The sequence below is a fragment of the Marmota flaviventris genome, chromosome 11, assembly GCF_047511675.1.
Source record: "Marmota flaviventris isolate mMarFla1 chromosome 11, mMarFla1.hap1, whole genome shotgun sequence".
Lineage (NCBI taxonomy): Eukaryota > Metazoa > Chordata > Mammalia > Rodentia > Sciuridae > Marmota > Marmota flaviventris.
The window spans coordinates 13,847,985-13,920,073 of NC_092508.1; the positions used below are offsets into that span (position 1 = coordinate 13,847,985).

A 72,089-nucleotide genomic window follows, 5' to 3' on the forward strand; every position below is an offset into this window, starting at 1 on the left:
CCTAGCACGTGTGAGGCACTGGGTTCGATTCTCAGCACCACATTAAAAAATGAAGCCATTGTGTACACCTATAACCAAAAATATTTTTTTAATCAGGTATGAATTTTGCACTTTATAGCACAACTCATTTGGGATTCATCACATTTCAAATGCTCAGTAGTTATGTGAATAATGTACAGCCTAGTTCTAGAGCAATCCTTCAGTTCAGGTGCCAGAATAATACAGTGGAGGGGGTGAGGGGCTCACAGGGAGGGGCTGGAGTCATTGACTTCCTGGGTCCCAATCATGACCTTTAACTCACTGTCAAGGTCCTCCAGCTAAAACCAGCAGGAGTACAGCCACAGTGGAACAAGTGAGGTTGATTACTTGCTGGAAGAAGGCGCATCACCAGGAAATGAGGGGCATCTGGGTAAGAGGCTATCCGAATTTGAGTTCAGGCTAGATGATTAGGGGGCGGTGTTTAAGAAAAGAGGGTTTCCCTCTGGATTGGGTGTTGACAGGAAGTGAGGGTAATTCTAAGATTAGACATTTTAACAAATTTTACCTAGTTGGAGCAAGACTAGATAGAAGCTAAAGGTATAATTGGTAAAGAAATAGGAATCACTCATAGTAGCCAGGACAGGAGCATGTTGGATCATTTGATCACTTTGGTGGTCTGTGCAATGTTCATATATGGCTACATTTAAACACAGTTAGAGAGTGGTCTGTGCGACGTTTATGTTCCACAGACAGGAGCCCTGCCACCTTGCAGTCACACCAAAGCGGGTCAGGCAGTATCTGGTCAGCTCTGGGAGATTAGGAAATGCTCTTCTCTCTCTCATAGGTGTGCACCATTAAGCAGGTAAATGAACTTTTCTGTGGCTCAGCTTTCTCAGCTCTAAAATCAATCAATCAATCAATCAATCAATAAATAGGGAACATGGGAACACCCATCTATCCACCTCCCACGGTGATCGGTATTAGGTGAGATAATCTGAGTATCGTCTGCAGTAGATTCTAAAATGCCCTATATTTTTTCACATTTTAATTGAGGTGTGTCTTTCCGACAATGGCTTCTTCGGGCGGATGCAGTGCAGTCCCATTATTTTCCTAGGGCCCTGGTTTGAGAGACAGCGCCTCCGGTCTCCGGCCGCTCAGTCATCCCTGGGTGATGGCTCTTCTGCTGAGTCTTCACTGCTGTCCCCGCTTCTCGGCCGAAGCCCTCTGCGGTCCCCGCCGGCCTCGGACTTTGCGGCCGCGCCGCTTCTCCAGGCACTACGGGCGCGCGGCGGCGGTACTCGCGGCGCTACGACGGCGCGGCGCCCACGCGGCGGCGTTGCCGAGGGAACCGGCGCGTCCCCGCCCGCCGCCCGCCCGCAGTCAGCTGATGGGCCGCCGGGACGCCGCGGCCGCGCCAACATGGCGGCCGAGATCCACTCCAGGCCGCAGAGCAGCCGCCCGGTGCTGCTGAGCAAGATCGAGGGCCACCAGGACGCCGTCACGGCCGCGCTGCTCATCCCCAAGGAGGACGGCGTGATCACCGCCAGCGAGGACAGGTGGGGCGGGCGGGGCGCGACGGGGTGTGGGGCGGTGGGGTCCGCGGCGCCGGCCCTCCCGGGACTGGCGCGCGGCAGGACGCCTCGCGTCCACTGAGATCCGAGTGGACTCCATGGGTGCTCCAGCCTCCACCCCACCGCGCCCTTTGGGCCTGGGACCCCTGTCCCTACCGCGCCCTTCCGGCGGGGAGCTCGTCCCACCGCGCCCCTCCATCTCCGGACCCCGGTCCCCAACCCGCCTCTCCATTTCGGGACCCCGGCACTCTTGTCTCTAATGCACCCCTCTGACCAGGGAGCTGGTCCCCACAGCGCCCCTACAGCTTCGGACCCCGGTCCCCACCGCGCCTCTCCAGCTCTGGACCAGGGGACCCCAGTCCCCACCGCGCCTCTCCACTTAAGGACCCCTGCACTCTCGTCTTCAAATCACCCCTCCGACCAGGGAGCTAGTCCTCAAGACTCCCTTCTATCTTGGGACCCAGGGATCCCAGTCCCCGCCGCGCCCTCTGGCCCGGGACCCCCATCCCCTCCAGGTGGGACCTGGTACTTCTGCCCAGGACCTTTGAGCTTCTTCTCTCTCCTTTCACCTGGCACTCAACTCAGGAATTTCTTGGCCCTCCCAGGTCAGTTGCAAGTCTCCTTCTCTGGGAGCTTGGAGGACTGGCTGTTAGGTACAGCTGTTCTGGTGCCCGGTATTTCCTCTCAGCAAAGAACCTCCAGGGTATTCACCTCTTCCTTCTGGAACTGGGGTTTACACTTCCCTGCTTTATGCCAGGCCTCAAGATCAGCTGCTAGAACCACTTAAACTGTTAATTTACTAAGTAGTTTTTAAGTAGTCTTTTAAAATAAAAGTGACTCCTTTTAAAGAAGAACAGATTCATTTATTTGCAAAGGAAATTTATTTACACTTCTACCATTAGGAAAACTATTAACACTAAAGAATAAACTAAGACGTGTTAGCTGTGTGCACACAAAGACCTGTCTTGTACTACTGAGATATCCTGGTTTGGACTCCCTCCACACTTTGGGAAACATTGATATGGTCCAGTTTTTTCATTTTATCCAAGAGGAAACTAAGGCCAGGAAGGTGAAACTAGTTACTTTGAGTCACAGACATTCTCTGAAGTCAGATGACCCAGGACTTCCCTCTGCTCACTGGTCTTCAGGGCACCGGTAACTATATTGAAACAATATTACTTGTTTTAAAACTTGAGCATCTTTAAAACCTTAAATGTGTAATACTTGAGTGGCTTTCACATGGGAATGTGGAAGTGTTTATTGAGTGAACTGTTTTTCTTTGAAAGAATAAGCAGTCTTAGGTAGAGATGTGCCAAAAGCCAAAAGATTCTGTGGAAGATGGAAGGTACTGCTGTTGAAGATTGAGTCCTGCTTTTTGTAGTTATACCTTTTGAAGTGAGTGACATGGAGGGCCTGTCCTGAATGGGAAGAGAAACCCTAAAACCCTGAGCTCTTGTTTGGCCTTTGTATTTCAATTCTGGATAAGCTTAGGACCCTTTTCTCAATTAGGTAGTGAGTTTATTGCAGGCAGGGGCCTCTTCCTGCAGCTTATGTGTTAACTGACCACAAACAAGGTAGGGACCCATTAGTAGGACCTGGGTGGGGTGTGTGAAGCAGGAAGGGAGTAAGCACAAAGGGGTGCATGAGAAATAAGGAGAAGATGGGAATGTAGAAAAGACAAAGGACAGAATAAGGGTGTTTGCGTGATATGAATATAGATGCAGATACACTATCAAAGATAGCAGTCTTTATTTAGTAAAATGTTTATTCATTCATGTTAGGTAAATTGCTGAATATTTGAGACTCTTGGGAGGAGCGATGCTAATAAATGTTTTATAGAAAGTGATCACTAAGCTGCTCTGGGGAGTCTTGGATCAGCTCCTTTTTTCCCTGGGGCACCACTGTTCCTGCAGGGCTCTGGTTGATGGTTGGGCCGGGTGGCGGTTGGTGCCTCAAGTTTCTAATGTGTGTTTCAGGCCCATGGAACTTCCTTGAAAGTAGGAAAGCCTTTTCAGTAGGTGCCACATTTAAAATTTAAGAGAGTTAATGAAAGTACCTGGTTATGAACTTTTTTTTGTTGGTGGTGGTGCCACTGATGAGTTTTTCCACATTATTTTAAATATGTGATGTACTCTTCATTTATTCATTCATGTATCTAGGGATAATGTATTTATTGAGTACCAGGCCCTTGGGGTAACAACAGGGATCAAAAGCCACAGTACTTGCCCTCACATAACTTCTGATTCATGGATATTTATGGCACTTGACTTGAGGAAGCTAGCATGTATGCCTGAGGAAGTAGAACACTGACCTTGACTCATCCAGATATTTGTCAGACACCCACCAAGTGCTGGGCCGTTGGTACATGTGTGATGTAGAAAGACAGCTACCACAGAAATCTCTGTTTCCCAAGGGCTAGACAGTGGAGTGAAGGGATAGTTCTGTGGACTCAGCTCCCAGGGTGATGGGAAGACACAGAGGAAGAGGGGGCTCCTTGGTCTGGGTCCAGGGTTTAAGGAGCATGTCCTAGAAGACATCCTCAGAAGTGTTCTTCCTCCTTCCCAGGAGTGTCTGTGGAAGAGGTCTGCATGTCCTGTACCAGGCAGGGGGAAAGGACCATAGCTATTTCTAGGTGGCCAGAACAAGAGGTGTGTGGGTGGCCATGGCATGAGAAAGGACAGGAGAGAGGACGGAGAACAGGAAAGGCCAGTGTCCAGGTTTGGAAGGGCCTTTTTGTGTGCCACTTTTAGGAATTTGGACTTTATTTTGTAGGTAGTAAAGAGCCATCAAAGTGCTCAAAACAATCAGATAACATGATTGAGTTTGTACTTTATAAATAACAATGGCTAGTCTTTTGAGGGTCCCTTCTCTCTACAAGTACAGAATTGGGCCTCATGTGTATTACTGTATCCAGTGTGCATGCCCTTCCACTAGGAAGTCATATTAGCAGTTCCAAAGTTCAGTACATGGTAAAAGTCAAAAGTGTGTGCATGTAAGTTGGACCTGAATACTCATTTAATACAAAAACCTGACCTGAACAGATGAGACCGTCTCTGAACTATATCCCTTGCACTGTGAACACACATCTCTTTTACTGTGGAAATAGCAACACATTTAGCTAAGGGTACTGTCCCAGGCCTTGCTGGGAGCATTGTGGAACATAGTGTAATGGTTATTTGATAAGTCAGACAACTAAGGCACAAAGGACAATGAAGTAACTGCCCTAAATCACATAGCTCTAAAGTGACATGATTGATATTTGAACCCAGTTCTCTTTGCCGTGCACTCATTTTTTCTCTACTTTTGGAGAAGCTGAGTTTAGGTGGTATCAGCCAGTGACTGCTCTAGCAGCAAGTGTAAAATGTGTGCATCTGCTTTTTGCCATGATTTAATGATCCTTTCTACTGGTTTTCAGAGTTTAAAGGAAAATTGACTTGTACCTTTTATATACAACTTGTGCTTTAATCCTTAGAAATGTAACTGTTAACATTTAGATTTAGGGTGCAGCTGAGTGAGTTCATTTTATATAAGCTATCATCAGTGAGAGCTAAGAGTATTCTGATTAGAAAAGTGAAAGATCTAATGGTCTTCCTGAAATAAGTGTCCAGTTTTCTAAAGTCTAGGCCAGTGGTTCACAACCAGGGATGATTTTGGCCCCCGAGAACTTTGGCAATGTCTGGAGATACTTCCTGTTGTCATGACTGGGGAGAGAATATTACTAGAATGTAGGGAGAGGTCAGGGATATGCCTAACAGCCTGGAATGCAGAGGATGGTTCTCCAGCCAAGGGCTATTCAGCCCCCAAATGGCAATAATGCTGAGACTGAGATTGGTCTAGGCCTAATGTGTGCATTTTCTGGTCTCTTTGGAATGATGATTCTCAAACTCGAGCATGCATCAGAATCATCTGGAGGTCTTGTTAGATTTACGGTGCCACGTCCCAGAGTTTCTGAGTGGGAAACTCAGATGGGGCTTGAGAGTTGGCATTTCTGCCAATTTCACATGTGGTTTTGTTTTGGTTTGATTTTTTGATACCAGGGGTGCTCAACCACTGAGCCACACCCCCAGATCTTTGTATATTTTGAGACAGGGTATTGCTAAATTGTGGAGGCTGGATTTGAACCTGTGATCCTCCAGCCTCAGCCTCCTGAGCTGCTGGGATTACAGGCATACATCACTGTGCCCAGCTCCCATGTGGTTTTGATGGTCATGCCATTGGTCCAGGGATCACACTTTGAGACCACTATTCCACAAGGAAGGAGAGTTATTTGTCAAGTACTTGCTTTGGGGGAGAGTACTCTTTACATTTTGTCCCTTTCCTCTCCCTCCCCTCCCCTTTTTAAAATTCTGCTTCTGGGATGTATTTGCCTAGGGTCATTCACACATACCCACCTATTTCCAAAACCAAACTATGTATGTCAGTTAAATGCAGTCAACCCTCCAAACAGTATCAGCCAGTGTGGACTATTAAGGCTTAATTACATCACACCTGGACAGGTAATTAGTGGATGGGGCAATGAATTTAGGGTGCTGGTTAGAAACTGGCTTGAGTGTAAATAAATAAATAAATAAATATTTATTTATTTATTTATTAACTGTAGTTTAAATTGCCTGCGCTTGGGAAAGAAAAACTTGAGCTTTTGAATTTGAGCAAAGTGTAAGAATGATAAATTCACAACATTTTTTTGTATCTCTTGAATCTAGAAACAAGTGTTATTGTCTTTACTGTCTTTATCTTCAGGAAACTTCAGAAACAAAAACAAACCCCCCCCACCAAGATAGCTTCAGTAGTAAGTTTAAGAATTTGAACTGCAGCAGTTGCATTCTGACAGGGGAAACAGAAAGTGAGACTGTGCTTTCAGAACAGGACTGAAATGTGCCAGGCAGCAGGAACTAATTTCCTAGGCATATTGCTTTCTTGGACTTCTTTGCTGGAACTGCACAAACATTTAAACAGTCAGTTGGTTGAATGATAGAGTTTTAAAAGGGACAAGGTCTATTGTAAACCATTATAAACACGTTAAGGTTATGGGCTGGCTCCCTTCATTTTTGAAAAATAGTTTGGAGATGATCCTACTTATACTACTGCTTCGGGAACTGGAGGCCGAGATTGGTTTCTGCAGGAGACTCAATTTTGTTTGGCCTAAGTCAAACAAAGATAGATCTCATGTGTTTTCAAATGTTTTATGAGGTTGCGCACAGGTTGGTAAATGATAAAGGTTACAAAAATCCGACTTTTCAAATATTTTTGTAGCATCTTTCAATTTTTAATACATCAGATATTTAATGTATTTGTCTTCTAAGAATATTAAGATAATTTTGGAAAAAAAAACCAGTACATTTACTAATGGTTAATGCGGCATAATCCTAAATAAGCAGCTTGATTTTTAAGCATTATGCTTAGGAGGAATCCTGGCATAGGTGGAAGTTGTTAGTTTATACAGAAAATCAGGTGTTAACTGCTGTATTTTAGTTGTCATGTAACGCCTAAAAGTAGATCCTTCAATTTGTGTTATAAAATAAGCTGAAGTGAGAAGACAGGAAGCCTGGGTGGAAGTGCATTTATTCCCCTATTGTTAAGTGACCCTTCACTGCTACAGTCATTTTCTTTTTATAGCAGAGATAAGAGCATCGACTCTGAAGCCCCAGGGCCTGGGTTTGCATCCCAGCCATGTGACCTTGGACAAGGTGCTTAACCTCTTTGTGCCATAGTATTCTCATCTGCAAAATAGAAATAGTAAGAGTACCTACTTTATAGGGTTTTGTAAAGAGTTGATGAATTAATAGAATAAAGGGCATAAAATAGTGCTTAGCTCAAATGTTAACTATCATTATTTTATTCCCATTGATTTTCCATTTTATTACTTTGATATCATCTGAAACTCAGGATGTTTCTGCTTCCTCTGTACTTCTGTGTGTAAGTAAAATAAAAAACTTCCTGCCTGAATAGGGCAGTGTCATTTGGGAGTCACTTATAAATCTAAATTCTTATAATATCTTTGAGACATGCCTTTTCTTTATTTCAACTTTTTGGTCATGTCAGCCATATAATTTCCCTTAGAAATCAATTTCTTCCCCTGCTATTAGGGATCCCCAAGACCAGGCTCATTGATTGATAGGACTCAGACCATGTACTCACACCTGTGATTTATGATAGTCCAGGGACATGAAATAAACCCAGCACATGGGTGGAGATAAGAGGCAACACCCACAGGTTTCCAAGTGTCCTTTCCCTTTGGTGTCCCACAGGATGTGCTCAACTCCTCCAGCATCAAATTATGATGACACATGTGAAACATTGTTTATCAGGATAGCTCATCAGAGACTTGATGTGCAAAGCTTTTACTGGAGGTCAGTTATGTAGGTGCCCTCCTCCTAGCCTGTACCAAAACTTTAGACTCCTCATAGAAAGCAGGGTTCTGCATAAGCCATATGTTTTGTACAAACATTAATCACAGTGAGCCACTCTTCTTAGTTGAGGAATGTTGAGAACTCTCTGGAGATCCAAGGACCCAGACACAAGCCCTGGGCTAATCTTGCAAGCAGCCTGCTGCCTGAGCCCTTTTCTGCACACATGCTGTCTTTCCCCAAGGGCTTGTCCTCATCCCCTCTTGACCCTCTTTTTAAACCTCCAGCACTACAGTAGCATTTATGTGGCTTCTTTAGCTTCTGGGAGGCTCCATTTGAATCTGTCCTGCCAAGCTCATGTCTTTAACGTGGCGTTTATCACGTCTTTTCCCTGTTTACCTTTCATGAGCTCCTTATTTCATCATGTCTGCAAAAGAACTTTGGGGGCTTAGAACTGGTCCCTGCCCAACTTGATTTCCACGCTTATCTTTTCCTTCTCAGTGGTTCTTTCATGTCTAGTAAAGCCAACATGTGCTTTGTCCCAGTAACATCTGTACTTTTCCCCACCTGGATGCCTTGACTCACGTAGCTCCCTCACCAGGCACTTCCCCTTCCTTCTCTGGTATTCAGGCCTCACTTCACCTTCTTGGTCCACTTCAAGTTCCACTTCCACCATTGAGTAATGTTCCCCAGCCACCAGCCATCATCCTCTGTCCTTTCTGGGCTTTCTTCAGCACTTGTAGTGTCTTACTGGTTATGCTTAATTACTTTTAATCAGATATTATTATTGTTGCTTTGGATTTATTTATCTTGTCTGTCTGCATAGCCTTTATCCAGTTAACGTGTTTGTGTTTACTAATTAAATGGTGGTTTTAAAAAAATTTCCAGTACCTAAAACAGTGTAAAGCTCACAGTAGTGTCTCCAGTGTTAGTTGGAGACAGTAAACATACCTGTTAGGAATAGGAAGCATGCGACAGAATTTAAAACGGGCTACGGTTCTCACTACCCAAACTGTGCTTCCCAGGGTTAGTGTAGCCTCACATTTTACAACTTCTAGGCTGTCAGAGTTTGAGACTTTTTAATTTGTTTTTTTTTGTCTTCTGAGTGTTACATGAACCTTACTGACTCCAACCTGTCTAGATTATTCCTTTTCTTCAGTGCTAGGGATGATTTGTTAGTCTTTTTGGTGGCATAGGAATCCACCAGAGTTTTGATTCTAACAGTGAAAGATTATAGCAGGAATGGTTTCTTAGTCAAAACGAAAACATCTGCAGATGGGAAAGTCATCCCCCTGGCTTCTGGGGTGGGTGTGGAGTGGGCTAATGCAGATGCTGGGTACAGGCAGGGACGCTCCTCCCGGGGTAACATTCTGCCTGAGATGGAGTCAGCAGGCCTGCCTGGTCCTCGCGGGCCCTGGCTGTCTGGTATTCTTCTCTACATTATAGGAGAGGGTGGACATTTTAATTTTTCTTAGTCTAATTCTGCTCTGCAGAAAGAGACCATTTTCTCTGCCTTTTAGTTTAGAGAATTAACTCTGTAGCTATGTTTTCCCTCTGTCATCAAATGAGACTGGCTGCAGAAATGAAGAGGTCAGAGTTCCGGAAACTTGGTTGGAAGGAAATTGCTATTTATTTGATAAAAGCGGATTGCACTGATGACCATATCATTTCCTCTTCTTTCAGGCTAACATCTTCATGTTCTAGCAACCATCGAGAGTACCAGAATTACACATTTTCTTCTATTTCCATTGGAGGTACTGTCAGACTAGGAAAAATATGTTCTATGCTGTAGGTGACAGCAATGTTTGGAGATATACCAAGATGTGAAACAGTGTTAGCATCCTTATGAGTGGCCAGTCAGCTTTCCTCAGAATTAATATTTGGTCAGTCAGCATTTGAAAGAAATCAGGACCTTCGTCTTAATTTGTAACATATAGTATTCGCTTAAATTCTGTTTTTAATTAGTTGAAAAGTGTTTGTATTATGGCAGTGTAAAATTTAAAGATAACCAGTGCTCTAATTTTTCTACTTTGGGGTAATTAAGGTGTTTTTAAGAAAAAAAATTAAAGATATTTAGGTTTAGAAAAGCTGATGCTTTAGATGAGGTTGAACTTGGCCTTGTGATTTTATAAAAGTACCTGCGTGCTATTTGAGATCACTTATGTGTGGGCATGATTTTTGAGGTTTCATGCAGAGACTACTGAAAAGTATGTATTGAATCCAAATGTATGTGGAATTGCAGATTTTAAAATATTAATCATTAATCCTACAAGATGCCTTCTGATTTGAGAGCCAGTGCTTTTCAGAAGAAATATCATTCTTTGAATCTAGTTTTGTTTCTACTTTATTATAACTTAAATAGATGAGACTTTAAAGGCTTGATGATTCCTTAAAGTAACCTTGCTTTTAGTGAACTCTTTGAGAGCATCTGACAAAGGGACTGGAAAAAATGAAAAGGAGTCCCTTCTCCTATTCTGAGCATGAGGCGTGTCCTCTAGCTGATCAAAGACGAATCTCCATGGAAGAAATACTTAATCATAACTGTGGTCCTAAGTCTATTTTTTATACATCTGTAGGAAGGTAAAACAGCATACAGAATAATTAACCTTTGTAGACAGGATGATAAATATTATAATGTGGCATTTAAGAGTAGTGACTTCATCTATGCTTTTTCTGTAACTTTTTTCAATCCAAGGATTCAAATTAGAATCAGTGCAAAATGGATAGTCTAAATTTCCATGAAGAGTTAAATTGCAGTTATTTGTTTACTAAGCACTTTGAAATCTTGGGCATTAGTAAATGGCTGAATGCTTTTTTTTTTGAGGTCAGTCTTAAACGTTCTTAAAGGTACACTACTATTTCTTTGAAACAGATAACATTGTATAAGTTAGCTCTTGCTATGTAACAGACCAATATGGAGTTAGTAAAGCAGCAGGTGTATGTTATTGTCATGAGCCTTTGGGTCTCCATTCCTTGTGACTCAGCCAAGGCCCACTCATGCTTGTGACCAGCTGTGTCTCTCACTTGTTTGGAAGTTAGCTGATTACAGACTGGTTGAGGATGATTCAGCTGGGACGTGGGGCTCTCTTCCATGTCATGGCTCCTCCTGCCGCAGGCTGCCCCCTCTGGTTCATCTAAGGTGGCAGGCTTCCAGGAGAGGGAGGGAGAGCAGGCAAAGCCTCTGCTCACTAACTGGCCTCTGTCACTTTAGCCACATTCTCTTGGCCAAAGTGTCACCAGCCAGTTCATGGTCAAGGGTCAGGGAAATAGGTTCTACCTCACGATGAGAAGAACAGCAAAGTACATTACACAGGGACTGGTATAGGGAGGGGTAAAGCATTGAGCCCATACTTTGCACTTTATATGCCACAAGCATATATGTATTGTATTGTATGCTGGAGCTGAATCTAGAACTCGAGTTAGTGAGAGATTGTGTTGGCATCACCATTCCTGTTTAGCACCAAAGTCAGGATTTCTTTGAATTTTGAAGTTAGAAGTAGACTTTTCCACACTCTGGATTTATTTCAGGAAAACATAATTGAACATTTCAGGTTTCTTGTTTTGGAGTTCCTTTTTAGGAGGATAAAATGTGAAATTTTCTGAAAAGTTGTTCATAAAAATTATTGTACTTATTATTTAGTATTTAATCAGACAGAACTACTAAATGGAGTTGGACAGTCCAGTGTAGGGCTGATGTTGGTTTGTATGATGTTAGGATTGTACCTCTCCTTGCTCCTGCCTCCTTACATATACAGTGGAGGCAGAAGTGTTGGTCATCCTGGGGGATGAGGCGTCTTGTTCTCAACAAACTTTGTTTGAATCCTGATGCAGTCTGTGCAGGAGGTAGGCTGTCTGTGCCAGGGCAGTTCACTGCAGTGAATCTCAGAAGTTCGGCAGGGACACTTGTTTATTCCCTGTCTTCCAGGCCAGAGAGCCCCATGCCTTTTGGTAGTCTTCTCTTTCCCTGCGTTTTTGCATCTGACCTCATTGCCCAGCCTTGCTGGCCCTCCCTTTGCTCTCGCTCCTTTGGGAATGAACCTGTCAAACCGCAGCCTACCCACGTACCGCTAGCTGTGTCCAGGTCCATGTCTCTCGGTTGGGGTCAGGGCTCCCTCACCCCTCTGCCCTGTCCCCCATGGAAAGGGCTGAACTCCCGGTGGACTCACTGTTGGCAGAATGTGCTCCAGACTCTGAAGCCTGCCCAGGGTACGAGTTGACGTTGAAGGCCAGCACAGACATACAGAGCGAGAGTCCTCAGCGGCCCTGCTGAAGCTCATTAAAGAAGGAAAATGGCTCCAGTGTACTTGAAATCGCCTCTGATTCTCGAGCCTCTGGCTACACAGGAGCTTGAGACTGACCCCAGCTGTACTCCTCAGCCTCATTGCTGACATAGACAGACACTCAGAGAGTGGACCTTTTTTACATCTAGAATCAAATGGCCACACTTGAACAGCAGACAGAACGGAGTCACGGAGTGCTCCTGGGCTCATTGTGAAGTGTGTGATCGTTGGCCTGCTGGGGAGGTCAGGAGGACCCTGCTGTTCTCCCATCTTCTGCCTCTTCATGAGAGCCAGAGCCACTGTCTGTCTCACCACGTTCCCTTTCTTTACCTCCTGCTCTTGATCAGCATCCCCATGGCCTTCAGAGCAGACACGGTGTGGATACACAATTTAGTTGTATAATTTTATTATAATATGCTCTTTTTAAGAAAAGCCAAACACTTCATAAACATTTTCCTGTGCCTCTAGGTCTTCCTATTTTAATAACTAAGGTATAGGCATTATGAATTATTATAATAGAAATTATTAGTGGATAATATAGTATCTTATATTTGCTAATGAATTTCTATATTATTAACCCATTTCATTATTTAACCTTTTTCTCCTAATTTTTACTCCTTACTAATACATATAGGAACTTTTAAAATGTCTAGTTCTTTTTTTCCCTATTAAATAATTTCTTTAGAACCAATTGCTAAGCCTGAAATTCCTGAATCAAAATTTGTCATTATTTTTGTGTCATTATTATTATCAGGAAAGTATGAATTTTCTCACCATATGGAGCAAAATTCTTGCCTAAGAGTTAGTTAACATTGACAAAAAATTGAGGTCCCTAGAAGTGGCATTTCATTGCTGTTTTGAGTTGTTTTTTGCTTATCCCTGCATAGCAATATATTATAAAAGCATTTTACTCTGACATATTTAAAATAACAAAATATGGTCTAACTTTGTCATTTCATTTATCTGGAAAACATGTGAAACCTGAACAGTTCTGCAGTTAGCAAATGAAGGGAAGGTAGCATTGCATACACTGCAGTTACGGTGCATACAGCGTTACCAACTCTTGTGTAGAAGGAAGGTACTTCAGCACTGTGAGATCCCCTGTGTTATACTGAAGGCCAGAGGATGTGACAGTGGAAGCCCTCCACAGGGAGAGCAGCATGGGGGGATTCGGAAACCATTTATACAGCCTCAGGGGGAAAAAAAGGCACATTTCCTTTCCAAGTACCTTTTGGAAAAAACATCATGCTATTGTTTTCAAACAACTTGAAAATAGAACTTGGAAAAGAATGAACATGTTTCTAAAGTTGTGATTTTAAGGAATGATTTGCTTTTCAGATTGACATGATCTTGGAATATCAAAGAAGATCCAGCCACTATAAAAATGGGTAGAATAAGTGGCAGGAAAAATGTAAAATGAGTTTAGGTGTGTGGGAGTAAAGTTGTCAAAATAATGAAGGAAAAATTCAGCTGTTTGATTTTATCTTTGTGGAGAGAGTGGCTTAGACATTCATCTGGCACAAAATATTGTGGCTTATGTAAAAATAAAACCATCTGATCTTGACACTTTGGTAATTAGATGGTTTATTAATATCATTGTAGAATTTGAAACAAGTTTGCATTTGGTAAAATGTGACTAAACTATATTAATGTGTTGCTTTCAAATTATTGAATGGTAGATTTTGTTTTGAGCTTACTAAACAGTAATTTTTTTGGTCTGGAACTTATCAATTTTTTCTAATAAGTAGCCTGACGTAAGCCTATTTTTACAGCTATTTGTTAAGTCAATGAGAAATGTTCTGACCATATATAAAACAAATTGTTATATCACTCACAGAAATTAGGCAACCCTGTTTAATAGGTAGAGTCTTAAGAATACTAGGGTATTAGGGCTTAAACTTAACATTGATTTGATTTGATCTTTTAAGTGGAAAATTTAGCAGTGCCTAAGGGGGGAGAGTCTGATTTGAAGAGGCTGGAAGGGAACTCGGGGTGAAAGGTGTAGTTACAGAGGTAGAGCCAGCTGCCACAGTCAAGGCCTAAACTTGGAATCTGATTCCCAGACTACGGTGGCCTTCTCTCAGCCTGGATGTGGTAAGCAGTTTTCAGAAGAAACATTTGAAGAAATGTGTATAAAGGCTAATTTCTCAGTTTGCTAGTCAGGTCCTAGGCTGGGTCCAGATTGTGCAGACCAAATTGTCTGCTGATGTTTGTCCTACAAAGAAAATAAGACTATCTCCAAATGCTGGGGTCTAGTAAGTCCCATTTTGACCTTGGGCTAATTTATTTATTATTCCAAAGGTGTATGAAACTTGACTTCTCAGGGTTCAGTGACTGGATGGAGAGATGACCTCTAAGATTTCTTCTGACAGCAGAGTTCTCTGATACCTGAATATTGTCCTTTCCAAGGGAAGAGCATGCACTACTCAGTCATCTGGGTTACCTACACATTCATGACCTAAGACCTTTGGGATTCAGAGGTTTAGAATGTGTCAAGTAGCTGTCAGGTCTAACCCCTTGGTGATCCTTGTACAAATTGGTAAGTGAAATTGGTGAACTGGAAATGGTTTGGCATGGAGCCTTGATCTTGACGTGCATTGGCCTGTGTTACCATGTACTTGGACATGGAGGGGAATCCTTGAATAGACTTAGTGCTCTGCTGGGAGTTGGCCTCTTTTGACGTCATCTGCTGTGTTGAAATGTATCCATATGCATTCTGCTTGAAGTAACATAGAATGTAGTCAACATAAGTAAGGTCATGTTGGTAGCTCAGTCCTAAGGATCACATTATAAGCTTCCATTGGTTCTTTAGATGAAAGAGTTGTGCTGAACTGGCACCCATCCTGCCATCTGCCTAGAAAAGCAGTCTGAAGAGAAAGGTTCTCGGTTGGGTGGTGAGGGAGGTGGACTGAGTGCTTAGCCTGAGTGGACATTTCGGAAGAGCTCAGGGATGACTGCTCACTGGAACACAGGGCCTGAATTGAAGTCACAGGAACTAAGATTGTCAGTTGAACCCTGGATTTGCAAAAAACACTGGTAGATGCTGAACACAGGAGCAGTGTGACATGCGTGGCTGCTGGGGATATGCAGCTGGCATTTGATATAATAGCAGTGGACTAGAGCAGAGCAGGGACAGAGCCCAGGAGGGAAGATGAGAGTAAGCTGCCGTGGAGTCAGGCCAAGGTGATATTGAGGAACTATTGTTATTTGTTTAGAACAGAACAGTGACATTTGTCTATAGACTTTTGTGCAGTCTTGCTTTGCTGAACGCAGCCCTGTTGTGGTGTTCAACATGTTCCTCTGTCCTCTTCATGTCTTATGAATTGGTAGCTGGAGCTAAAGCCTTGATGAGCTCACAGTTGCCTTGAGGCTTTTATCCAGTTCATATGCAAAATAGCATTAGCTCACTGCCCTGCCACGCCACCTTACTTATTTGGATAAATGAAAGTCACCATCTAGTTTCAGTTTCCTTTTAAATCATATACAGTAGTCTACGTACATCTTAAGCATAGTGGAGCAAGTTCCAGCACATGTGTACACCCATGGTCCCCATCTCTGGAGCCTGGCTGTTCCTCTCGAAAGTTTCCTCACATCTTTGCCATCTGCCTCCTCCCCAGAAGCAACCACCACTGTTCTGATGTTTTCATCCCTAAAACCAATTTTACTTGTCTTGAACATAAAAAAAAGGGAAAGAAAAGGGAAGGGAATACATACACACACACACACACACACACACACACGTATATACGTGTGTGTGTGTGTGTGTGTGTGTGTGTGTATCAGTACTTGGTGTTGATATATTTCAGTTTAAAGTTAGAAGCATTTATTCAGCACCTACTGTGAGCGAGTCTCTGTTGCTATTATACGTATAAATGTGACTGTGGCAGAGTTGACCATGGATGTGAGTGGTTGCAAAGGCAGAGCTGGTAAGTACCAGCAGAATTAGAGCATCCCCCAAAAAGGTGACAAGCCAGTGCCTGAGCTTAGAAGTTCTGGAGCTCAGAGCAGCGGGACTGTCCCTGTGTTCTCTCCTTTTGCAGGAGACTCAGATGTTAAGCTTTGCCTGTGTTGGTCACTGTCATCTTCCTGCACTCAAGCAGGATTTCCTCAGGTCTGTGCATGTTCTGATGAAAGAGGTGTGGTGTGGGATGATTTCCTCCCGGTGGGGGTGATGGGTAGGTGGAGAACCGTTGGTGAATCAGCGTGGCCCTTCACGGCCTGTCCAACTCCCACCTCTCCACATACATTTTCGTCCCCTTCAGATCCGCTGCTTTTCTTGGTGACTGCTACTCAGTCAGTTACTATGTTCACACAATTGGTTTTACCAAGAAAAACAATTAGTAGTTCTCAGCTTTCTTTGTATATCATTATGTGAAGAACATTTCCACATTATTAAAGTCACTTGAAATCCTGACTCCTAGGCTCTTGTTAACTCAACATACATGGTCACATATATGTAACTGTGTATATATAGTATATGTACTATATGTAACATACTATCTACTGTAGATGTGTATGTTAATATATGTATATTTGTCCAGGTTGTCTACTTGATTAGCTTTGTAAGGTCAGTTAGGAGATGGTATTGAACATTATTTAAAAAAATAAGTTTTCATGGAATACAAAAGAGGACAGTATTTCTAAAGACCACTCTTTTCTTTCTCCACAGAACCATCCGAGTATGGCTGAAAAGAGACAGCGGCCAGTACTGGCCCAGCATTTACCACACAATGGCCTGTAAGTCACAGACCAGTTCCTCTTTAGGACATTGCCTCTAATGTCCTTGATGTTTTAACTTTCAAAATGTCTGACTAAAAATGGCTACTAGATTTCAGAATGAGTTTCTTAGTTGCCAAAGACCTCTGACAGGCTGTAATGAGCTACAGGAAAACTTGTATTTTGTAAAGGTCCACTGGCCTAATAAAGCAAAACTGAAAAAAAGGTGGAGGGAAAGGCCCGTTTCCCGATTTCCTTTGTCTTAATTCAGCCAACCTTCATTCGTTAAGCTTATCCTCAGTAGTACCTGATGCTGACACCAAAGAGCAGTCTGCACGCTCCCATGATTATGACAGCCTGTGTCTGACCTTTGACCACCTCTGGATACCACAGAGAGAAGTGCTAGATGCCTCACTTTCTAAACAGAGAATTTTCAGTAGTAAGGTATATTCTAAAAATATATCTAGAAGATAAAACTTTTTATGGACACTTTAAAACCGCCTGAAATTCAGAGTGAGATGCCGAGGTGATGTACTCAGAGGCCCCGTAGGCCCGAGAGGAGGTACTGTGGCCTGGCGTGATGAATTACGGTCAGGTTTCAAGTAGTCTTCCTGTGTTAGGTATTGTAAGGTTTCATCATCCTTTGATAATAGTTAATCTTTATACTGTCTTCCAGAATGTCTGTTTCATTTCCATTGAATGATTGTAAAGACAGAGTTGTGACACAAAGTCACAGCAAATCTAAGCAACATCCTTTTCTCCCACTTCTTTTCTTTAGACTTTCTTGAAAACAAAGCCCTGTAGAGAATGCCTGGATGTCACCCAAGGCCAAATGTGGGTTGAAACCCGCTGTTCAGAAGACATCTGTAGCTGCAGGTTTCCTTGAGGCTTTGGTTTTTAGTGAAGGCTTTTCCTCTGTGAAGGGTTTCTATATTCAGCCGACTTCCCAGGAAAAGAAAAAAAGGATTTGGTGTGAGCTCGATGGCTTGCTACTGATGAAGTGGAGTTTGTTGGAACACAGAGCAGCCAGTTATTCAGCACATTACCTATATTTAGTTTTAATCATCTAAGCACCTCCCGAGTTAGCACATTCTCATTTGTACATGTATTCAATTGAGTATGCAGTGTTTGGATCCTGTGTTAATTTTCACAAAAAGTTAATAATTGATCAAAATTTTCATTTGTTCTACCTTCTACCAATAGTTTGGATGGCTTGATAACTTCCCTAATCGTTAAGTGAAAGTGAAATAGACTTTTTAGAATACTTTATGAAGGTAACTGCCATTAAAGGAATGATAAAACCTCATAATAAAATAGACTACTTGAAAACTGACCAGAATTTACTGCGCCAGGCCACCCTTCCTCCTGTCACCACGTCCACTCGTCCTCTGGAGTGCTTAACCTTTGCTTCTCACTCTGATTTCTTACCTTGAAATGCAGAGTGGCTGATGTTCTAATGCAGGTGCATATGGAGCCTGTTTGATAAAGTAAACAGGAGAGATGGTGTGATATTCAGGTCCCCAGGTTCCCAACAACAACAACAGAGCTGGTAACTCCTTACTTCCCAGTGGCCCAGCCATAGACCCGATAGCTGGAGAGAGCAGCAGCTGGAAGAACTCATTCCAGTGCGGGGCTTATCTTGTTGTCACTTGGAAAGTCTTGTTAGAGCTGCTGCTGTACTCCTCCCATCCCTCCATAGTTCATATTTGGTCAAAGCTTAATCTCCTTGAGTCTTCACCCTTGAAGTTCCTGCTCATTAGAATAGAGACAGAGATTGACAGGGATTGTATTCTGTGTTTAGTTTTTAATTCCTCAGCTATTTTCTCCTAGAAAACCCCAGCAGTAGAAGGGTGTGCTCTCTCCTCTCTCTTGTCTGTTAGATCTTGGGCACATGGCTGTGACTCATTCTGGTCCCGTCCCTCCCTAACTTGGTGAGATTATTCCTTCTCAAAGTAGTTTCCAGCTCAGGAAGGAGAGATGGCCAAACTGCCAGAACATGACCAGAAGAAAACATAGTGGATGAATTATGAGAAATAACTGCTTGTCATTGTAGAATGATTTATTTCAAAATTAAATTTATCATACAAGAACATTGCTGTTTTTTGGTTCTAAGAACTATCTGCTGACTGTCCAGTTTAATATGTTTTAGTGGTTGTACACCAGTTTAAACTTTTGCCTGTGCCCTGATGGAGCCCGCAGTAAGCCAGGCCTTCGTACATCATTGCAGTAGTACAACTATGTTCCATAATGTCATTCACTGAACACAAATCACTTTCAGAACCTGGTATAGCTGAAGGAAAAATGGTAACTCCCAGTTTCAGTATTACTATGTGCCTCATGCCTTTTTTTTCTAGTAATGTAATTTTATGAAATCATCACACAGCTATGCAAGATAGATGTTATTTTTCACATTTTCTAGATGAGGAAACAGGACAGAGAGATTAAACCAATGGCTTGTGGTTGGAATTCCAATCCATGTGAGTTTACTACTCCCAGACTATACTGCCCACCACAATTATGGAGTAGGTCCACACATTTTTTATGCAAAGAGCCAGACAGTAAATATTTAGATTCTGTGCAGCAGTCTGTGACAGCTACTCAGCTCTGCCATTGTAGCATGAAAGCAGTCATAACCAGTACATAAATGAAAAAGCCTGGCTCTATTCCCCAAACACCAAAGACCTAATTAACAAAACAGAGCAGGCTGCACCTGGTGCTCATGTCTGAGTTTTAAGCATCTGATTTTGAACTATAGTGATATCTTCTTTAAAGTCCACTGATTTGAAAGATGACCTGTGTTTTTCTTGTTTCCAAAACTACAGGAATATCCAACCTTTCTTTTCTTTTTAAAGTATTTATTGCTTATCTCAGTAGAAAACTCCTTTCTAGGAAAAAAGCCAGGATATCATTATATGCAAAATAAACTGGGAAGCTTTTTATTTTCTTTTTTAAGCAAAAATTCTCTAATCTCATAAAATTACTCAGCACATTAAAGTTTTACACAAAAGAAACGTTTTTCAATATTTATGTAGTTTGTTGTGGGAGTGAGCATCAAAATTATTGAAAAGAAGCTTAAAACTAATGCATCCAGACTTAGTACCAACAGAAGAGCAAGTAAAAATGATGATAATGAATTTTTGAAATCATTAAAGCATGATTTGATTTGCCATAGTGATTTTTGCAAATGGTAATTGAAGAACATTTTGATCATATGAATTCACATGTATCTTCATGGTTATACTTCTTAAACATGACTGTTCTTTGTTATCTTCAGCATCATTATGGTGGATTAGGGTGTGAGGGCTTCAAGTCAGTCATGTTTTCTGTGTACCTTTTCAGTACCTACCATTCAACTACATAGTTCTTGAATGCAACTAAAACAGCCTTTTTCTGTGATCTGATCATGTCAATGGCTATGTCTTTTCTTTTAGGTACATTCCAGTATTATAGATTACTTTCTTTCTTTGGTGTAGATTGTCAGTCATTGCAGCAAGAGAACTTAAACTATTTCAGATGGTTGGCTTCATTTGGATGATTTTTTTTCTTTTACTTTTTTTATGGCAAGTCTTGTTGCAAAATAAAGTCAAGTTCATTTATTTTGTCTTGTTCCTGGCATGCAGTTTTTTTTGTTTTAGTTCTTCCATTGTGATTATAATTCTTTAGGCTAGAATGATTAAGAAGAGCTATATGATTTAGGTTTTTAAAAAGAGCAAAATGTTTTATGAAAAATAATCATATAAGTTGAAAACATAAAGTTCTCTTTGTTTTGAACAAAGAAATGAAAAGAAATGAACCCAAACATTTCTTTTTCCAAATTTCCCATTTTCTAAATCACTTCACTTCTGATTTTTAGCAGAAGACTATTTGAAGCTTTTCCTTTCTGAAACTCATTCTCTTGCCCATGATTTCTGGGAGAGAGAGAGAGAGCCACTGGGAAGGAGGTATACAGGAAAATAGGCAGATGCTATCCTGGGTGCGTAACTGCTGGGGTCAAAGAACCTATCTATACCTCACAACTACAGTTCCTGCAAACCAGGTCATGTGTGTCATTGCAAAAGGGAACATTTTGACCATTGAGAAAATAATAATCCTGGAATGGCTTTCCTAGCATGCTCACATAGGCTCTGGGATGAGAATTCTAGGGCTGGCAACCCCTTTTTCTGCAGATTCCAGCAACTTTTTACCCTTATTTGGGAAGGGTAGTGGGACAAAGCGTTTATGTATCAGATCACGCACTGTAAGCACTGGTTGCCAGACTTTTCCCAGGCTATTAGTAGGAGTTTCCATCAGATGAAACTTTGTGCTGGCTCACTTTGCCCAATATTGTGAGAATATTTGAGAAGATTTATAGAATTAGAGTTTTAAACTGAAGCAACAAAGAGAACTTTATGTTTTCAACATATATGATTATTTTTCATAAAACATTTTGCTCTTTTTTAAAAAACCTAAATCATATAGCTCTTCTTAATAATATTTTGAGCAATGACTCAAAAGGCTTAGCTTTGTTGATAATGTGGTGTTTGTCTTTCTGGCAGCCCCTTGCTCTGCTATGGCTTACCATCATGATAGTAGACGGATATTCGTGGGCCAGGATAATGGAGCTGTAATGGTACGTAACTTCCAGGAAGTATTCATTACATTCTTTATATTGATTTTCTGTGTTTACTTATGTGGGATAGTTTAAGTAAAGTCAACAGTGAATGTCTGATTATTTGGTACAAAAATATTTCCATCAGTTTCCATGGATGTGAAGTCTAAAAACATTAATTTTAATTGATGTTTACAAAGCTCAGATGGCTATCATAATTGATGGTTTGGTGCTCAGGATGCCCATAAACATGCATTGTATTCATACAGTGAACATGAGATCTGTAGCATCTCCCATCTTTTGGCCATGATGGTGGATAGCCTACGGGTCTCCATGTGTCTGTGAGAGAACGGATGGGGAACAAGTCTAACTACCAGCTATTCCTCCAGCAACTCAACTCTGTAAGGCAGTGATTTCCAAGCTACCCCTGAAGAAGGACCAGATATGTAAATTTTCAGTCTACTATAGACTGGTGTTTTTTTATGGGTCCAATTGTGTGTGTTTATTTTTTCTATAATTTAAAGATAAGTCATATACCATAATTGCACCACTTTAAAATGCATAGTTCAGTGCTTTTATAGTATATTCATGAAAGACTATGCACTCATTATACTCTGATTATAGATTATTTATATCCCCCAAAGAAACCCCATATTCATTAGCAATCATTTCCCTTTCCTTCAGCTCCTGTACTCTCTGAGTACAGGGATTTGTCTGTTCTAGATATTTTGTGTAAATAGAATTGTACAGTATGTGTGACCTTTTATGTCTGTCTTCTTCACTTGGTATTTTCAAAGTTAATCCATGTTGGAGCTTGAATTCGTTACCTCATTCCTTTTTGTGTGCTGGAACAGTATTCTATTACATAGATAGTTTTGCTTATCTATTCACTAGTTACTGGAAATTTGGGTTATTTTCTACTTTTTGGCTAATATGAATAATGCTGCTGTAAACATCGTATATAAATTTCTATATGAACACATTTTTTCAGCTCTTTTGGGTAGATATGAGAATGGAATTGCTGGGAACTATATTTAACATTCAAGAAGCCACCAAAGTTTCCTCCAAAGTGACTGCACCATTTTACATCCCCCCAGCAAAACACGAGGGTTCCAGTTTCTTTACATCATTGTGAATACTTATTATTTTCTGTTTCTGTTTTGTTTTGCTTTATTTTGTTTATATTATGGTCATTGTATTGGGTGCAGATTGGCATGTCTTTGTGGTTTTGATTTGTATTTCCCTACTGACTAGTGATGTTGAGCATCTTCTCACATGTCTGTTGGTCATTGTGTATCTTTTTTGGAGCAGTATCTATTTAAGCCCTTTTCCCATTTAAAAAAATTTATTATTGAATTGTAAGAATTCTTCCCATGTGCTAGATACTAGATTCTTATTAGATACATGATTTGCAAATGTTTTTGCCCATACTGTAAAATGTAGTCTAAGCTCCTTAATACCATATTCAATTTTTAAGTTTGATGAAGTCCAATTTTTCTGTTTTCTCCTTTATTGGTCGTGTGTTTTAGATACAATACCTAAGAAATCATTTCCTGATACAAGGTTATTTACATTATATTTTCATAGGAATAATGTTATAGTCTTATGTTTTCTCCTAAAAGTTTCATAGTGTAATTTCTACATTTAGATCTTTATTGTGAGTTAACTTTTTAACATATGATGTAAGGAAAGTGTTTTAGGCAACTTTTTTTTTTTTTTAACCACTGTGACCAAAAGACCTGACAAGAACAGTTTTAGAGAAATAAAAGTTTATTTGTGTTTCACAGTTTCAGATGTCCATAGATGATCGACTTCACTGCTCTGGGGCCGAGATGAGGCAGAACATCCTGATAGAGGGTGTAGAGGAGGAAAGTAGCTCAGGACATGGCACCAGGAAGCAGAGAGACTAATCTCTGCTCACCAGGGACAAAATGTATACCCTAAAGGCACACCACCAGTGACCCGCCTCCTATAGGCATACCCTGCCTGCCTACAGTTATCACCCAGTGAATCCACATAAGCAGATTAATGCACTGATGAGGTTAAGGCTCTATAACCCAATCATTTCTCCTCTAAACCCTCTTGGCATTGTTTCACACATGAGCTTTTGGAGAACCCTTTATATCTAAACCTTAACAGAAGGGTTCCATATCCGTTCTTTTGCTTGTGATCATCCAATTATTCCAAAGCCATTTGTTGAAAAGACTGTTCTTTTCCCATTGAATTGTCTTGACATCCTTGTCACACAGCAAGCCTGTGGAGAACCAGGGAAGAGTTTCCAGAAGTAATGGTTTGTGAAGACTTGAGGTAGAAAGGATCTCTGTGTACCTGACGATTTGTGTAGTTTACCATGGCTGGGTGGTGCTGGTACAGGGAGGCACCCCAGACGCCATTGAAGAAGTAGGCAGAGGCCAGCTCATGCAGAGCTTTATATATCTGGATAGTTTTAAATTTCATTGTAAATTCAGTGAGAAGCCATTAGAGGATTTTCAGCAGATGAATGAAAGGTTTAATTACATTTTTAAAAGGTCCCTGTAATTATTGGGCAAGAGTAGATTGAAGGTCAACAAAATAGAAGAGGGAGTCAGTCTGATGCAGCAGTCTGAGAGAGAGAATGGTGGTGGTGAAGGCAGACAGAGCAGATGGATTTGAGATACATCCTAAATGCATCTGTAATAAGTTGGGTTTCGGGGGAGGAAGAGGAAGAAGTCAGGTGACATCAGAATTTTAATTTGAGCAGTGGCATCATTTACTGTGAAGGGAATGGCTTGAAGGGTTGGGATAGTTGGAGACAAAAGGAAGAGTGAGGAGTCACCCATGTGTTTGAGATACCTATGTTGTCTCTTCCAAATGGCAGTGCAAAGTTGGCACTGGATGTACAAACCTGGAGTCCAGGGATGAGGAGAAATGGTGGTCCTTGAATATGGTATTAAGGAGCTTAGACTACATTTTACAGTCCAAGCGTTTCAAACTTGCATAGTCATCACAAATCATTTAGGAAACTTTAAAAATACCTGTTCCCTGGCTCTATGTTAGGTCCACAGCTTCAGAATCAATTACGAGGGGCTGGGCATCTGTGTTTTAGCAAATGCCCTAGGTGAGTCCGAGGACTGAACGCACTGGGGAAATACAGCACCTCGGGGAGCAGGGAGCCATTAAGCAGGGGCATGATGATGCTCTGGGTTTTGATGTCTGTTGGCCCAGTGTGCCACAAGTAACTGACATAAACTAGGGATAGCAGAGCATGAAGAAGAACAGAGGGTCTCATCCCGGAGTGCTTTAAGGGAAAGTCAGAGGACTAAAAAGCCCTTAAGAAAGACTGGGGCAGCAACAGGCAAAGTGGACAAAGGGCCCAGAACAATCCGGCCATGGAAGCCAGGTGGAAGGGATAGGCAGTCATTTTAGGTTAGTAGCAAGGGCAGCAGAGAAAGGCTGAGATCAGGACATCAACTAGAAGGCAGCTGGCGATAGCAGGGAGAGGTGTTTCCATGTTGGAGAAGAGTGGAGTGAGGAGTGACCAGGAGGGAAAGCCTGAGAGTAGTTAATGCAGGATGGTCTTTAGAGAAGCATTTGGCTGAGAAAGTTGGGACAAGTATGGTATAGTTAAAGGAGTTTCATTGTTGGTTGTGTTCATTTTGTTTTTTTAAAGTATAAAAGAAGCGTTGATTGCACTTAAGGGCAAAGAAGAAAGAGGCAGGAGGAAGGTCGGGCTCCCTCCAAAGAATTTCACACTGCAGCAGGCAGGTGGCAGGGGCTCCCATAAGCACGTGATGTGGTAGTGGATGCAGAGATCTGCTGGACATTTTATAGGCATATCATGGTGACGCGCATACACACGTAACACAAGAGGCTGTCAAGTGCAAGCTTTCACATGGTTTTTCCAGAGGTGGCAGTGGCCACGCATTTCTTTCTCCAGAAACTCTTCTGGTGGCTTTTGGTTGGAGAGTCGACTCTGCATTTACAGGACAGCACCTCTTCAGTGGAAAGGATGATTTAAACCCAGCTTAGTTTTAGTTAGCAATTGATCTGTTGGTTTTCCATCCAATATCAATTAATACCTGCAATGCTGATCCATCTTTGTACTTTGCAAAAGTAAGGTGGAGACCAGGAAGTCTTTATGACTTGGGTGGTTTTTATCATGCCCTGTTCAGTCAACAATGCATAATGTCCATGTTACCTAAACCTTTAAAAACTTACAATTTAGCATCGATCAATAGATTTCTTAATTAGTGATTCTCTTTAGAGTTTTGTTTTATCTCAATTTTATGTTGAGGCTTATTTTTTCATTTAAAAAGTTATGTATTTTTTAGTTTTTCCAAGTTATATAGTTCATGGGAAATCTGGAGAATGCAGGAGTATAAAAAAAAGATCATCCACAATCTGTAACTTTTACTTTTGAGGGGATATGTTTGTACATTAAACTGCTGGAATCCCCTAAAAAAGTGCCTTCCTTATTCTTCCTGTAGTTATGAACTCTGAGTTTTGTAGTTTTGCTCCCTATGCATTGTCCTAAAGGATTGTTTTGTTTTGTTTTGTTTTGTTTTTTTGGTATAGCCAAGAGAGCGAATTAACAAAATTTTGCAGTTAGAGGGAGAAGTTATGTATGGCACTCATCTGTGGAGGAGCAAGTGGATACAAGTGCGAGGTCTGTCGGCAGCCCTTGATTTATTCATTTCCATCAGGCCCTGGAGAGGCAGTGGGCCAAGGAACAGTTCCTATCATCCCTAAATTGCTCATCTTAAGTCTCAGGTCTTATGACAACTGGTAGTAGACTTTACTTTGTTTTAAAAGTTAAGTTCCTATTGTTTTAAAAACATAACTGTTTTCTTATTCCATATGTTTACTTTTAGGAATTCCATGTTTCTGAAGATTTTAATAAAATGAACTTTATCAAGACCTACCCAGGTAATTATGATATACACACACAAAACTGGCAGTCACCTCTTATGATCAAAGTTAGGTTTTCACGTGAACTTTGCAGTTTTTTTACTCCAATTATGTGAGAGACACAGTTATTTACCATTCTTCTCTGCTTATTAATATGTAAAATTTTATGTATTGGGTGTGTGTATGAGATTTAATTTAACCATCTTCTCTAAAGGGACATGTGCACTGTTTTCATGTTTTGATAACACATACTATATACTGTGTGTGTGTGTGTGTGTGTGTGTGAGAGAGAGAGAGAGAGAGAGAGAGAGAGAGAGAGAGAGAGAGATTCTGATCAGACTACATCTATTTAAGTGGAATAACAGGATCAAACATTAAAAAGTCTTGTAATGGTTTAGGTCTGTTTTGCAAGCTGCTTCCCGGCAATTGTGCCAATTTTTACAATCTTATAAATAGTGACTGAGACTGCTCATTAAGTGTGTCCAGCATTTTTTGCATTTGATAGTCAAAATTTCTCAATTTGAAAATTATTTAAGCTTTATTTTGTTTTGACTATGTCATCTTTCAGGAATGTCTTATCATGATTTTGCTCATATTTCCAGGGAGTTGTACTATTCTAATTGAATTATAAGCACCTTTACTTTAAAAAAAATATGTGGCACATACATTTTCCTCAGTTTTTCTCAGTCTTGTACATTTAGACATTATTACATTTATCAAAAGCAAGTTCTCAGCGTTCTCAACTTTGGATGGAATTTGCAAAGCCAAAACAATTTGATGAAGTTGTGGATTCCTATCTGTTTTATTCAGCTCTTTTGTTGCTGTGACCAAAACAAGACCAGTCAAGAACAGTTTTAAAAGAGGAAAACTTTATTTGGGGCTCACAGTTTCAGAAGTCTCAGTTCATAGATAGCTGACTCCATTGCTCTGGGGCTAAAGTGTGACATAACATCATGACCGAAGAGTATGGTAGAGGAAAGCAACCCAGGACACGGAACCAGGAAAACAGAGAGAAACTTCTCCTCTCACCAAAGACAAAATATATACCCCAATGGCATGCTCTACTGCCCCCCCCTCCTCCAGCCACACCCTACCTGCCTACAGTTAACCACCTAGTTAATCCCCATTAGCAGATTAATGCCCTTATTAGGTTACAACTCTCATATACCAATCATTGCACCTCTTAACTATCTTGCATTGTCTCATACACAAGCTTTTGGGGAACAACTCGAACAACTCGTATCTAAACCATAACACTATCAGTCCAAGTAAAGGTTCCTGGAGACTTTGCCTGAAGGCATAACAACCCAGATTTTATATTTCATATTAATGGATCAAGGTGATATTGGAGTCTGGATGTTTTAGGTGTATGTTCTATCTTGGTGAATTTTGGTTTAATAGCAGGGTACAGGAAGGAAATTTTGAACTTAACTAAGAAGGCCAAATTGCCTTTTCTTGAGTATTGGTCCATCTGTTCCAAGTTTAAGATAGCAGAAAATTGAGGCAATAATGACCGCACTCTTGAACTTGGCATTTCAGCGTTGAGCCTTTTGTGACAATGAAGGACAGTCTTGTGATATTGAATAATGCACAGCATTGTAGTTTTGTTACAGTGACAGAAACAACTTTGAATTTTTAGCTGTCACTGGTAGATTTATTTTTAGAAAAATCAAGAATCAATAATTCTTTATATGAAATATATGCCTAGATGTTTGGAGGCCACTTATTTTGTACCTGATCAATGTTGTTGCTCTAAAGCAAATTCCTTTTTAAATTATTTAATTTGCCATTAAGTTCTTTATCCAATTATTTATTTACTGATCTCATTTTAACTATGTTGTTTGTCAAAGTTCTTTATATGAGTTATAAAGCTGCATAGTTTTGTACTGGTTTGAGGACCTTCACATTTCATTGACTAATAACATTTTAAAAAATACAGGAAGGACTAACCAGAGATTCTTTTTTTTTTTTTTGGTTAAGTGAGGGAGTTTTAAAATGAGGCATAGTAAGCATTTCCATGTAATTTTATCATTCATAAAAGAAAGGGCATCTAAAAAATAAAATAGCAGAAAGTATATAATTCAGAAATAGGACAGTTCTTTCTTAGAAAAGATAAATGATTATTCACTCCAATACCTTTACAATAAGCAAATATAAACCTTGCCACTGTTTTCCTGAGTTAGACAACTGTAGGTTAAATGGAAAATGTGTTTTGGGTCAAATAAGCAAGTTAATCTATTACTTATAAGACTGGGCATGTGTTTAATGAGCTTCATGTTTGCTTCTCAGTGTTTCGATCTGAAAATGGACATAAAATATTAGGTTTAGGGAAATTGGGGATTTCATTAAAACAGAAAATAAAAATTAAAAACACAAGCCCCACATCAGTTACTGAGTCATTCATTAGCTGGGGCTTGGTTTAGTTGAATTTAAGATTATTACTATGGGAGTACTCCTGTAAGTTTCAGGGGCCCTCATGAGTATTTAATGCCTCAGCATAATCTCCTTGGACCTGACCTTCTCACAGACTTTTGGAGAAAGTCCCTCAGTTCTTCGAGAGCAGTCTGTACAGCTGAGAGTAAAGTGGCTCCTCTGGCTAGCCTCTGACTTCTTTCATCAGACTGGACGTTTATAAAACACCTGCTCATGCAGCTCCTATACCTCATGAAGTAGAACTCAGGTCACTGCCCTAGTGTGCCTTATAATTGAACTGAAAATATTTTAAAAGTTACATAATAGAATATTTTTCTCATCCTCAACTATTATTTTAGAATAAAGATCTTTACAAATACTTGGTATTTATAAATCATAAAAAAGTTATACACAAAGAAATTATTACAGAAATAAAATGTTATTTATTTATTTATTTTTTTGGTTCCAGGAATTGAACTGGGGGGGGGGGGGAGGGAGAGGGCGCTTAACCACTGAGCTACATCCCCAGTCCTTTTTTTTATTTTCTATTTTGAGACAGGGTTTCACAGAGTTGCTTAGAGTCTCACTAACTTGCTGAGGCTAGCTTTGAACTTGCCCTCCTACCTGAGCCTCCTGAGCTGCTAGGATTACAGGTGTTCCAACACATTTAATTTCAGAAAATTGTAGCTACTCTTATTTACAATGCCAGTGTTTTCTAAAGGGTCAAAACATTGAAGTAATGAACAATAAAAACAAGCAAATAAACAAAAAACATTGCTGTGTTAAGACCGCTGTTTTCCATATGGAACTCACTGATATTTAAGACTTTTTAGAACAAAGTAAAAATGTTCTTTTGATCATAGCAAAAAAACAAAAAGAAAGAAAAAGAAAAACTCTATTATTCAAATCTCTCTTGTCTTTAGTAATTCCTGGCTTTTGATATCCTTTCATATGGGGCTGCAGAGGACGGGGCCTTGGAAGGAGCAGTGCTGGTACACTGCAGTGGAGCGGCTTGTCTGAAGTCTGCTCAGGGGGTAGGCACTCCCCAGTGGCTGTTTACACACACACAGGAGCATGCAGGCCCACCAGGGAGAGAAGGAAAGCCTCAGTTCTTACCCCATGGGGAGCTGCTTCTGAAGGTCCCATCTTCCTGAAGGATACAGACTCCCTTTGTGTTCCTGCAGCTCATCAGAACCGGGTGTCTGCCATCATCTTCAGCTTGGCCGCAGAGTGGGTGATCAGCACTGGCCACGACAAGTGTGTCAGCTGGATGTGCACCCGGAGTGGGAACATGCTGGGGCGACACTTCTTCACTTCCTGGGCTTCGTGTTTACAGTATCCTCCACAGCGCTGGATCTCTCCCTCCCAGGACTTTGTCTCAGGATTTAGTTTTGAATCTGATCATCATTGTCAATTGAGATCCAAAGACTGAATGATTCTTACACATTTCACCTAAAACCCAAGAATTTCTGTATCTGCTTTTCTTTGATATAAAATGGATTTATTAATATAATAGTTAAATGAATTTTCTGTTCTCTACTGGGAAGTGCTAATGTTTTTAGTACAAAATTATGGAACCCCTAAGCCCTCATTTATACAAGCTCCTCCCTTCATTCCTTTGCAATACAAATTGAAAGACTTTTTATTCTATGAAGAAGAAAAAAAAATTAATCTTGTAGAAATTAGTTATTTGCAGACTTTACAAGGAAGTATAGTAGATAATAGGGATGTGTACATATCCCTGAGGTTCAAAAACAGGTTACAAGGAGTTTTATACAAAACTTGTATCTAATACTTTTTGTGTGTGTGTCTGGAGAGGACCCAAATCTTTATGACACTCTCAGAATGACCAAAATATTAACAATTACTGTCTTAAAAATTCCCCAGTGTGGGCGTGGTGCGGTGGCGCATGTCTGTAATACCAGCAGCTCTGGAGGCAGAGGCAGGAGGATTGTGAGTTCAAAGCCAGCCTCAGCAATTTAGTGAGGCCTTAAGCAACTCTGTGAGACCCTGTCTCTAAATAAAAATTCAGAAAAGGACTGGGGATATAGCTCAGTGGTTGAGTGCCCCTGTGTTCACTCCCCAGTACCAAAAAAAAAAAAAAAAAAAAAAAAAATTCCACTCTGTGGAATTTGTTTCCTGTAGAACTTGCCCTTCTTAAGGCCACTTCTGGTTGCTGGTATCCAAATACTGGCAAGATCAAGACTATCAACAGTAGGCAAATACCCTTGGTAGTTTCTCTTTCAGAGTTAAGTGGCATAATAAAGTTCTCTCTTTCCATTGAAAGCTTTTATTAAAAATTTTTGCTACAAATGAATGCACAGCATGGGATATTTAAAATAAGCATTTAAAATACTACCATCCACTTTAGGATCAAACAAGGTAAAATTATTCAGATATATTATGTCCTAACTTAGAATTTCTGTCATGTTCAAGGCCTCTCTTAATGGCATACAATCACAATCATGGCTTGGTTTGTGGTGCTCCTTTTGACCTGTTATTTTGGAGTAGTAGTAGTTATCCTATTGTAAATAGCATATATTTTATTGTGTATATCCACAAATCATCTGTGGCCACAAACTGAGAAAGTAATGAGTTGTTTCCAATAGTGAATACATTTTAAATTGAAATTTACTATTATCATAAAGTTCACAGTAGTTTAAAGGAAATCATCCTCTTCATTTAAAGCTAAATCATCTAAGCCAAAAGAAAGATAAGCTCTTGTCCGGTGTTTACTCAGTTTGACGTTACTTTCAGAAATATTGCATAAGAGCCATTCTGCTCTAGTGGGGGTGTTTTATCTTTTTTGTTGCCAGTTCCTAGGATATTACTTGATAGATTAACAGGAACTCAATAAATTCTTGTTGGGTGCTTGAATATTAACTCTCCTCTTAATTCTAGCTGTTTTAAATTTTTCTTTCAGTATTTAGATATTGTGTGATTTTTGCTTGAGTATTTCCTTTCTTGTTATAGTTTGAGGTTTGTACTTAATCTCTTTAAAATGCAAAATTGTTTTAAAATTCTGACTAAAGCTGATGTCTCTTTTATGGGAGGATTTTGAGAGAGGTTCTGTTACATGTCCTTGACTGCATCTCTTCAGATATGATTTTGATACTCAGTACGCTTTTGTTGGCGATTACTCTGGACAGATCACCCTGCTGAAGCTTGAACAGAACACGTGTTCAGTTATCACAACCCTCAAAGGGCATGAAGGTAGGCTGCATGGCCCCCAAAGGTCTTTCACCTAATATGGGCATTGGAATTCAGTTCTCAGCTTTGTGATTCATGAATGTTCAATTCCTCATGATCTGTCAGATTTCAATTCAGTGGGATTTAGGCCGAAAACTAAGGGAAGGTAGGGTGTCGGGATCAGTTTCTTATTTCCAAAGAACCCTTTGAATTGCTTGAATGGATAATACTTTGCATTGTTTATCTTTTTAAATTAACTTGTTTTCATTAGATCTTCAAATTTTATAATAAATACTAAGAACTATTTATATGGAAGAATTGTTATTATTATTTATTATTATTATTTAATTTCTTAGTTTCTAAGACATTCAGCAAGAACTGTTAGATTAATACAATTAGAAGAAATGTTTGGGCTGGCTTGGCCACATACCTTGGGTAGGGACTGGGAGAGATGAATTCCTGGGTAAATTTTCCTTATTTCTATAGAACAGTAAGTTGACAAGGTTCTGTGGAGGGTTTTAAAACTGTTTGACTGCATTGGGTAAATTGCCATGTACATGTGTATAATAAATTGTTTTCATTGAATGCTAAGCTATAATGCAAGGAGTGATATGAGTCTCAGAGTTACGAACTTTGAGGCCTTCTTTGAGGTTAAATTGAAGAATTGGAGATTTGATGAAATAATTAATGATGCTTTATTTATTTATTTATTTATTTATTTATTGTTAGAGAGGGAGAGAGAATTTTTTTTAATATTTATTTTTTAGTTTTTGGCGGACACATCTTTGTTTTTGTATGTGGTGCTGAGGATCGAACCCGGGCCGCACGGATGCCAGGCGAGCAGGCTACCACTTGAGCCACATCCCCAGCCCATGATGGTTTATTTATAACAACAGTGTTTTAAGTGTAACAAGCTAATCATATCCTTTGCTTTCTAGCTAACTCATGTAGGAAAGATAGACTCTATCAGATCCAGGACTTCGTGGGGGAAAAGGAAGCAAAGAGAACAGCAGGTTTTAAAAGATCTGGGCAGAAAAGCATAGGTCCCTGAAGAAACCATATTCCATTTATGATTAATCCTGTTGTGACCTTCAGGCTTCTAAGAGGCAGAATGTATTCTGTAACAACTTACAGTTTTCATACTGTGTATCTCCTCTTAGGCCTCTAGCCAATATATGAGGCATAGGAGTAGAGAGTGTCAGAATTCTGTTACAACTGACCCGAAGATAGTTTTGCAGAGTTCCCTTTTTTCCTTTACTTTTGTTTTGGAAAAGTTTAGGGGAGAAACTAGTTTCTGTTTGTTTATAAATATGGCTTCATTAGTTTTCTGTACACCTATAAAATTTATTATCAGTTTGTGTAATTGTTTCAGTTTTACTGTTGATTAATTTTTTTAAGGCAAGCAGCAACAAATCAAAAATGAAGAGATTCCTTGAAAGAGAAATTTGTAGTGCTATCAAATTTGATCAGGTGGTCAATTCAGGATGTGAAGTATAAGATTTAGATGTTTTACCTGATTTCCTTGACATCATAGTTTGGCACACCTGGAGACTTTCCCCCTAAGGCGCTTAGTTTAATTTTTTTAAAACATAAGCATCTTAGGGTAAAATGCCTCTGAGGTCCCAGAGAGCTGAAATAACCTACATTTTTATCTTCTAGAAAATGGCCACTGTAAGCCCTACTAGTCTTTTTCATAAATATTAGATTTATTTTTCTCCCAAAGCTTCTTTTATACTAACATGTCATGTATAGATACTTTATAATTTATTGGTATAGAACAAAGAAAAACTTCTTGAAAAATTTTTGGACTGGGATGTGGCTTAGTGGTTGGTCACTTGCTTAGCAAGTGCAAGGCCTCGGGTTCCATCCCCAGTACTGCCAAAAAAAAAAAAAAAAAGGTGTATAGCTGTGTGATGCATAATTGAAAATGCTAATCTTACAACTTTGAATAATGGATCTGCTGTGTCCTTGCTGTGACTCATGAGAACGTGATTGAATGACCCTTTGTATGATGAAGATAGATTTTTGCTTAGAGGCTTTCATCTCTAGCTGTCAAATGTGCACATCCTGATGTAGAGTTATGTTTAACCCCTCCTCTCTCTCTTAAATCCCTAGGGAGTGTTGCTTGCCTCTGGTGGGATCCTATTCAGCGGTTACTGTTCTCAGGAGCATCTGACAATAGCATCATCATGTGGGACATTGGAGGCAGGAAAGGCCGGACACTCTTGCTGCAGGGCCATCAGTGCGTGACTGGTTGTGGGGGTGGGGAAAGGGGCTGAGTGTATGGGGAACTGGGGGAGCATTATCATTATATCCAGACATTCTCCAAACAGCAAGTTCATAGGGCTGAGTCTACTTTTAACTGCGTGTCAATCGGAACATTGGGTATTAAACAGTAAAATGTAAAAAGAGTATAGGATTTACTTCCTTCTTAGTTAAAGAGCACTTGCCACTTTTCTCTCCCAAGGAGTGGCCCTGTTGAAATGTCTGCCTAGGGCAGGCATGGGTTAGAGACTGGAAATGAGGACTTGACCATCTCTTGAGATGTAGTACTAAGCTATTCTTGAAGTGGGTGCCTGTTTTTTTTTTCCTTAATTTCTAAAATATATTTCATTAAGAATCAATGCTTGCTGATATAGTCAGACTCACCTGAGCTCTGACATTGTAATGCTGTCCTACAGTTTAGTCTTGAAAGGAAAAGGAGCACCCCTCTTACCCACTTTTCCTTTTGTTTCTCATTGCTGGTCAGGTGATAGTTGTTTACTGTAGTCATAATCAAGTTGCAATTTAGCCAAGGAAAGATTGGGTACAAAAGTTAACAGAACAGGAGATTGATTGCCTGGGCATCCAGAGAAGTGGTTTGATAGGACTGCTAGAAGGGACCAGATTTTTTCTACTCATCTGTGCATGCATGTGCCTTTCTGTGTGTGTGTGTGTGTGTGAGTGTGCATGCTACTAGTGATTTCTTATTCACATGAACTGTATTTCAATAGGACAGATACACCTCTGTTCTTTGTTAAGTTTTGTGTACCAGAAGGAGAAGTCATGACAATTGGTGCAGAAAATCATGGTCTTTATCCCATCTCTGATTTTCAGTTGTAAACAACAGATTTAAAAGCAGTAGAGTTTATTCTGTAGAAAACGGTGATTCCATGTAATCAGTACTAGAATGCCAAGTGAAATTTATGGTGCAACCCATGATATACCAGTAGCGACAAAATGCTGCTTCCTAACTTAGGGGAGAAATTTGAGCTTAAATGAAGACGTTTCTGTGTTTTCCATGTTGAGACATGTGATCTGTCATGTGTATTTGCAGTGACAGGGTGCAGTCGCTGTGTTACCTGCAACTAACCAGGCAGCTCGTCTCCTGTTCCTCGGATGGTGGGATTGCAGTGTGGAACATGGACGTTAGCAGAGAAGAGGTAATAACAGGCAAAGGGGAAGCAATGCTGACGGAGATCCCTGAGGACCCTGCTTCTCGGTTTTCTCCCTGCAGTGTAAATGCTGGCTGCCCCCTGTTCCACCCATGGATTTTTGTTTGAGGGTCCTGCTTGTCATTTTGCACTGTATCTTCTCTCCATGTGGAGGTTTCCACTAATGACGAGTAGTGTGTACAGTCACATAGCATTTAGGCTAATGTTAGCCTTGAGAAATAAATCCACTGGGAGGATTCGAGACAGCCAGCCTTTTAGCACATCCAGCAATGTGGGCTACATGGGGACCCTCCAAAGTACCCTAGGGCTTTGAAGCATTCCTGTACAGAAGCCCTGAGGTGTGTCAGAGACCATCATCAGTGACATAGCTATGTACTTGTTGTCTTTCTGGGAAAATGTTTCTGTTTCTCTGCTTATTTCTCTTATTTTCCATTGAGCTCCACTCCATATTGACATAATGTTCTTTTCGGGCAACATGATTTTTAACTTGGTTGAGCCACTAACTAGTTGAGACCTTAATTTCTCTTCTTTGAGTGTCTATTCCTGTTCCCAAAAAATGAAATCATTGAATGAGTTGATTTCTAAGTCTTCTTCCGTTTCCTTAAATAGATACTCTAAAGATCTACACAATCTGTCTTTTTTTTTTTTTTTTGAGTTATGCCTGCGGTGAATATGCTTGACCTTGTCATTATGTGATTATTCAATAATTTATTTCAAGCAAGTTTCCGAAAATAGACCTTCCGTTGCAAGAGTAGGTACGCTCTAAAGGCTTTTTATAGATTTCATCAGATGGTTTCCAGGCAGGATTTCCATTCTCCTCTCTGCCAGCACTGGGACTATCTGTCTTTTTTCTGTGGCATTAGAGCCTATGATGACAATTGCCAAAGAGCTGATTCCAGAGAAGATCTTAGAGTCTAAGATCTAAGTGAGGCTAATGATTATAGTTTAACTTCAGAAGCATTTATCAAGCTCCTACAGGGTAGCCATACTGTCTGGGAGCTTAGGTGAAGATCCATACTCCATGGTTGCCCTTGATCAGTTTAGAGTGCAGTGTGCGGTGCACACTCAAAGAGGACACCACACGCTAGTGCAGAATTCTTACCAACCCCTGCACCTGTGCCTGCTCTGTGTTGCTGCAGGTATTTGTGAGTCTAGTTCTCACTGAATAAACCATTTTTAGCATGTCCCAGAAGAAATAATCAAGGGGGTTCAATCTGTTTTTTTATTTTTTTAAAGTAGCATGACTCATTTCTACACTTTATGGCTACTAAGTTCTGTACACAAAGATTCTTCCCCACAAGAGGTTTGCAATCTAATGAAAGAAATAGCCTCCCCTATAAATAATAGAATACACTCCATCCAGAGACATCGTTATTCTTTGGTTTCTTAGTAACCTTGTAAGATGCCAATCCAATAGTGAGGACACGCTTTTTGAGAAAAAGGAAAAAGAAGGTTTATTGCTTTGTTGGCAAAGGAGAAACACAGGGGACTGCTGTCCCAAAGGCTGTGATTCTCCCCATCATTTCTTAATCTTATTCTTAGAGAACAGAAAGCTCAGAGACAGGTATTAAGAGAAGACCATGGAACTAGTGCTACTAGTGGCTCTCTAAGGGCTCACCATTGGATTTCTTCCACTGTTCTGATCCTCAGGAAGTACTTTTAGAAAAAAAAAAAAAAATTTAGAAAATAGAAGCAGACCCTTTATTCAAGCTTACATAATTGTGGACTGACTGTGTTTGCACATCTCCGGAACTGAAAAATAATTCCACCAGTCAAGGTGCTTCCTGTGTGGGCAGTTTACTTCCTTCTAGTCATCTATGGAAGAGGTGGGAAAGCAAACTGTCAAAAAGATGCATTATTTTTAGCAATCTTTCTCCCTGGCCAAATAAATGTAGTAGAAAGGTAAATAGCCTGTGATTTCTGAGGTTACCCTGGTTAGGATTTCAAATAATTTTATAGAATTTCCTTAGCTAAGCACTCAGAGAGGCTTGAGCCCACATTCTCCAGCTCTACCATGCTTGCCTGGAATTTCTTTCCAAGTCACCTGTGACAACTGCCTGGAGCATTTCCAGTTCATCATAGCTGCCAGCCACCCCTGCACCATCAGGCCTGAAGCAAATTTGCCTACCTGCTAGGTTATAATTAGAGGGGTTCCTTTTTGGAAGCATGTACAAACTCTCAGTGAACAAGAAATAGTATTTATAGGCAATGAATCCCCTTGAAAAGAGAACATTTTCAAACTTGTAGATCAACTAGTATAATGTTTCATACATTAAATGCAGTATTGACGAATGCAGAAGTTAGTGGTAGTAGTAAAATGGATTTAGATTAGGCAGATGGAACAAGATGTGGGAAAGAGAGTGAAGCAGTCATAATGCTTGATTAATATTCTCTTTTGCTCTTCTTCACACAAAACAAAGCTTGTTTCTCCTTGGATAATAAACAGCAGAATTGCTCACAATAGCTTATAGTTTAACAGCAAATTTTGAGTATGAAGGAATTATGCTCCCTGAAACAAGACCTCAGTTCTATTGTTTGACATATCCCAGAACCATGTTTGGAGACCCCATGTGGTAGAGCAAAGAGCTTGGTGGACAAGCAGAATGACCCAGGCAGGAATCCTGGGTCTCCTAGGCCATGGACAGCTGCTTCAGTCTCAGAGCCAGTTTCTTTGTCTATAAAATGGGAATAATGTTGCTCTGTATTTCCTAAGCATGTGATGAAAATTCAGTGACATAAAACATATAAAAAACTTGCCAGCTGCCTGGACTTGGGTGGCATTTACTGCATACCAGGCACTATTCAGAACACTTCACAAATATGAGCTCATTTAACCCTCACAGCCTTGTGAGGTACATACTACTGTTTTCCGATGTTACTGATGAGGAAACTGAGGCACAAAGAAGATACATAATACCCCTGAGGACAGAGCTAGGAAATGACAGAGTCAGGATTTTAGTGCAAAAAATCTGAGCCTGAGTCTGAGCTATTATAACCACCTGCTAGGACTATTATAAAGGAATTGAGAATTTAAAAGGTGTCTTATTTATATATTTTTAAAATGCCCTTGCTTGAAATTGAGTCACTTAGAAACTTGGTAAGATGTTAGAAAATCCATGAATGTGTTGCTTAACTGACACTGCTGGAGAGAGGGACCTTTAATGTTAAAGGAGTGTTCTGGGTCATTGAAACATGATTCTTTAAATGCCAACCCATTATGGAAATACTGTTTTTGATGAAAATGTATAAATTTGATATATTTTCCTCATTTCTTGATGATGCAGTTTTACCTTTCTGACCACAGGTGTGTTGTATGGTAATAAAATTCATGTCTGTTGTTTTAAGTTTCTTTCCCCTTCCTATAGGACTAACAGTTTTTCCTGGAACTGTATTCTTGCCTCCAATTCTACCTACTTTGGTTCTTTTTAGGACAGGCTTAAATCTGTTGTGAACCAAGAAACAGGTTTTTAGAATGTGAAGATCAAAACAGGCCAAAAGTGGCATAATGAGAAGCTGAGGGGGAAATGCAGTCCTGTAACATTGCTGAAATCATGGTGGTGACTCAGAATGTAAGCACAGTATTGACTGTGGCAACCAGCTTCAACATATTGTGGAACTGAAAAAGAAATACTGGCGCCAGCAAATTCTGTTACTCCTGCATTAATTTCTGAAACAGCAATGCAAACGTACAGATGTGTTGACATTGACTGTGACTTTCTGCTCCCCAGGCTCCTCAGTGGTTGGAAAGTGATTCCTGTCAAAAATGTGAGCAGCCCTTTTTCTGGAACATAAAGCAGATGTGGGACACGAAGACGCTGGGGTTGAGACAGGTGAGTGGGCAACACTGACACATCACGGGGTGGGTGTTATTTCCATGTTTGATGAATCTGTTGATCTTTGAGGGAAATCACACTTTGTTGGAAATTCTGTGAATTCCTACATTTTTTATGTCACTATCATATGACTCATGATGAGCACCACTTTTCCTGGGGCCAGTGAGACTTGATTCGCAACTATTCGGTGTTGTCCTATGTAGAAACAGTGAGGTTTTTTTTTAATTGATACTCCTTCAGTTTATGAGTGTTAGTGAAGTCAGTATTTCATCCAGCCACATATAAATAGAACAAATTAGAGCACACACTTATATGCTTTATGCTGCTACAGTCAGGTAAGAAGTAGCAATTTAATCCTCACTGGCATACTCTGACCTATGAAATTTAGCTTATTCCTAAATTGTTCCAGTGCAAACATACCTGGAACATTTTTGTTAAATATGGTTTGAGGACTGATTTTTATTTTTTATATCAAAGAAACATGCCCCAAACAGCTTATAGATTTCCAAGGTACAAATAACACTTTCTATTCATATAATAATAAAGTTCTACAACAAAATATATTTCTACAGCAGCCTTGAAGGTAGCCCCTCACTCAGAGTGAATATGTATTTTTGCAGGTACGTAAAAGAGAATGATGATTTTATTCCTTTTGTTCTGGTTGCATCTCTGTGAGGGATCAACCTAAAGTTTGTATGTGTTAATAAACTTCCTTTGAGTTCACTCACAAAGCTACCCTACCATAAGATCTAATCTGAGATCGGCAGCCAATGCAGGAGTTATTTTAGTGCTCATTAACATTCTAATGCTCTGGAATAGCCCCTGAATTCTGTCATTAGTAGAGTTCTTGCAATGCATGTCTAGCAGTAGATAGTGCATTGTAATTGTTGGGAGAAGTATTCCTCACTTCTAAAGGAAACATGAAGGAATGAATTTTACTTATTAACAACTAATAGAACAGAAAAGATGCTGGTCATGAAATTTTAATGGTAAAAGAATGTGACTCCCATCTGCTTCAAATGTATGATATGTCAAGGTCATTGTACTGTCATGTGTAACTAATTAAAACAAATAATAAAAAAAAAGAATGTGACAAAATCAGCAATAATAATTGGGACTGTTTTGGAATGTTCTCTAAGCTTATTTCCTGAATCACAATTTGAGAGATTATGATTTTTTTTTCACTGGCATGATGGCACACTCCTATAATCCCAGCAATTTGGGAGAGTGAGACAAGAGGATTGCAAGTTCAAGGCCCGCCTCAGCAACATAGCAATACCCTAAGCAACTTAGTGAGACCCTGTCTCAAAATAAAAAATTAAAGGTGCCGGGGTGTAGCTCAGTGGTTAAGCATCTCTGGGTTCCATCCTAGTACAAACAAACAAACAAACAAAGATTTTTTTATATTAGTGTCCTAATGAGGACATAATACATTTTAACCTTAAAATTTTTCTTTGATGGAGGAATAGATTATCCTTCCCAGACTCTGCAGTGATTGGGCTCCTAAATGAACTTGAACTCAGTTTTAATAATAACATGTAGACACATAATATGAAGAAATAGAAAACAGTTTATGAGCCATGGAGCAAGGTTATCTGGAAACCCTTGACTGATGTTGAAGTTATTGATTGATATATTGAATTGGGTGATTATAATTCAAAGCATAGCTTCCCGTGTGCATTATAGCCAAAGCTAACTGCTGTTCTCCTCCTCTGGTGACCCTGAAAGCATCACTGCAGGAAGTGTGGGCAGGCCGTCTGTGGGAAGTGCAGCAGCAAGCGCTCCAGCTACCCGGTCATGGGTTTCGAGTTCCAAGTCCGCGTTTGTGATTCCTGTTATGATTCCATCAAAGATGAAGAGTGAGTGCTCACATGTTTTGTCTTACTGCATCTGTCTAATGGATACCTGAAATATGAACAGGCTTTTCTGCCATGTGTTTGTCTCTTCTGAATTTCATAAACCATTTCTTAAAGAGGAAACTCTGGCCTAGTACGACTTATGACTACCACTGTTTATCTCAAGCTGCCTCATTAGTGGTACAGATTTCTCATGAGGAATGCTTGGACCAGCCCAATAGCCAACTGGACAATCCTGAGTCTCAGCATCGTGTAGGTTAGTGTGCAGGGACAAGTCCAAGAGCATGTGGATGGCAGCAGTTGAGCTGGCTGTCTACAAAAACATTCAGCGCCCTGACCTTTGTGTACACATGTGTACAAACTTAATTACTAGGAAAACTCTACAGACCAGTACACTTTCTTCTATAAATAACTGAATATTTATATTCTATTATTTTTTAAAATTTATTTTTTAAATTTATTCTTTTTAGATATACATGACAATACAATGTATTTTGACATATTATACACACATGGAGTATAATTTCCCATTCTTTTGGTTGTACATGATGTGAAATTACACTGGTCATGTATTTATATATGTCTGATTCATTCTATTGTCTTTCCTGTTCCTATCCCCTCTCCCTTCCCTTTATTCCCCTTTGTCTAATCCAATGAATTTCTATTCTCTCCCCCTTATTGTGTGTTAATATCTGCATATCAGAGAGAACATTTGACCCTTGTTTTGGGGGAATTGGCTTATTTCCACTTAGCATGATAGTCTACAGATTGATTTACCATCAAATGCCATAACTTTATTCTTTATTATGGCTGAGTAATCCATTGTTTGTCTGTATCACATTTTCTTTATCCATTCATCTGTTGAAGGGCACCTTGATTGGTTCCATAGTTTACTTATTGTGAATTGAGCTACTGCAAACATTGATGTGGCTGTGTCACTATAGTGTGCTGATTTTAAGTCCTTTGGGTATAAATTGAGGAATGGGATAACTGGGTCAAATGGTGGTTCTATTCCAGGTTTTCTGAGGAATCTCCTTACTGCTTTCTAGAGTGGTTGTACCAGCAGTCCTACCAGCAGTGTTTGAGTGTGCCTTCTTCCCCCACATCCTCGCCAACATTTATTGTTACTTGTATTCTTGATAATTGCTATTCTGACTGAAGTAAGATAGAATCTCAGTGTAGTTTTAATTTCCATTTCTCTAATTGCTAGAGATGTTGAACTTTTTTTCTTATATGTGTTGACCATTCGAATTTCTTCTTCTGTGAAGTCCCAGCATTCTATTCTTAAGTAACTATTTGTTGTAAGTGTACATCTGTCTACATACCTGATTCTGCCAGGACAAAACCACGATTGCCTTTTTTCCCCCTTTCAATCACTGTTAAAGCAGTAGATGGGCAAACCTGGGCAGAGGCTCAAATTGGAAAGCCAATGTGTCGTGGCTAGTGTTGTAAAATGAGCTAGCGGTGGGAGTGAGGGCTGCTGGGCTGTAGATCACAGTGGGTGCCTTCACTGAAAGCAAGCACTGCACCTATGGAAGGCAAATGGGTTTCAGAGAATCCCACCGCTTTCTGATGGATGCCTTGCCTGTGCCATATAATCTTAGCAGTTCCTATTCTAAGTTGAAGGCTTGCATTTTTATGCATCAGCCTTTCCAATTGAAAGTAATCAGCTATTTTGAGTGTCTTATAAAACCTTTGATAAAACAGTCTTATAATTTATTTTACTCTCTGTCATCCTTTAATGTTAAATTAGTCTCCATTTAAATTAGTCACATTTTTAGAATCTAATTTTATAATCTAATCTAAATTTAATCTAATTTAGCAGTATTATTTAAATGTTTATGATGTTTATACTGCTGACAAGACCCCTTATCCCTTCACTCCAGGAGTTAAAGTGATTCAATGACTTCTTTTCTCTTCGTCAGTCGGACCTCTCTAGCAACCTTTCATGAAGGCAAACATAACATCTCCCACATGTCCATGGACATTGCTAGGGGACTGATGGTGACCTGTGGGACCGACCGTGTTGTAAAGGTAAGCTGGCGCGTTGTCTCAGCTTCTCAGTTTGGGCTGTTCCATCGTCACACTGCGAATGAGCTTCAGACATTTCCAGACAGTTGCTGTTTCAACTGGTGAATGTGCCTTCCCTTTTCATAAGCAACCTACTGCCCACTTGAGACCCCAAGTGACAAATTGCATGCTTGTGATAAATTGCTTCCCTGGTGGCAGGGAATCTCTGGGGTTTCCCTTTGCTGTGGGAGGACGGCAAAGTGAGTTAGCCAGGCCTGGCTGCCCTTAGATCCTGGGGTCCTGGGCTGTCCCCAGGTCTCTTCCTCCCAGTGGGCCTGGACCTTTGCTGGTGCCTGTGCCTACGCCTTCCAGGCCTTCGCATGCTCCTTTACCTGTGGACAGAGGGCAGCCTAATTGTAAGGGACAGCCACATGTTTCTTCATTAAATCTCTGGGTCACTAACACAAATGTTTTATACTTAGTGTCCCTCTTGAGTTGTGAAACCGTGAAATATTTTATACTCCCAGTGGGATTTTTAAAAAATTTAAATGTATAGCAAAACATTACCGTAATGTTATTTTCTTATACTGCCTATAAGATTCTTGCAGGTCATAGTAAACTGCATGTTTTATCTCTCTGTAGATCTTAAGAGGTTTTGTAATGAGAGAGGAGAATGGGATAATTGACTATTTGACAACTTTTCTAGGTTAGCAGCAATTTGTTTGTCAGCGTAGACTTGATTCTAGCCTCATGGTCAGTGCTGCCTTCTCCATGTGTCTTATTTCCCTTGTAGATATGGGACATGACGCCTGTGGTGGGCTGCAGCCTGGCAACTGGGTTTTCTCCACACTGATCCGGGAGCTGGGTGATATCAACACCTTACGAACAGTGGCCTCCACCAAGTGAAATCCTTCCCATGTAGCTCCACAGCCACTGTCACAAGCATGGGCAGTAGCCACCTAAAAACAAATCAACATTTTTTAAAAGAAAAAAATGTAAAGGTGTGTTTTTGGGCACTTGTGGAACTTGCCTGTGGGAACTAATGTGGAAAAGGTCTGTCTGTAGTGGTTCCCTGAGGAATGAAATTACTTCAACAAAAATTCCTCATGCACAGTGACCTCATAGGTAAGGAAAGAGTAATCTAGTAAATGAGAGTTTTAGAGGGAGAAAAAAAAAATAGAACAAAAAGTTAATGCTTAAATCTTCCTGAAAGCAGTCCCAAGTACAAATACATGTCCACTCAGACTAGCGGGCCTTCAAGGGCCCTTGAGCCTATTGTTGGAGCAGGTGTTGGGGGTCAGGACAACCTGTATTCCCTTTCTCCAGGTGTGCAACAGGAACTTAGGAAACCAGAGGTCGCTCCCTGTGGCTGGCAACACATGAATATTCTCTGTTTGCTGTTGCTGATTAACTTACAGATGTCTGTTCTCTGCAGGTAGCACCGTACTCTGTGCTTAGCATCTAGCTCGCTTCAGTTGTTTCTCTTCCAGCCAGTAGCCAAGGGTGACTTTTGCAGTTGTTATTGAGTTGTGAAATTTCTCTAGTAACCAAGATAGTCCACATTTTTCCCTTTCCCTCAAATGTGCTGAGGGCATAGCTTTTTTATGGTGCTGATAACATGAGAGTCACACAAACACCCGACACTTTCTCATTTCAGCTAGTAGTGACTAATGAAGACCCAGCTGCCATATGGTGGTGATGGGAAAGAGCAGTCTGCTTCATGGAGCCCAGTTCTCCTTCAGACCTGTAGTCCCAAGATGAGCCCCTGCGAGATTGTGGGAATTTAATATGCTTCTCAGAAAAGCACTCCAGGGCTTGTAAGTGAGGCTGACTTTTAGTTGTAACTGGTATTATCCATGTCATATGAGGGAGTTGGTGGCCCACAGCTGTAATGGGTGACCATCAGGTCCTGATCTAAAAGTAATCCCTAACTTTTAGATCATCTTCACAACTGCCAAAAGCTGTTGTTTAAAATGCATTTTTAAAGCTTTTGACCAAGAATACTAGAATGAGGAAGAGGCAGGGAATGGGAACCCATCTTTTAATAGTCAAATAGTTCTCTGTGTGTTGCCTTAACAGCACGTGTATCTTTGGTTTTGGGTTATGGAAGTGAGTGGAGAAAGACTTACTTTTTGAAAAGACTAATGTAAAAATAAATAGCAACAATATCTCTGTTAGTCTTACCAATGGATATGGATTAAAAAAACTTCTGCATCACTGCAATGGGATCATATCAAGACAATGTCATCATTCTGTTTGATAACTAAAGGACTAAATCTGCTTTATAAACATGGTTTATGGGTGCAAAAAAATTAAGACAGGCAATGAAGCAAAGTTTTTTTAATGGCTGTGTGACACAAATAACTTTGGAAAGTGAAGGCAGCAGTACACCATGTTCTGGAATGATCTGCATTGGAAGCTGAATTGTCTTGAGAAATAAGAATGATCTTGTTGCTCCTTATAATTTTTTTGTTACATCACCTGAAAAAGGTATTTCTTTGAAAAACACTTCCTAGACTCTGCAAAATGTATATTACTAACATAATGTGGAAGACAAATTGAACAATGGTAACTTTTTAACCACAAGGTTGAATGTTCAACTTCATGTATTAACTTCAGTCAGTCAGTGGTTCACCCCAAACAGAAGTGCTTTTCTCTGGGTATTAAGTCCTGAAAGGAGAGTAGAACATGTTGGAGCTCTTACCCTGTGGAGCAGTGCTGCCCTTTGGCTGTGTTTTTCTTTAACTTCTGTAAAATATGACCTTTTAATGTCTGTGGCAGACAGAAGAGAATATCACAGCTGCTGAGAATACACCATAGCTTTCCAACTTTTTATTTTAAAAAAGTCTTAATAAACAACCCTGTGCTCCATAGAGAGCACAGAGTTATTTTAGGCCTTCTAAGGCATTAATATGAATCAAGGAGGAAAATTATATTTAAGGAGGAATCAGTGTGAGATACCTTAGAAAATTCTAGAGTGTTTAGGTATGGTTTACTCTTTGCCTGAGCCTGTGATCTCTTTTCATTTAAAAAAATGTGTTTGCCAGACTGATCTTGTCTCTGTCACTTGTGAGGTTACAAATGCAGTAATATTTTTGATAGAGTGGGAGAAGATTATTTTCTCAGTGTTACTGATTAGGCGCACAGGGAAGGTACAGATAGCTGATAGTTACTGCCTTATTTTGACTGTGTTTCTCTTAAACGGGTCGCTTAAGATAGTTCTTCGTGTAGCAGTTTACTGTTTTTTCCATTCCTGAATCTTCAAGCTAATTTGTACAAATAGGGACTAAGAAGTACAGAAAATTAGACAAGATCCTTATGTTTAGATCTAGAATGTATGTGATAAGGAAATGCCAATTCTTCGTTATCAGCATATTTTGAAATCGTCCCTGTTTTTAAATAAGTCTAAGTGATAGTAATACCTCTGTAGCATTAGGTAGAAACATGTTATTATTCACTACCTTGTAAATCTCTGTTTACTACGTCCTTCTTCTGTCTTGCTACCTAGATGATATAAACAAAAAAATATTACTCTAGAACATACCACTTTGTTCTCCCTTTTAAGGATTCAGTTTGTTAGTATCTATATTTTTTAAAGCTGTTGAAACTGACCCAAATATGTAATACAAACTATAGCAGCTCAGACTCCAGGAGATATTTTCTAAAATCAATGTTCATTAAAGTTCTTTCTACTTCTGTTACTGAATCTGGTGTTCTCCTGAAAAATAAGAAACCAGTTATTAATGACATCTGCTCATTAGATATGTGAGGTTTAACAAATAAGTAATACATGCTACGTTTATTCAAGTGTCTATTGCTTAATTGTTAATTGTGAGCAGATTATCGAAAGCCTCCTCTATTTTATGTAGTTTACAATAACTTTGAATAAGTTGAAGTTTAATTGTGCAGCAAATTTATATTAGAGTACAATTTAAAGTGTTTTCCTGTATAGCCTTTTTTTGACTGGGGAAGCAGAGGGTGATATTAATTAGTACTCTTTGTTCTTGTACTAGCGTTTCTAGAAGATATGGTGCACAGCATATCCCAGAGAGGCTAGAAAACTTTGTTCTCTGCTCCTATTATGGATTCTGTTTTTGTGGGTTTTTTTTTTTTGAGAATATACATACAATAAAATATTCCTTGCTTGTTACTACGCTGCTTAATTTAGCTTTTGTTGTGTTTGCTCTTGACATCGAGCAATGGTAGTATCAGTGATTTATTTAGCACCCTCTCTTCTGGGTGCTTTACCTGCACTATGTTATTGAATCCTGGTAATCCTTATGCAAGGCATCATCTTCCCTCACCATTTATATTTGAAGATGAGAAAACCAAGAAGATTCCATCTGTCCATCCGTCTGACTGGAAAGCATGTGCCTTTGCAGATGCCCCACCTTACTGTGCCTGCATGTCATGATGAGCTTTCATGTAAGGCAGGTGGGCTGGATCTCTGCTGAAGTTTGGGAAGGCCTGCTTGAGTCATCAAGGCTCAGGACATAGCTCTCTGCACAGCACCTCCATGTGAGCTCTGCCTCTCAGCAGCTCAGTTTTGCAGTTAAGACATGGTAGCTCAGGCCCAGGAGGAATGAATCCTAGCTAAGGCAATGAGCAGTTGTCCTAGCCAGTCAGGTTACTGTGTTTTTCAAGAACAGATATAGCTTTGTTTCTTCTCTGCATTAAAATATTCTCTAAAATATAAGAAAAGTAAAGTAACAAATAATATGAAACAGTTTTTAAAAATGCTCTAATCTTACCACACAGAGAAAACACTATTAAACTTATGCTGTATGTTGTTCGAACATTTTAAAAATACATTCACAACACACACAGATCTATTTTTAATGGGAATATACTTATTTTTCCACTTGATACATTGTAGATGGTTTACCCATGTTTAAAAATGGTTCTATATGCTGTTATTTTTAATTGCCACATAGCTGTAGTACATTGGCTGTGCGCCCTCTGGGCTCTTGCCGGGATCAGGTGTCTCCATCTCTTTGAGTTTGGGTTAGGCCTTGTGATCTGCTTAGCAAGTGCAGTAGTAGCTGGGATGAAGCTTTTTAGTGTGGGCAAGAGGCTCTCTCCATGAATGTTCTTTCATGGAAGTCATGGGTCATTTGTGGACAGAAGTGTGATACCGAGCCATCTCATAGAACACAGCTGCCCTGAACCTGTGGTGGAATTAGCATAAGCAAGAAATGCATCTTCATTACTTTAGTCCACTGAAGTAAGGCTGTGTGCATGTCCTCCAGAAAGGAGGGCCCAGTCTTTGGATCCTCAGTGCCCAGCAAAAAGATCTGCTGCATCCTTAAAGCCTTTGACCCTTTGATTTTCTAATCCTTAAGTTTTTTGATTTTTTTTTTTTTTGTGTGTGTATCATTCATTACTCAACAGATGGAGAACAAAACTAAGTGTCCATAAAACTAAGTGTCTATATTCTTCCCATTCTTTGAAAATGCCACCTTAGGCTGAGCATGTAGAAAGTTCTGCTGTGCACTTTTCCTCAAGTTATTGGAATTAGAGAAGTTGGAGAGCACCTTCTAATAAGTTGGGACATCTGCTGGCATTGACCCAAGAGGGAGAAAGGGAAAAGGAAGAAATATGGTCAACGAGAAATGTGTTTGTTTCCTCATCTACTTGTGTAAAATCAGTTTGTTACTCGGGTGATTTGGGGGCTTGTAAGTTATTCTTGTACTTTCATATCTCATTTCATGGTCAGATGGAGCATCTAATATCTTTTGCTGCAGGAGTCCTGTCAGCTGGCCGTCTACCAAATGAACACAAGTTGCAAGTGTGTGCTGAAAGCATAGGCAAGCTTGTAGACACGCGCCTCAGCACAAGCACCCCTTCACTGCACATCCCCGTCACGGCCACTTCACGTGATTCAGCTACTGCTACCGCAGTCCAGTCCACACCTTCTCAGTGATTCCATTAGCCCCCCCAGCCAGTCTCCCTGGTCCTGCCACTGCCCCATCAGCCCACTCTCCACAAGACTGTTTGGGTGTGCCTCGAATCATGCCATTCCACAAACCCCACACAACTCCTGTCCCAGTCACAGAAGTTCAGGTTCTGAAATGGCTCCTCATCATCCCCCCAAACATCTACTGTGGTCTCTGGATTGCTCCTCTCTCACTACATCACACTCCTTGTTCTGCCCTCCCAACTTTAGTAACACAGGGAATTTGTGCATATGACATCATGAGCCAGTGCCAGGCACAAAGTATCTAACAAATAATGATGCTTCTGTCTGTACCATTTGGGTACTCTGTGCATAAATTAAATAGAAATCTGTGAATTTTCTTAGGAAACAAGCTGGTAATGGAACAGTTTGCAACCATCACTCCTGTGCATCTCACCTCATGTATCAAACTGTTGATACACTTTCCAAAGGTTGAGGGCAGTAGATTATAAATGATGAGTACACAGTGTTGGGGATAGGCACCATAAAGTGTTTCTGGTCCTCCTCAAAACATCAAACTCGAAGGAGGTCTGATTATCACGAGACTTTAAGAACTCTGCTTTGTTGCTTCATGTTCACACGAGTGCCGTTGGTGGTTTTAAAATGCTTCTGCAAATTGCAGACCTTCCTCCTAAGTAGTAGGATCTGTGTTCCCTCCTCTTGAATCTGGGCCAACCATAGTGAACTCAGTGACCCCACTGGAACATCAGTGATTCACTAATAGAATATGGCAGAAGTGACTGTAGTGTCTAAGGTTAGATCAGAAGATGCCATGCAGTTGACACCAGGTTCTCGTGGGAAGCCAGCACCTGAGACCACCAGGAGTCTGGTCAACAGCTGAGTTGAATTCCCAGCTGAGAACCAGACTTGTGAGTGTACCATCGAAGACATAGCCCAGCTGAGCTTTCAGGTGGTTGCACATCCAGCTGACAACTGACTGCAATGGCTTGAGATGCCCCGAACATGGACTACCCAGGTGAGCTTCTGCTAAATTCCTCGCCAACCAAATTGTGAATACAATAAAATGATTGTCTTAAATCATTGAGTTTTGGAGTGATTTGTTATACAGCAATAGTATTCTGAACCGTGATCTCCTAAGTCCTCCTCTGGGGACCAGAGTGCAGAGCACTCTTCCAAGCAAAGGAATTGATTTGGACACAAGGTGATGTAAGTACAGATGAGGAGCTTCCTTAAAAAACAAGGTGGATTTCCATAAGGGCACTCTGGAAGCTTCTAGGTCATCATGGTCTTCATTAATTTTTTCTTCCTATTCCTTCCATGTTCCCCTCTACCAAAATGTCTGCCTACTCTTCTTCAAGATACTGAAGTTTTCCTTTTTACCACTTTGAATCCAGTTTTGAGCTAACCCAGTATGAAATAAGCACATTTACATTTTTGTATTGGCCAAATTTAAGGGTACTGAATTTTAATACATTTTTGCCCATTATGCAAATGCAAATTAAGTGCCATGATTGGAAAATTCAGGACAGTTCTGAATTAATAATTTTCAGTTTTCTAAGAACATACATGAAAACAACTGTTTCCTATAAATTATGTGTATTATATCCTACATATTGTGCTTTTATTGACCCAAAATAATTAATTTACTAAAAAAAAAATAGTGCCTGCTATATTTAAGTACTATTCTATATTCTTGAAGAAACATCAATGAACAAAGCAAAGAATCTCTGCTCTTGTGGAGCTTATATTCTTGCAGATGGAGACAGACAATAAATGAACTCAATAAATAGGTGAATTATATAGTATGCTAGAAATTAATACATGCTATGAGAAGAGAAAAATGGCTGATTTCTGGAGAAAGAAAATGCCAGTGGTGGAGTGGCCAGAGAGTAATTTGCCAAATGAAACTGATAATCAGAGTGGTACATGTACAGAGCATTTAAAGGAGGCTGGGGAGGGAGCCATAGTGAAATCAAGGAAGGATGTCCTAGAACAAGGACTCCCGAGATCACAGAGAGCTTGATGTGTGGGAAGAGCAAGGACACCCAGAATGGCACAGTGGACTGAATGACAGGGAGTGGTTTTAGCAGAAAAGGTGGAAGTTCAGTGGGGGCTGCATCATGAATTCCTCATTTCAGTTCTAATTTAAATGGTGAGACACTGCAAAGATGCTGGCCTTTCCTGAAAGTGGAGGGGGCTCCACTGATAGCCCTTGGTACAGGAGAGATGTGATAAGACTTGCATATCAGTCGGTCACTCAGGAAGCTCTGCTGTCCATAGTCTTAGAAGTAAGTCTGAGATCAGGGAGGCCACTGAAGAGGCTATGGAGTAACCCAAGTGAGAAATGATAGCAGTGTGGTCAAGGGTAGTGGTGGCAGAAGGGATGAGTGGGTGGGAGTCCTGTCCTGGATATATTGAGGACATGTCCCTATTTTAAAGACAAGGAAACCAAGGTCAGGAGCATGCTTGGTCCTAGTGAAGAGCCAGGACTTCACTCCAGCCCTTGTTGGCAGCCACTTATCCTGTCTTCTACAGCATCTAGCCACACCCCTCAACCCAAAGCTCTATTCTCAGTGGGCATTCTTATTATTTGCTTCTTTCCCATAATGTTACCTAACTGCTCATTGTATAAAACAAACTTCATGATTGATAAAAGGATGTCATCGCCTTCTAAATTTCCCCTCTCCTGTGCCAATGAATTTAATTTACCCTATCTATTCAGGTTGAATAGTCTGTTCTTACCATTGATCATCTGGCACAGCTTGAACACATGGTTGCTCAAAATTATTGAAGCCAGACTGCTTTTGGTTCTAAGTGTAGTTTTCTAATTGTGGATTCATAATTTCAAACTTTAGCTGTTACAATATCTATAGTTTCCAAGTTTTGTGCATGAGTGACCGATAGTTTCTTTTTGCTGTACTAAATCATTTCTTTTTGGCATCTGAATTTGTAGGATGCTAGATGATCTATTAATAAAAATGCCTAATAAACTACATTTTAGGACTTGCTAGAATTCTATTTAATAGACTTCCATTTAATAAAAGGAAGATACTGACAAAATGTGGAAATGCTAGCAGGTTACTTACTACTTTATCAATGCCTGTGCCTCCCAGCGTGTTCAGCTCTGGGAATGTGGTGTGCAGGGGGAGGACACTGTTCCAGAATACTCTGTTGAATGATTATAATTCTGATAGAAAAGAGAGGATTGCAGACATCTCATTCTCCCAGTGTGTAAGATTCTAACTATGCCATTTTAGAAGGCAGAGAGTTTCCACTGGCACCTTTACTGTCCTGGAAGTCAGTAGCACTCTAAGTAGTATGTGGGCTGCCTGAAGCCTTTTTCATCTTGAATTCCTCATTTCAGTTCTAATTTAAATGGAATCTTGCTCACCTTCAACCCTGCTGTGGCTTCATCGAATGGTGCAAAAGGTAAGGAGGCTCTCACTCTTGTGTCTTGCAAGGGCCGAGTCCATAGAATAGAGTATTCTATGGCCTCAACGCCCTAAATTTTCCATCCCAGGAGCCTCAGTTGCCTCCTTCTAATCCTGACCCTGCACCATATTACCCTGATCTGCTTAATATTTATCACATCCCAAACTATGTCCTTCACTTCTGTACAAATGCCTGAATTAATATTTATCTTTCCCAGTAAACCATAAGCATCATGATACTTCAAATGGCCCTCAAAAATGGCTTAACTTTCATTTCTCTTAGAAGCAGCAGGGGAAAGAATGACTATATAGTAATCCAGCCTGGACTCAGTTGTTTTTATGTCAATCTAGTTATAAAATCCAATTTTAATGTTGCTGTGGAGAAAAGTGTCCAAGAGGCAAAAGTGGCCTGAGACCCCTGGAAGTCACAACACAGCCCTGGTCCTAAACCTGGAAACCTGCCTGGTGCATGGTATGTGCCAGGGAACTACTGTCCCATGAATGAGCCAGTGAAAGAACAGCCAACCCAAGTGGAGATTTGGAGTTGAGCACAGCAGACGTCGGGCAAGCAGTTTTTCATTTCTAATAATTATTGCTTCTAATTCTAAACTTGAGTCCACAATGAAAGAAATGCCCAGCGATTCTCTAATCCACCCCACATTCCTCTGGACTTTGTAGAATCACCTGTGTGAGGGAGTCACAAAGACTGCAAGGACTATGAGACATCCTTAAAGACCAGTCCAGCATTTTGAAGAATTGGGAGCCCATTTTTTTTCTGCTTTTGGTGAAAATACTCAGTTCTTTAACTCTCTCTACCAGCCTTTTGTCTACCTAAAAGTGGCCTACTGTCATCCTTGTCAGTGCAAGTTCCCTGAGCTTTAGTTGAAACCCTTTATTTATACTCTGCTGGAGCAGAAGCAGATAGTTCTTGATGAATTCCTGAACACCCTGCTGAAGTATGAACGTACGTACCTACAGTAAATTCTCATAATTTGTTCCTTGGAAGTGATGATAAATAGAATTGATACATTTAAAAATTTAGGTTTTTGTTTTTTTTTTTTTTTGTGTGTGTGTGTGTGTGACAGGTGCAGGCCCTTTTTAAAAAGTATCATCTGAGTTTGGGGATGGAGAGGGGGTGATATAGTTGGTAAGAGTGCAGCCCCTGATGGCGCCATGCATGGGCTTGGAACCCATTTTCATCACTTTCTGGCTGTGTGATCTTGGGTTAGTCCCTTAACCTTTCTGAGTCTTAGTTTCCTTATCATTAAAGAGAAGGTTATAATGGTGCCTCCTCATTGGGAGAGTGTTACAGCTCACTTAATCCATGTACAAGTGCTTAGAGTGCTGCCTGCACAGCACATGTGCTCAGCTAGTATAGACTGTGTAGATTCAGAACTCAGCTTGTCAAGTCTTGGTAAATTACATTCTCTTCTGTCTGGAAACTGACAGGCTGTATACTCCTCAGGGAAGTACAATTTCGGTTATTCAATTTCAACACCATTAGGGAAGGGTACTGGGAATTGAACTCAGGGGTGCTTTACCACTAAGCTATGTCCCCAGCCTTTTTAAATTTTTTTTTTTTTTTTTTTTAAATTTTGAGGCAGGGCCTCATTAAGTTGCTGAGGCTGGCCTTGAACTTGTGATTCTCCTGCCTCAGCCTCCTTAGGCATGCATCACCCTGCCCAGCCACCATTTTTAAGTTCTCATAAGATATAAACATCATCATCCTTAAATTCTTCCTGTTTATTAAATTTTCAAAGATTAGGTAAACTCAAGGTTTCTGTCAGATACTGATAGAGACTCTTAAAGTTGGATCTGGTGTCGGTGTCATTAAAGTTAAAATTCAAAGAACATATTTTGAATTGTTTTGTAATAATAATGAGTAGTAGTAATTTATATTTGATGTATTTTCCATTTTAAATTTATATTTTAATCTTATAATGCTTTTGCATGGTTCAAAGTCATAACTATGAATGGATATATATCAATTTTAATTAGGTTTTTAATTTAACTCCAAGACCTGCAACTCTTATGACATCATTTTCTATATGAATATAATTTTAAACTGAAATATTTAAAGCCTTTTCTCTCTCTTTCTTTCTTTCTTTTCCTTCCTTCCTTCCTTCCTCCCTCCCTCCCTCCCTCCCTTCCTTCCTTCCTTCCTTCCTTCCTTCCTTCCTTCCTTCCTTCCTTCCGTGTTGTGCTGGAGACTGAACCCAGAGCCTTGTGCATGCAAGGCAAGCACTCTATCAACTGAGCTAAATCCCCAGCCCCAAGCTTTTATTTTTGTTTCCAAGAAAAACAACATACTTGGTCTTGGGTTGTGGCTCAGGGGTAAGTCGCTCACCTACCAAGTACGAGGGGCTGGGTTCGATCCTCAGCACCACATATGTATAAATAGATAGATAGATAGATAGATAGATAGATAGATAGATAAAGTCCAACTACAATTTTAAAAAAAAATTTTAAAAACATACTTTTTTCCCAAGATATGAAAGCTGACTCCTTATCCTTCACCCTACCCCCAACAACAACAACAACAACAAAACTTTGTGGTTTGACACAGTATTGCTAATTATTAGAGAATAATCAACTAATGTTGCAGTTTTTAGTAATTTGATAATGATTTCACCCCAGATGAAAACTATTTCAATAGGGTTCTTTAAAGTAACTAAGATATATTTTTAAAACTACAAAATCTATCACAGAAATAAATCTTTCAAGGTAAATATTCTTAATGTGCTTGTCAACTTTTCAATATATGTTTTAGAGATTCCTGTTATCTAGGACATGCAGATGGCTGTTGGTCCACAATTATGATCACTTACAGAGGGTGAAATCAGCTGTTTCTTTTCTTAACTTTTAGAAAAAGTTGTAAGAATAATACAAAAAACCCTACATGCCCTCCCAAATTCTCCAAATATTAATCCTTTATGGTTTATGTATGTAATTGATACTTTGAGACTTTGTAAATTACTCTTCAAATCTTCACCACTAATTTTGTATCCATTGATACTTTTTGCTTGACAGTTTTCTTGATACTCTCCAAGATAGCTGATGATTTTCTTATTCCAGATTCCTTCAACATTAACTGACTCCTTTCTACTATAAGCTTTGTCTCAGCCAGATGTGGTGGCACACACCTGTAATCCCAGGCTCAGGAGACTGAGGCAGGAGGATCGCAAGTTCAAAGCCAGCCTCAGCAAAAGCAAGGCCCTAAGCAACTCAGTGAGAACATGTCTCTAAATAAAATAGAAAATAGGGCTGGGGATGTGGTTCAGTGGTTGAGTGCCCCTGAGTTCAATCCCTGGTACCCACCCCCTCGACAATAAAAGTATAGCTTTATCTCAAGGTGCAGAAAATATACAACGGACAAAAAGCAAGCTTTTTGACAAATGATGCTGAAAAACTGGATATTCGTATATAGAAGGATGTATCTGGCTGCCATCAAATTAAAAAGAACAGCAAAGGAAATAATTAGAAATGTGAAAAACCTACAGATGGGGAAAACTCTTTGCTAGCTATTCTTCTGGCAGAGGATTAATAACTAGAATATATAAAGAACTCAAAAAACTTTACACAGAAAGATCAAATAACCCAATTAATAAATGGGCAAATGAATTAAACAGACACTTCTCAAAAGAAGAAACACAGATGGCCAAGAAACACATGAAAAAAATTCAATATCATTAGCAATTAGAGAAATGCAAATCAAAACTACACTGAAATTTCATCTCACACCATTCAGAATGGCAGTCCTCAAGAAAACAATACATGCTAGTCAGGATGTGGAGAATATTTTTTTAACTGTTTCTGGGACTGTGAATTAGTATAACCACTATGGAAATCAGTATGGAGGTCCCCCAGAAGGCTAGGAATGGAACCACCATATGACCCAGTATACCACTCCTTGGTATTTACCCTGAAGAATTAAAGTCATCATCCTATAGTGATACATGCATACCTATATTTATGGCAGCACAGTTCACAATAGCCAAACTATGAAACCACCAAGCATCCATGAATGAATGAAAAGAAAATGAGACGTATATACACAATGGAGTTTTATTCAGCCATAAAAAAATGAAATTATGTCTTTTGCAGGAAAATTGATGGAACTAGAGTCTATTATATTAAGCAAAATAAGTCAAACCCAGAATGTAGTTATGTTTTCTCTCATCTGAGGAAGCTAGGGAAGAAAAAGGAAAAGAAAGGTGGGAGTGAATCTCCTCTAAAAATCAAAGGGAGGTCAATAGAGGAAAGGGACCAAGGTGTGGGAGGTAGGGAGGGAGGGAGGAAATGCTGGGGAATGATATTGGCCAAATTATATTGTTACATTGTGTGAATGTACAAATATGTAACAATAAATCCCACCATTCTGTACAATTATAATGTATCAATACAAATGTGGAGAAAACAAAACAAAAACCCCTTTGTCTCTCTCCATCTATTTCCTTGCTTGTGTGCTTCCTCTTTATAAATGAATCAATCTGTGTAGCCGCGTGGGGTTACATTGCATTCACTAGGTTATACTCTGTTGCTATTGCTTTTATTTCGTTGCTCACATTATTCCAAATTTTGCCAGTGGGAACTCTTTGAGCTGTTCATATGCTGTGCTCATTCCTTGAGCACTTCCTTACTTCCTGGCATAAGGAGACCTTCTCTGCTTTTCTTGTACTTGCCCTACATCAGTCCTGGTACCTGCCATTTCTTCTAAGAGCTGTGTTTCTTTTTACAGCACTTGGAAACCAAATCTGGGTGGTGGCTGTGCTTTGCTTTGGCACTGATCAAGGTCTTCTAGGTCTTCTCAAGGGAGAGGGCTTTGGAAACAGTCATACATCCCCCCCCCCCACACACACACACATGTGTAGACACTCATAGCACACATGGAAGCCCACATTCTTACCCACACTGTCACCTCTATCTAAACCTCTAATTGTCTTCTTCATGATGACTCCAATTCCAGGCCAATACTACAGGGGCCATTTTATATCAGTGTCTTACCCAGATTTACACGTCCTTCTGCAAAGTGGGGAACTTATCTTCCAGCATCTCTACTGTAGTTACTTATTTATTTACTTGTTGAATCCTAGACAATGCAGAACATAGTTCAAGAATTCCTGACTCACACGAAGGAGGAGGAGATGGAGAAAAGGAAGTGGTGCCGGTGGCAGGGGCAGGAGGGGGAGCAGGAAGGGGTAGGGAAGAGGGAGGAAGTTGTTTCCTAATTAAAAGTTCTTTAGATTTAAGCCTGAGAGGATGTAGTCCACACACTGTCCCCATTTGCTTAGATTAGTCCTCTCCTCAACCCTTGTTCAGTGATTCTTGTTATTCATGTGAAATAGAGTTTGCTTTATTTGTATCACAAGTTAGGAACCTCCCCAGCCTTACTTTTCCTTTTTTTTAAGCTTATTGTGATGGTTAATTTTGTGTCTATTTGACTGAGCCATGGTGCCTAGTTACTTAATCAGACATTTTTCTGGATGTTTCTGTGAAGGTGTTTTTTGAATAAAATTTCATTTAAAACAATAGACAGTAGTCAAGCAAATTGGTCTCCATGGCATAGTGGGCCTTATCCAGTCATTTGAAGGCCTCAACACAGCTTCATCTCCCCTAAGAAGGAATTCTGCCAGAAGACAGATGCGCAACATGACTCTTGCCTGCGTCTCTAGCCTACTGGCCAATCTGCAGATTCTGTCCTTGCCAGTCTTTATAATTGCAATGGCCAATTCCATAAAATTTTGTGTTTTCTCTTTCACACACATTTTATTGGTTCTGTTTCCCTGGAGAACCTTAATATAGGTGTGAAACAACTCAAATTCAAATGCTGAAACTACCAAAAGCTCTACATGGAGAAGCGACCTGCCACGACCTTATTCTATCCATCCTTCCCACTTCTTTTCTACCTCTTGTCTATAGTTATATCATTGTATAGCTCCTGGTTAACAATGTGCTTTTTGTGCAGAGAGCAATGTATGTGCGTTGTTTCGCCTTTTGTCTTACACACAAGTAGCATACTGTAAATACCCTTTTGCACTTTGCATTTTTCACTGGACAGTGTATCCTGGAGATTGCTGCACATCAGTTCCCAGAGATCTTGCTGACGGTTTGTACTGCTGCACAGGAAGCCTACACCATATTAAATGAAACTGCCTCCTAGCTAAGAGTATATAACTGGTTTCCAATATTTTTAAATTCCCAACAATCTTGTGGTGATTAGGCCTCTACTTCTGAATGTGTATTTTTGTATTGCCAGAGGTATATCTTCATGTAAGTTCTTAAAAATGGAATTTCTGTGTCAAAAATAAATGCATATGTAGGTTTGTTAGGTGTTGCCAAATCGCAAAGCATTGAACCAGCTTGCATTCGGGCATGTGTAAATTTGATTGCTATGCCTTTTTGCCCATTTGTCTATCAGGTGTTATGATTCTTTCCCCATCAATTTTAAAGAAGCTTTTTAAAAAATTTATTTGTGCATTATAATTCTACATAAAGTGGGATTAATAGGCCATATTTGTACATGCACATAACATAATTTGATCAGTCTCCTTTCTCAGTGTCTTTGCTTTGCCCCCCTCCTTCCCTTGATCCGCTTGCTCTACTCTATTGATCTCTTCCGTTACTATTTTAGTTAGTGCATTATAATTACATATGCAAGTGGAATCCATTGTGCTATGGTCACATATGGTCATAGCACAGATTTGATAGATTTCACTCCCCAGTACTTCCCAGGTCGTCCTTCCTCCCTCCCTCTCCATCCATCCCCTCCCACCACTCTATTGGTCTTCCTTCTATTTTCATGAGATCTGTTTTTTGGGTTTTTTTTTTTTTTTCCAATTCCCATTTGCTCTTTCTCTCTCTTGCTTCCACACAGGAAAGAAAACATTTGACTTTGAGGAGGTCTTTCTTTAAACATTAGGGATATAGCATTTATTAATATATTTTGCAAATTTCTTTTTTAGTTTGTCATTTTTTAAAACTTTGCTCTAATTAGTTGAACATGACATCAGAATGCACTTGGATTCATTGTACACAAATAGAATATAACTTTTCATTTCTCTGGTTGTATAGTTTCTCATTTTAAAAAAAATGCCTTTTTTTTTTTTCTTGCCTGCCATGAAATTTATTGTTCCTAGGTGATCAAATTTGTCAATGTTTTCTTTTTACTGATTCTAGCTCTTATTAGAAAACCTTCCCAATGTCCAGGTTAAAGAGAGCTTTAGATATTTTCTTCTAGTACTTCTGTTTTTTTTTTTTTTCTTTTTACATGAAGATGTATATGGAGTTTATTCTCATATGTGGTGTGAGGTACTATCAAATCGTGCATTTTCCCAAAGGGCAAATCAGGGCCTCAGTACCATTCATTACACAGACATCTCTACCTCAGTGATTTGAGATGTTGCCTTTGTAATAAAGTTCTAAAAGTGGTTGGGTCCATTTCTGGCTCTGTGTGCCATTCTGGTGGTTCTTGTACTCAAGCAATGTGCTGCCCTGTTTAGTTATGAAGCCTTTGTGGTGTCTTAACCTCTAGCAGGGCTAATCCCATGTAGTAGCTTCTCTTTTTAAACGTTTCCTGACTGCTCTCATGTATTTGTTTTTCCATGTGAACTTTGCTTGTACTTGTTGAGCAATTCTGTGTAAAAACAATGTTTCCATGTGTTCAAGTCTACTTCAATTTGTAGAATGCCTTTTCTCAAATGAAGTTTTATACATTTCATGGTAAATTTCCTCTCCTGAATTCTCAAGTGCTTTTTGTCATTTTTGTTGGTAAATGGCGGTTTCTCTACTGCTCTTGCTTCCTACTGGTAATCATGTCTATGAAGGTTATTAATGATTTTATCTATTGATAATGAGCCCTGCTTCTTGACTGAATTCCATAATCTGAGTATTGAGGGACTTTAAACAAGCCTGTCCCAACCCCACGGTGGAAATAAGATTGTCTTCGTTAAACCCAGACTGGGTGGCATGGTTGTAATTAAATTATGTGAAGTCTTTTTCTGCCACGTTTCAAGTATAATTTGTAGATACTTATAATTTTTTTTAGAAAAATAATATTAATCAGATTATATTACTTACTACTTAAGTGAGTTTGAATGATTTAAAACTTTACTAACATAATGGGTAGAGGATAAGAAGATATTTCATATATTTTTTAGATTTCCAAAAGGCAGTATTTTTTTTTCTTCTTTAAAGTCTAACGCTTTATATGTTTAAATGCATTAACTAAGGATACTAAACAATTAAGCACCTAACTGTGTTGAAAATGCAATTGCACATTTAGGAAAATCCTCCCTAATTGTGAAGATGTTTCTGCACTCTGATAATCATTTCAATGGCTCTTTAATCTCTTTGTCTGCATCCTAATGAATGCAGTGGGGGCTTCTAATTAAGGGTAGAGCTCTGGATTTATTAACACCTACTGCCTAAATCTCAAAGCCAAGCATGATCCAAGGGAGAAGTTACATCCCAGAAAGTAAAATACTATTGCAAAACTTATCTGCTGTTTGTATTTAATGTCTAGAAATCAAAACCTGAAGGACATAACCGGAAGTGTGCCTACTCCAAGTAAGCCTTGAAGCCTGGCTCCTTTTTTTTTTTTTAATTCTGGCACTGGGGCCTTGTTTAGAGTCAACTGAATGAAAAAGTAAATAAAATGTATCTCAACATATTCTTCATAGGCATCACTGGTGAAGGAAAATAGATTATTAAAAGCCAATTGGTGATTTCAACAAAGTCAAAGCAAAAGGGCATTGAAGATATAGAGTATCAAAGAGGGTAACTGCTGATTCATTTGTTCACTTAAATATCTTTTTTTTTCATTCTTTGGTGTTGGCATTAGTTTAAATAAAATGCTAGCAATATAGCAGTGAAGAGATGACTCCTTGTCCTCCTGAACTTTTGCATTATGCTGGGAAGGGATGAAACAGAAACGATTAGCTGAAGTTTTGGTGACTGTCAGTTATCTGGACTTCAATTAAAATCCTGGGGTCTTTTGAGCAATTCACAAGGTTCCACAGGAAGGAAAAGTCCATCTGCCTGGGAAGCTTCAGTTAACCGGATATGACCACACGTCAGGTGGAGTGGGAGCCCTGAATACTGGATAGGATGTGAAGACAGTAGAAACCAGGTGGACTGGCAAGGAGGCCCTAGGGACTGTGTCCACAGTTCTAAGGGTTATTCAAGCGAAAAAATGGTGGAATGAGCTGCTGTTGAGGTAGGGTCCATGTGGTTTATGCAGGAGGTTAAGATGTCTGGAGAGAAGGGGAGGGAACTTTCTCAAGTAGTCTTGGTGGAGAAGGATAGTGAGACCGACTCACAGGGGTTGGGTTGTCTGTTTCCTGGGTACCTCCCTCCCTCCCTCTTTTTTTTACACCTCCTTTCTTCCTTCCCTGTCAGAATAGCTTTCTGCCAAGAGGGCACATTGGTCAGATTGGGTCACCCCAGTCCTCAGCTGCAACCAGGCTGGGAGGGGCCTCCCTTCAAGCGTCTTTCTTCTTGCCTAATATTTGAATGATACTTTGGTTGAGTATATAATTTTAGAATGGAAATTTCTTTTTCAAAATGCTGAAGGGATTTCTACATTGCCTCCTAGGCTCTCAGGTGACAGGAAATTTAATCCATTCCCATATACACATATTGACTTGTTTTATTCTCAAAGAGTTCAGAATCTCCTCTTTATCCTCAGTGTTCCAAAGCTTCCAAATGCACTGCCTCGCATGGGTCTCGTACTCATTAGGCAGAACACTCAGTGGCCCCTTTGATCTGTCAGCATGTGTCTTTCTATTCTGGGAATTTTTCCTGCAGCATTTCCTTCATAACCACTTCCGGAACTCTTCTCTGTTCTTCCTGGCTCTTCTGACATTCGGATGTAGGACGTTTTTGGCAAAAACCTCTAGTTTTGCTACCCTTTCCTGTTTTTCATCTCTTCGTCATTGCCCCTACTTTCTGGCTAATTCTTTCAATTTTAACTCACATTTCCTTTCTTATCTTAGATGCATGATTTCCGAGAGCACTATGTTGTTCTCTGAATTTTTAAAATGCCTCCTGTTCCAGTTTCTTTTAATTATTAATTTTTAAAATTTATATATGACAGCGGAATGCATTACAATTCATACTAGACACACAGAGCACAAATTTTTCATATCTCTGGTTGTACACAAAGTATATTCACACCAATTCGTGTCTTCATACCTGCACTTAGGGTAATGATGTCATTCTCATTCCACCCTCATTTCTACCCCCATTCCCCCTCCATTCCCCTCCTACCCCTCTGCCCTATCTAATGGATAGAATTAGAGAAGATAATCCTAAGTCAAGTTAGCCAATCCCCAAAAACCAAATTCTGAATGTTTTGTCTGATATAAGGAGGCTGGTTCATAGTGGGATAGGGAGGGGGAGCATGGGAGGAACAGACGAACCCCGTTCCAGTTTAATGAGTGCAAAATCTTCTGTTGTCTTTCTGCTGATTTTGCTGCTAGTTCCCCACTGTCTAGTCTTTCCTGAGCCTCAGTCCTGTTTATTCCAGTTTGCTTCCGTCTCTCCCTCATGGCAGAAGTTTTCCTGGAGTATCTGGGAATCCCTGGTGGGCTGCTCATATTTAAAAACAAAGCACCAAGAGATGATGTCACTGCCTGAGAGCACAGGTGGCCTCTCTGGAAATACCAGTGGGCTGCTTCCCTGGGGAACACAGTGGTCATGATCAGTGGGTCATTACTCTTGGGGTTCCCTGGCCCTGTTGGAGGTATAAGACCCAGCTTTCTGGGTGCTGAGCTAGGGAGGATGACATCTCACCTTTTAAGATGTAAAATTACACTATTTCCAGGATCCTGAGGCAGGGGAGGGAGTTGGAAGGGGCCAACTGCTTCTTGTCTATACTCCTGATCAATGCCATTATAGTCTGTCTCACCAGTGCCCCACCTTCCCTTCACGATACCCGTGCCTTGAATTCCCGGATCCTTGAGGGGTTCTGTGGTGCTGATGGAGTGGGCTTTGTCTTCCCCCACTATCAGCTTAGGTTTCCACCTTCCCTAGTCCACAAAGTCAGTTGCTCCATGGCTAACAAATTTTTCTGTGGTTATTGACTATTCTTTTTATAGTTTTAGATTCAAGCCTATTTTTATATTTTTGGTACTGGGGATTGAACCCAGGGGCACTTAACCACTGAGCCACATCCCCAACCCTTTTTATATTTTATTTTGAGACCGTGTCTTGTGAAGTTGCTTAAGGCCTCGATAAGTTGCTGAGGCCGGCTTTGAAATTGTGATCCTCCTGCCTCAGCCTCCTAAGCAGCTGGAATTATAGGGGTGTACCACCGCATCCAGCAAATCTAATTATTTTTTTTTTAAATCCCCCTTCTGTAATTTTAGAAGAATTTCCAAGGAGTAAGAGAAGGAAAATGAGTGATTATTACATTGTATTCAGCTGGGAGACTCCAGTTCTTTTCATTTTCATACATACACATTCATCTGCATTTACACAGAAGCAGATGTGTGAGCCACTTTATTAAAGATGTACAGATAGAAGACTGTGAGCAGGAAGCTAGGCACATGATATTTCATGTCTTTATCTTTGATTTGTAACTCTCCCACATTGGTTCCCTCTAACTGTCATGTTCCAAAACCCTCAATAAAAATGTTCCTTTCCAATTTACCATATTTTTATAAAAGTAAACTTGAAAATGTCTACCTTCATAAAATAGACTACTGCATCCCGAGAAAAAGCACAGAAGAAGAAAAAGGCAGGGAATAAATATCGTATTGCATTTTGCCTTTTGAGCTAATGCCGGCATTTTGGCCTGAGAAGAGTTAGGCCCTTCACTTGGGCTCATGGTGTCTTTAGTGGCCTATACTCTGGCTATTTACTGCTTCTCCTTTGCTGTGCAATTTCTCTGTTTGATTTTAGGCACTTCATTTAAAAATCCGAGAGCTGAACAAATCTCTATTCAAAAAATATTTGCTATCAGCTTATACTTTTAGGTTGTGTTCACTTGAGGTCAGCCAGTCTGGATGACACAGACTCACACACCTTTGACCTAGATTATTTAAGCTAATACTTTTAAGAACACTCTGTAGTAGAAATTGTTTTATTCCCATTTTACAGATGAAGAAATGGACATCAGATTCCGCTCTTTCTTCCTGCAAAATTCATCCTCTTGCTCTGCCCAGTTTCTGGGATCCCAGAGGAGGACAACAGGAGGTGCTATGGAACCCGTCCTGGACTTGGGCCCCAGCCTTCACTGGCTTTGAATTCCAGGGCTGCTTCTCACTGGCTGTGTTAACATCTGCATGTTACGCAAGTACTGGGTACACTGGCTGGTTTCATTACCTGCAAGATGTGTGGAGTGATATGCATTGAAGATTAAGGCATATAAAGAAGCCAGTCTAGACTCCACAGCAGATAATAAATATCTGTTCCTTTCCTCTCCCTTGCTTCACTTGGAGTGATGGGGGTGACATGGAGCTGGAGCCTGCTTTGGGGAGGGAGATGGAGAAGAGAGCACTGGGGGAAACCCTCTGTGGGGGAGGGTTGAGATGCGAGGCCTGGTCCCATCCTGAGTTCCTGTTTAATGACCTAGAAAGAACACATCAGGGTACTTTTCCATAAGGCCTGTACTGGGCAGTGCTGCTCAAGAGCTCCTCTCCCAGCCCCTGGGGTACTTGTTACATAGCTTTTTGAAAGAGGGAACCTATAAGGAACTAAGTGGGTCTGGGCTGTTGGTGAGGCCTAGGGAGAAACCCTCTGAGGACAGGAAATAGAGGTGTAGGGTTGAGAACTGTCAGGGCCCAGAAAGGAAGGGAAGGTGCTGGGGGCGCATGGAGCCCAGGAACTTTCCTCAGTGGGGCCTTGAGTGATTTCCGGTTTGGCTCATGCAACAGGTACTCATCCACTGAGCGCGCAGTCTGAGGCAGCCTTGGGCCTGGGAGGAAGGGGTGGAAGGTGCCAAGGGAGTGGGCGGCGGGTTGACTCCCTCCAGTGGGATCCCCCCTAGGAGCAGCACAGTGAGCTCCTGGGCCAGTGTTTGACCTTTGTCCTCTGATCTCCTTGTCAGACCACAGGGAGAAGAATCACCTTCAGAGTTAAGTGATTTAGAGTTGTGAGGTTCAGAGTTGAGGCCTACAGGTGTCCTCACAGCCTGCCAGGCTCACAGTGCTCGGTGCAGGTTAGGGATTTTTATGTGCCAGAGGGACCAGAAGATCAGACTTGAACATCTGATGAGTGTCACTGCAAGATGTCAGAGGCCCTGTCTCCACTGGCTGGCGGGATCCTTCGAGGGTGGATCCTCGAGTGGATCCTCGAGTGGATCCCAGACCTGGTTCCCACTCCTGTCTTGTAGGGCTCTGTCTTTCTTCTCTGGTTCCTTCTTGGCATTTGTTCTTAGGCCCCTCCTTTTGGGGACAGAGTCCACAGTGCAATGGGAGTGACCCAGGTCTGAGGGTCCAGCTTCTGCAGTGCCATGGACTTGGACACATCCCAGTGGTGACTCTTTTCAAGCCTGTGAAGTTGGGGGGGGCGGGATTTTAAAGGTTACAAATTTTGAGTCACAGCAAAATTATCCGAGAGAACACTCAAGCCCTACTTCTATCTGAGGACCCTGAGGCATGGTAAGGGCCTGTGACTTGACCACCTGGGTCCCAGCCAAGGTGAAGACAGGACTAGAGTGGAGCTCTCCTGGGATTCTAGAATCAAAACACCTCTGCATATTCCATGGTCCAAAATTTACTGATTTTACAAATGGTAATGCTGACTTTCTTGCTTCCTAAGTTGTATATGGAAAGGTATGGTGTGAGAGTTTTGTGGCCGTGACAAAGTGCCTGAGAAAAATAACTTTAAGAAGTAAATATTTATTTTGGATTACCATTTCAGGGGTTTCAGTGCAAGGATGGCTAGCTCTGTTGTTTTGGGCCTAGGGTAAGGCAGAACTCATGACAGAGGGAATGCAGTGGAGAAACCCACTCACTTCATGGTGGCCCAGAAACAGAGCTCGAGAGGAGACAGACCCTTCAGGGCACAATCCTCCACCCTCTCCCCCAAGTAACCTCTTGTTCCAACTATGTTCCACTATGTTATCACCTCCCAACAGTGCCACAGCTATGAAACCATCAATAGATTGATCCATTAATGAGCCCAGAGCCCTGGGGACCAAGTGTTCAACACATGAGCTTTTCAGGTCCCCACCACAGCAGCAATCAGCAAAATATACTCACTGAGTTACTGAATGAACAAAGCTCCTAAGAGTGGCCCTGGAGCAGGAAGGAATTTTCCCAGGTAATGACTCATTTTCTTTAGCAGAGAGGGGAACATAAAAAGGTTCTCACTGGTAGCTGTTACTCACTACGAACACAGGAGGTCTCCACTGCCACGTCTTGGCAAATGACCTTGGTCTTCCTTGAAAGCTGTCTGCACCTAATTCTCACAGACCGGCAGCGTCTAGTCTTTAAAGCCCAGGACAAAAATAGAAAATGTTCCTTCACTGCCCTGGGAGCCTCATTTTACCACATGTTCCACTCTGAGCTAATGTTCAGACTTCCATTTTGTCTGGAAATGCAAATTTGATACGAGAAGACCATGTAGGTTAATATTCAGTGGCTACTAAGTGGGAGATATAAAAAATATGGGAAACACCCAATAGCAATCAACTCCCCAGAGAAATGATTTCCTGTGTTGCAAAGGGAGGCTTAGGAAGCAAAGTCCCTGCTGCCAGGGCTGTGAAGGCCCACGTCATTTAAAAAGAAATCCAAAGAGAAAGCGGTAGGAGAAGGTAGAGCAAGGTTCCCTTCCTGAATTCATTTATGGTGTGGACTAATGAGATCTGGATTCCATTTTGCACAAAAAACTTAAAGAGATTCTTTTTCTATTTAAATCCCAGCTTTTACCAAGGCCTGCCTCCCCTGGGAAACAGATCTCCTGCCACCTGCATCCTCCTGTGCTCCAGCCCCTCCTGCCTTCCTTCAGTCCTCACCTGTCTTCCTCTTGTCCCCTTCACCTGGCAGGTCCCTTCAGGCCTTAGGAAAAATGTCCCTTCCTTGGAGAGTCTCTTCCTGAGTTCCCCAACCTAGTACGTTCCCTCTCACTATCCCTGGTTTTATCCACCATAGAACTTAGCACAGTTTCCTTAAACTATTTTTGTTTGCATACTGCTTCACTGCCTGTCCCTGTACATAGGACAGGAGTGTCAACTGTCTCCTGCACTGGTACTTCACACCTGGCACAGGGCCAGCACAGAGGACCTTCATATGGAAGTGCTGCCTTGGGCTTAATAAGGAATTAAAAAATGGTGGGAGAAGGGGAGCAGCTCCAGGAGTCTCTGATCACTCACTGATTATTAACAGTGAATAGATGGTTAATGCAAGTTTTCTAGTCATTTAGAAAAAGGGAGGTGCATCCTCTGCCTTGGACCTTGGGCTTTGTCCCTGCCAGTCTTCAGGGCTCCACTTCTTACAGAACTGAATGTGAAGCAAGTCATGGAGTATTTGAGATGAACTGAAGAATCACTTGCTTTGGAGCCAGTTGAACATGGCTGTCACCGGCAGAGAGGGAGGGTCAGGTCCCAGGCAGACCTGGCCCAAGTGAGATCTTACATTCCCCCTGGTTGTTCACCAAATTTGGTATCAGTGAGAATAGTTAACTTTTCTTAAGTGTGTTCTAGGTTCCAGACACCCTGCTAAACCCTTTTCAGGTGTTACTGTGGTTGATTCTCACAACAATACTATGGGTTCGATGCTAACAGCATCTCCATTTACAGATGAGGAAGCTTGGGCCCAGAGAAGTTAGGCAACAGTTGCACAGCTAATAAGGGGTGAGGCAGAACTAAGGCAGCCTTGCAGTGGAGTCTGAGCTCACAAACATCTCCCTGGAAGCCTTTGGGCAGACCTGAATCCTCTGGGCATTTCTCTGGGCAGGTAGGGTGGGGCAGCGAAGCTGCAGCATGTCCCCTCAGTGATTCTGCACACAGCCAAGCTCGAGGTCCACCGGCTCTGGTGGGAGAGGACTGAGACCTCCTGGCTCCCCCAAAGCTTCAGCAGGACTCTCCACAGGGGTGTTCGAGTTCTTTCTTCTGATCAGAAGGACCCTGGCCCATGTTCAAGGTGGCAACTCCCAACTTCATAATGAAGGAAGAGGACTGAACATTGTGTTCAAGATAGGCACCGAGGAACGTTCCCCACAAACTCCAAGGATCTGTGCTGTAATTTGGGTGTTGACTTAAAAGTTCTTCGCCCGCCCTGGTGGCACTACTGGGAAGTGGTGAGACCTTTAGGTAGTGCGCCTGGGGGGGTGGCAGGTACACCCTTGAAGGTGATTTTAGGAATCCTAGTCTCTTCCTCTTTCCTTTTTTTCCCCCTGGGACCCAAGGTGAGTTGTTCTGCCATGCACTGTCACCATAATGTGCTGTCTCAGCAGAGGCTGAAAGCAATGGGATCACTGCATCAGGGACTGGAATCTCCAAAGTAGTAAGCCAAAACAACTCTCTTATCTTTATAAGTTAATTGCCTCAGGCGTTTTGTTACAGTGAGATACCTGACTAGTACAGGTTGATCAGAATAAATGCAGCCAAATAATCAGGGAGTGAAGAGAACAAGAATAAAGGAAAACTCAAGGTTCAAATAAAACCACCATGCTGGAGGCTGCAAGGTAACAACAGTGGAAAGATCACAGGCTTTGGAGCCAGGAGATCCCATGGGTGAATCCTAGCACTATCTGCCTTTTCTTAGTGAGACCATCTTGGCACTTTGTGTGACCATTCTGAGTCAGCCTCCTCCACTCTAGAAGAGGGTTAGTAACATACCCAGAACGGGTGAAGCAATCCCAGCACTTTCTAAAACGAGTAGCTGAGAGGGAAGGAGGGTGCAGGAAAATAGTGAGGTTTGAGGAAACAGATGAAGGGGAAGGGTCTGCGGAGAACACCCCACTGCCCCATGAATTCCTGGCAGCCTTTTACTTCACCCCAGTCTTAACAGGCTAACTCCAAAGGACAGCATGTTTGTTTTAAAGGCAAGATAAACAGCTAGTCCTTCCTACCTGGTAACACTGCTTTTAGATACCTGCTAGAAAAAGCCAACCTGTAACTAGATACTTAGGATGACACGATATTGTAAGGACAGCGTCAGAAAGCAAAGTACCTGATCACTTTCTATGGGAGGGAATGTATTTTCTCACGTTTCTGAATCTGGGAGACAGCAGCCTGCTGATGCTTTCTCAGGTAACAAGCTGCCTTTGCAGATTCACCAAACTCCATCCTGTCACTTACTCTGAAGAATCTTAGACCATATGACCTCCAGATCCTGGCTGTGTGTGCACACTACCATCCTGCTTATTGGTGAATGTCATGTGAAATTCCAGTGTGGCTTGCAGAGCCAGTGACATCCCACACCACCCTGCTCATTCCTGGCCACTGTGTCTAAGCATTCAAAGCAGGCACCACTTCAAGAAGCTTTTTGTCAGTAGGCAAGGTAGCTTTTCCATAAAGTCAGGACTAACAGAAACTTATTTCTGGTAGGGATAACAACTGTAATTATTGAATACTGACAATTTCACTCTGTCAGCATCTTTAGAAGGCACAGGAATTATCATTACCATTTTACAGATGAAGAAGCGGAAATAGCAAGGTTAAGCAATTTGCCCAAAGTCACCCCGTGTAGAAGAGGCTGGGCTGGCACTCAAAGCATCTGGCTGCACATCTCCTTCTCCTGCAGGAAGACAGTCTAGGACAGTTATCAGCACAGCTCTACAAGGCCACAGTACCCTGGGCAGGGGTTGGCTCTCAGTGCTCTCCCTGTCCTAACTCGCATGAGGGATAGGTGACTCTGATTGTTTTCTGTCCTCCTTCCCACTCCAAGCTCTGGATTTTGAAGTAATGGCCTGAAGTTCATTGCCCACCATCTACATTCCCCCATGGTCTCTGCTCTCAATGCTTAGGCTTCACCCAGCCCCAGGATGCCAAGCAGAGTTCATCTAAAAGCTTTAAAACTAAAAGCTGCTTCTTATCCTGCTAATTATCTGGAGCATCAGGGCCAACAATTCTCTGGTTGATGTTGAATTAAGTAAAAACCAAGGAGTTGGGTGCATTCAACAAGAGGCTGGTGATACTGGACTCTCACATGGCATCAAGGCACAGACCAAGCTGAAGGCCTTTCCTGTACAAGGCTCTCTCTCCTCCCCAGCTCTAGCCCCGGCCCAACGTCACCGCTGCATCTTGGGAGATTTGTCACTGTCACTATGACTCCTCCTGGAGTGTATGCCACTGATTTGCCCAGCCACCATGAGAACTTTCTGGAGAGTGTCATGTGTTTCAGCATTTGGATTCTAAAGTAGGATGGATGTGGGAGGGAGGAAACGGGAGCAAAAGTCAGATCAGAATGGGGTGCCGCAGCAGGCATGATGCTGATCCTCACAAACCAGGACCCCATACTGACCACAGCATCCAAAGGGCAGCCAGCGCTTGCAGGGGGTGTGTTCCGAGGCTTCTCAGGCTTCAAGTCATGCTCGGTACACCTGGCCCTGGCCCGGGCCCCGACAGGCACTGCATTCTCCACTGTGGCTGTGATTTCCAGCCCTGTCTAAGGTCTCTGCATGCCACTTCTTCTTCCTGGCTGGTATAACCCTGATAACCATCAGCATGTTTGTTAAAGGACCTTGTACTCAACAAGACTAACTCAGGCACTGCTCCTTATCCCGGGCCCCTTATCTCGGTGTAGTTAGCCTTTAACCAGATTGTCATTAGCCTGGGCACTGTTCTGAAGGAAAGGCCTTGTTCCCTTCCTGACGGACCTCATTGGATAATACCAAGTTTGCAGATTCCGGTGACTATTGGTAAGACTTCAATAGGCGTCAGGAAGGGCTCCGCATGATTTCACAGACAGAATGCCCTCTCTACCTTTGACATGTAACCTTTTCCTTTCTAAACACAATCATCTAGCATTTGTAATAGAATAAAATAACACTTGCATGGTATTAATTAGCCTATCTAGGGCAACAGGATTAAGATAATATTAAGCCTCTGTGGCAGAGATGAAGGTAGCTGCAGGGACAGCCACCTCATTCTTTCATGATTTCACATTGTCACTGGTCTGTGGTCTGCATGCATCCCTCAGGATGTCAAGAAGGGGTGGTAGAACACACCATTCTCAGTGGTACGCAGGTGGCTGCATTTTTAAAAGCAAATTTGTAGTCTTAAGAGATAATGGAGAAAATTAACTTATGGAGGAACCAGCAGGGCTTAGCAGCCCTTTCTCTGCAGAGGACAGCCCCACTAGGTGGAGCCACTGGAAGAACCTGCCAGGTGACCGCCAACTGGGCATGTAACTTTCTGGCTCTCTCACTTTCCTCAAGGGTCATGGCTCTGGGGCTTGCACCCTTCTGTCTACACATCCAGACAGCATGAAAAGCACATTGTAAACACTCTGTTGTAGAATGGAAACAGTTCAAGAGTTTGTATACCGCCTTTGCTGATTTCAGTATGTGTGCAAGTTATAACCTAATTGAACTGAATCTTTACAGACAGGGTGATCTGAGTGTGTGTGTTGGTGTGTGTGCACTCATGTGTACGTGTGTCTCTAGGAATTAAGCGCACACATACTATTCTGAATCTCATTGCCAGATTATTGATTTCAAATTTCAAAACTATCCGTAGAGATCTTTGAGT

At 40.9% G+C, this 72,089-nt stretch overlaps 1 protein-coding gene across 1 annotated transcript; it reads left to right on the top strand.

Moving 5' to 3' along the window:
* Positions 1 to 1,354: 1,354 nt before the first annotated feature.
* On the top strand, positions 1,355 to 50,103 carry Wdfy1 (WD repeat and FYVE domain containing 1). Its single transcript, XM_027941951.2, has 12 exons — positions 1,355 to 1,535; positions 16,847 to 16,914; positions 21,429 to 21,502; positions 26,332 to 26,386; positions 29,965 to 30,115; positions 31,881 to 31,993; positions 34,085 to 34,211; positions 35,286 to 35,391; positions 39,132 to 39,233; positions 40,965 to 41,095; positions 43,018 to 43,126; positions 43,896 to 50,103. The coding sequence occupies exons 1-12, from the start codon at positions 1,399 to 1,401 to the stop codon at positions 43,953 to 43,955; spliced, it is 1,233 nt and encodes a 410-aa protein (XP_027797752.1). The 5' UTR covers positions 1,355 to 1,398; the 3' UTR covers positions 43,956 to 50,103.
* Positions 50,104 to 72,089: the final 21,986 nt, after the last annotated feature.

Bases quoted from the DNA above. Each gene is read 5' to 3' on its own strand.
- Wdfy1 (XM_027941951.2), top strand. From the start codon at position 1,399: ATGGCGGCCGAGATCCACTCCAGGCCGCAGAGCAGCCGCCCGGTGCTG. The intron at 16,915-21,428 runs GTAAGTCACAGA...TCTTTCTGGCAG, and splicing joins CATTTACCACACAATGGCCT to CCCCTTGCTCTGCTATGGCT. The intron at 39,234-40,964 runs GTGAGTGGGCAA...TGACCCTGAAAG, and splicing joins AGACGCTGGGGTTGAGACAG to CATCACTGCAGGAAGTGTGG.